This window comes from Miniopterus natalensis, chromosome 3 (genome assembly GCF_054644295.1).
Source record: "Miniopterus natalensis isolate mMinNat1 chromosome 3, mMinNat1.hap1, whole genome shotgun sequence".
Lineage (NCBI taxonomy): Eukaryota > Metazoa > Chordata > Mammalia > Chiroptera > Miniopteridae > Miniopterus > Miniopterus natalensis.
Window position 1 is genome coordinate 92,716,373 of NC_142083.1, and position 71,075 is coordinate 92,787,447.

The 71,075-nt window shown below is 43.1% G+C and overlaps 2 protein-coding genes and 4 pseudogenes across 4 annotated transcripts; 5 read left to right on the plus strand and 1 right to left on the minus strand.

Moving 5' to 3' along the window:
• The first annotated feature begins 687 nt into the window (after nucleotides 1–687).
• Nucleotides 688–15,234, plus strand: MEFV (MEFV innate immunity regulator, pyrin). 2 transcript variants are annotated; one of them, XM_087815690.1, is made up of 10 exons: nucleotides 688–979; nucleotides 4,032–4,844; nucleotides 7,086–7,459; nucleotides 7,891–7,986; nucleotides 11,304–11,534; nucleotides 11,946–11,968; nucleotides 13,663–13,778; nucleotides 13,953–13,985; nucleotides 14,325–14,357; nucleotides 14,515–15,234. In XM_087815690.1, the coding sequence occupies exons 1-10, from the start codon at nucleotides 703–705 to the stop codon at nucleotides 15,066–15,068; spliced, it is 2,550 nt and encodes an 849-aa protein (XP_087671816.1). In that variant the 5' UTR covers nucleotides 688–702; the 3' UTR covers nucleotides 15,069–15,234. The 2 variants fall into 2 exon arrangements, with proteins under 2 accessions (XP_087671816.1, XP_087671815.1); XM_087815689.1 differs by having other exon boundaries at nucleotides 703–979; nucleotides 14,494–15,234.
• A 4,143-nt stretch (nucleotides 15,235–19,377) lies between these two features.
• Nucleotides 19,378–35,689, plus strand: ZNF200 (zinc finger protein 200). 2 transcript variants are annotated; one of them, XM_016211381.2, is made up of 5 exons: nucleotides 19,378–19,456; nucleotides 20,216–20,535; nucleotides 21,402–21,493; nucleotides 21,825–21,948; nucleotides 32,869–35,689. In XM_016211381.2, the coding sequence occupies exons 2-5, from the start codon at nucleotides 20,289–20,291 to the stop codon at nucleotides 33,591–33,593; spliced, it is 1,188 nt and encodes a 395-aa protein (XP_016066867.2). In that variant the 5' UTR covers nucleotides 19,378–19,456; nucleotides 20,216–20,288; the 3' UTR covers nucleotides 33,594–35,689. The 2 variants fall into 2 exon arrangements, with proteins under 2 accessions (XP_016066867.2, XP_016066869.2); XM_016211383.2 differs by lacking the exon at nucleotides 19,378–19,456 and having other exon boundaries at nucleotides 19,948–20,535.
• On the plus strand, nucleotides 28,789–29,529 carry LOC107535819 (ras-related protein Rab-11B pseudogene; annotated as a pseudogene).
• Nucleotides 35,690–40,513: 4,824 nt separating the features above from the next.
• LOC107535805 (phosphatidylinositol N-acetylglucosaminyltransferase subunit P pseudogene) lies at nucleotides 40,514–40,909 on the minus strand (annotated as a pseudogene).
• A 6,620-nt stretch (nucleotides 40,910–47,529) lies between these two features.
• LOC107535804 (14-3-3 protein theta pseudogene) lies at nucleotides 47,530–48,241 on the plus strand (annotated as a pseudogene).
• Nucleotides 48,242–60,794: 12,553 nt separating this feature from the next.
• The window catches only part of LOC107535827 (GRAM domain-containing protein 2B pseudogene), a 29,962-nt pseudogene continuing 19,681 nt past the window's right edge, over nucleotides 60,795–71,075 (plus strand).

Here is a 71,075-nt window from a genome sequence, read left to right on the forward strand (position 1 = left end):
TCCTGCAAACAAGCAAATTAGGATGGTGGTCCTGAGCAGGGCACAAGGAGGCCCTCATGTTGCTGGAACTGCATCAACAGGAGCGACACCAGGCCTTGTCTCCTGGCAGTGCCCTTCTGGCCTTGCCTGCCTTCTTGGGCAGGGAACCACAAAGCCTTCAGGGCTATATTTGCTGTCCCCCCCCACCCACCCTCCCCACCATTGGCTCTGGAGGGTCAATAAAGCCCCAAGAGTCTGGAGGAGAACAGTTGGCCAAAAGGGTGGACCCTCATCATGGGCCTCTCCAGCATGGGACCAGGGACTCTTTTCCCACCCCCTACCCCAAATCCTGGAAGTAGGAGAGAGGGAAGCATCTGAGTACCTGCCCAAAGATCCAGAGACTGGAATCCAATCCCAGAACCTCCCTCACAGACTTACCCACCACTCTACGGTCCAGCCCTTGGAGGTGAGAGCTGGGACCACATATGTGGAAAGGCATTGAGCCCTCCCAGCTGGAAAAGCCTCTGAATCTTCAAGAAAGGGAACACAAGCCATCAGTGACTCTCATAGCCTCAGTTCCCACCAAAGCACAAAGCATTTCCTGTGCCTTTTCCGTTATTTCACAAGCTGCCTCTTCTTACTCACCCTCTGGGCTCAAGGACAAAGGGCCTTTTCTCCTCCCCAAAGCCAGACAGCTGGCTCCGGCATCTCCTGGTCAACACCATGGCCAAGACCCCTAGTGACCACCTGTTGTACTCCCTGGAGGAGCTGGTGCCCTATGACTTTGAGAAGTTCAAGTTCAAGCTGCAAAACACCAGCCTGGAGAAGGAGCACCCCCGGATACCCCGAGGCCAGCTCCAGACAGCTAGGCCAGTGAAGGTGGCCGCTCTTCTACTCAGCCACTATGGGGAGAAGTCTGCCGTGCGACTGACCCTGCAGGTCCTGAGGGCCATGAACCAGCACCTCCTGGCAGAGGAGCTCCACAGGGCGATTGGCCCAGGTAAGCGGACCCCATGTCCCCTTCTCTGCTGGCTGTTCATGAGATGGGGTGGAAGGTGCAAGAATGAGCATGTGTTCAGACCAGTGCTCTCTGGCTTGGGGGCTAGGAGTCCCAGGTCTACCATGACATTAGTGACTTTGGCCAAGCAAGTCCCTTTTCCTGCTCTGGTCTTTGGAGCTGGATTAGTAAAGCTAAGGCTCCCAATGGCTTAAAAAGGGCAGTGGCGGGGAGTGGGCAGCTGAGATTCTGACTCCGGGAAGGATCGGGAGATGCAGGAGCTAGATGCCTGTTCTTAGAGAATTCCTCACGTCATTTCTCATTAACACTTGCGCACAGACAAGTATCTGGGTGAGCAAAAATGGCTTGCTAGCCAATCATATTAACAGGGTTGATAGGTAATCTTTTCATTGTTACCCACCTCATTTCAGTTTTGAGGGTTTAAAGAAAATTTTATTGATTGATTTTAGAGAGGAGAGAGAGAGAAATATCGATTTGTTGTTCCACCTATTTATGCATCGATTGGTTGTTTCTTGCACGTGCCCTGACTAGGGATCGAACCCTCAACCTTGGCGTATGGGGATAACACTCTAACCAACTGAGCTACCCGGCCAGGGCTTGAGTTCTTTAATTTTATTTATTTACTTATTCTTTTTCCCCATCGCCAATTATCCCCCATACCCTTTTCCACCTGCACCTGCCCCCTTCCCTCCTGCAGCTGAGCTCTTCCCTAACGCGCTTTAAAAGGCATTTAAAGACTGTCAGGAGGCCTTTTTCTCCCCTCTTCCTTCCTCTTGTCCCTCCCTCCGTTTCCTTTCCTTCCTTTTTCTCTCTTCTTTCCTTTAATCTTTTCTTTTCTCCCTTCCTCCTTCTGGTTCTTCTGCTGTACTTTCCGATTTTGTTACATTGTGATCAAATAATGCGACCTATTTGATTTCTGCTTTTAAAGACTTTGAAGATTTTGGGGGGGGGTGCTAACACCTGGTCAGTTTTTAAAAAGAGTCTTTGGTGTTTGAATTTGTCTTCTATTTCCACACTTTAAGAATACATTAGAAATGCTTTTCATGTGTTTCTATGTGGTAGGATAGTTTAAATAACATAAAAATCTCTGCTCTTTGAGGGATAGAACGAAACCAATTATAATCCGAATCCAGAATAATTTGATGAATAGAATTTTTAAATTACTTTTTCACATTTTAAAATCCAGTTATTAGCATCTTCAAGGTTTCTCGCCAGCTCTTAAGTCAGTTTCAGTAACTTACGTTTTCCTACAAAACCAACAGCAAAGTGTTTTAAACAACTTTAAAGTAATTTTAATAAGAGCTACTTGGTGCTAATTACAGGTTATTTTCATTTCTTTATTAGAGTAGTCGTTTTCAAATTATATCCCAGGATGATATATCAGGGATTCTTTAGAATATTAGCAAATACTTTATTCAAATTTTATTAAAATTTTAACTAAAAAGACTAACATTCATATTAAAATGTATCAGTAACCAAATTTTAAAATACAGTGTGTACTTGATCTCCTTTTTATGTAAATCTTGGAACTAAGCCTTTCCTGTCATTTCCATTTTATTAAACAGTATCCTGAAACTTCCAGGCAAGCTGTTTTTTTTTTTCAAATTGCCATTTACACTTACTTATCTGTGTGAGTTAGGATTTTCTTCACCTCATGAAACCAAAGGCAAAAACAGAAATGAATTACTTTGTGAAGTTTTAACTGTTTGAAGTTTTGAACTCATAACCCGATTTCAAAGTTGTGTGCCGATCAAACACCTTAATTCTTTTTTCCAGTTTTATTGAGAAATAATTGACCTACAGTACTGTGTAAGTTTAAGGCGTTCAGCATGATTTACATATATTGTGAAATGATTACCACATAGGTTCAGTCAACACTCATCTTCTCATATAGTAAAATGAGAACTCTTAGGATTTACTCCCTTAACAACTTTCCAATATGTCATACGGCAGCGTGGAAATTCTGTTCACCCTGTCTGGGGGCATGCCGCCTAGGACCCTCTTCAAATGAAATTACTCTCTTGAGTTTTTTGGACTACATCAATAATGTGAATTTGGGCTAAAGCATAAAAGAGAGCACTGTGCTGCCCTGGCCGGTTTGGCTCAGTGGTTAGAGCATCAGCCAGCGGACTGAAGGGGGCCCAGGTTCAGTTCTGGCCAAGGGCACATGCCTTGGTTGCAGGCTTGACCCGGGCATCAATGTTTCCCTCTCCCCGCCCCCCCACTCTCTCTAAAAAGCAATGGAGGGAATATCCTCAGTAGAGGGTTACAAAAAAAAAAAAGAGCCCTTGTGTTTATAAATCTTCTGTAGAGATTTCTTTTTCTACTCTATCTGATGTCAAGATCTACAGGTACACATCCTTGCTGTTCCCTTCTGTATCGAAGCTTTTCTTTAAAACCTTTAGATATGTATTTTCAAACATACTCAGGAATAGAGGGTACTATGATGAAGCCTTTCTGTACCCATCGCCCACTTCAATGATTACCACTATTTTGCAATTATGAATACATCTATTCTTCCCCTTGCTTATGTAATTGAGTTTTGTTTTACTGGAGAATTTTATTTATTTATGTGTTTGTTTTTAATTGAAGTAACATTGGTTGCTAATATATAAATTTATGGGGTACATTATAATTTGGTATCTGTATACACTACAGCATGCTCACCACCAAAAGTCTAGTTTCCACCTAATTCTTTATTGATTGATTTTATAAGTGAATTTTTTACTGATTGATTTTATAATCACACACAAATTTATACCAGTAAAGTAGGGTTTTATTTAGTTTATGTATGAAGAATTCTGTTTTTGAAATTCTTCTGTTGGAAACTAATTCTCCTGCCTAAAATGTTTGAAAGCACTATTTGAAAAATATATAGCAAATAGTATGTTCTTATTTAATGATAATTGACTGCTATCGTCTAGAACGTTCTGAACTCTAATTTCTGAGGGGATTCTTTCTTCTCTCTCTTCTCCCAGCCCTTGGCCCTAAGCACCTGACATTTTCATGTCTTTGCATCTCCTTGTCTTTTCAGAACGTCAGATACAAGAAAGTGACACTGACTGTCCAGCAATGTCTTGTTCTTCTGGGGAGAATAAGCCCAAGAACCTGAGGATACCGGATGGCCTGGAAGGCGACAGGCAGCAGCAAAGTGGTGATGGGGCAGCCAGCCAGCCCGAGGCTGGGAAGGGGCCCCAGAAGAGGCCTCAGGGCAAACGGAGAGATCAGAAGGGCTCAGAGGGCCTGGATGTGCTCAGCAAGCCAGGGGCCAGGGGCGGGACTCTGTCGCCCAGGAGAAACCCATTCCCCAGCAAGGTGCAAGGGGTGAGTGTGAAGCTACGCAGGAATGCCAGCTCTGCAGGGAGGCTCCAAGGACTCTCCAGTGGGTCGTTTGCTGGATCCCCAGGAAGGAAAGAATGCAAGATATCTGAAGCATGTGCACCTTCAAAAAAAAATCGACCCAGAAGTCTTGAATTTACCATTTCCTCAGGAGAGAGAGAACCCCCCAATCCAGAAATTCTTTTGCTTCAAGAGAAAATGAGAAGTGAGAATCTGGATTTAGCAGCTACCCCCAGCAAAGTGGCCACTCTGGATGTAGGGGCTACTGTGGCTCCAGATAAAGGCTCCAGAAATCCAGAGAATTCTGTGATCCTGGATGGGGGAGCAGTCAGGAATATGCTTTCTAATGTATTGTTGGCTGGGGAGGAGAAGACCTGGGAGCATCCACAATCCACTGCACCCTCAGAGAAAAATGGCATTGAGGGTCCAGAGGCCCTTGAGACCTTGAAGGAGGTGGCAGGCAGTGTGCTCCATGAGTTTTCAAATCTAGAAGTCTCTCCATCTTCAGGTAAGAAAGGCCTCCAGAATCCAGAAGACCTGGTATCCTTAGGAATGGTGGCCTGTGCAGGTATTCCTCCACAGACCTTTTTTTATCTGCTACTATATTTTTGCGACTGGGTCCCTGGGTGCCCCCTGAAGTCCCCAACCCTTTGAGAATCTGTTGGAGGCTGTGAATCCTGAAAAAATAATCAATATATGGACATCTTCACAAAATGTTGCATGAAATTTCAGTTAGTTCTTACACATTCTGAAGTCCTGTTTTAGAATTCCAAGGGCTTCATGGACCCTGGCTTGAGCATCTGGGAGAGACTGGGTAAAAATATTCCCTTCTCTCAGTAACCCCATGGCAGTATGTCATGGGGCTGAGAATCTGCCATTTGTCTCTCTCTGGGCAGGGAGGAGAGCTGTTGGCTAAAACCCTAGGTCTCTTTTACTAAGGAGGTAGAAATTAGGATTATGTTGGGTTTTGTTAGAAACACCATAGTAACAGTAACTGAAACAAGACAGAAGTTTGTTCCTGTTTCACACAGATGATTCGCAGGTGGCCCAGGGCAGATGTGGTACTCCATGGGCCAGGGGCCCAGGCTCCTGCTGTTTTTCTGTTCAAGTTTGCTTTCAAGCTCATGGTCTCAGATAGTGGCATCCTCATTCCAGGAAGCAGGATAGAGAGACAAAGGAGAATAGTATCACTTAGGGAAGGTTTCCAGAAGTTTCTAGAAGCTAGTCATGACACCTCCATTTACATCCCTTTAGCCAGAATGTAGTCAAATGGCCACAACCAAATGCAAAGGAAGGAAGTGAGAATGGTTATTGGGGGACTTCTTGCAGTCTCACTTACAGATATAAATTTCTGGGACGCTGTGAAAGGAGGAAGTGAAAGGTTACTAACGGATTGTGTTTCTGTTTCTCCCTGGATCTCCTGTTATTTCTGCTTTATTATTTTTTTATTTTTTAAGTTTATTGATTTGGGGGGAGAGGGGGAGAGAGGGGGAGAGATTTGTTGTTCCACTTATTTATGCATTTTTATTTATTTATTGGTTGATTATGCATTTATGTGCCCTGACTGGGGATTGAACCCACAACCTTGGCATATTGGGACGATGCTGCAACCAACTGAGCTACCCGGCCAGGGCCCATCATTTCTGCTTTGTGAAGCTGTGCTATGGTCTTGGGGCAGAGCTAGTTATAGCTATATGTTGTCATGGCAGATTATACCTGTTAGCCTTATAAAGTCCCCTTCTTTACTTTCACTTAATGCTTCCTGAACCTGGGTGTGAAAGGTAGTCCAGCCCTGGCTGGTGTTGCTCAGTGGTTAGAGCGTTGGCCTGCACACCGAAGGGTCGTGATTTTTTTTTTTTTTAATATATCTTTATTGATTTCAGAGTGTGGAAGGGAGACGGAGAGAGAGAGATAGAAACATCAATGATGAGAGAGGATGGGGATGGAGCCCACAACCCGGGCATGTGCCCTGACCGGGAATCGAACCCTGATCACCTTGATCCCAGGTCAACGCTCAACCCCTGAGCCACGCCCAGCCGGGCCCAAAGGGTCGTGATTTTGATTCCCAGTCAAAAGCATGTACCTGGGTTGTAGGTTCCAATCCTGGCCCAGGTCAGAGCGTGTGTGGGAGGCAACCAATCGATGTGCCTCTCTCACATCAATGTTCCTCCCTCTCTCATCGATATGCTTCTCTCTCTCCCTCCCACCATCTTTAAAAATATCCTTGAGTGAGAATTAACAACAAAAAAAGGTAGTCCATTTGTTCCTTTATTCAACACATACTTCCCAAAGGCTCACCATGAGCCATGGACTCTGCAGGGGCTGAGTGTCTGGCTATGAGCTAGTCAATGTCTCCCAGAAGTTCCTACAAAAGTAATGAGCAGCCTGGGTGGTTTTAAGTGGTAAAGCAAACACTAGTCAAAATGTCTTGCTGTCTTTATATCAACTGCTAGATCAGTGTATGTGTGGCAGGAAGGCATAGAATTTACAGCAAAAGGCCTTTCTTTAGGATAAGTGCCCAAGAATTCCAGGTCTCATGAGATCTTGCCCTTAGCTGTCAGTCCCAGGGATTTGTCTGCTTGCCTTGCTAGAGGGGAATTGGAGGGGGGCAAGCTAGGAAGTGGCCACAGTCTAATGGAGAACTCACGTGTCCCAGGCGTGGGCTCTTTCTCTGCTGTGCTTTTGCATCACCCCTTGGTAACATCTTGGTTTTGTCACTCAGGAGATTTTTCCACTGCTATGTCCCCAGGTAGGCTGCAGGATGAAGTGTGTCCCCTCTGCCGGGCCCAGGAAGGAGATCCAGTTGGTGGCACTTGTGTGCATACCTGCAGTGCCTCCGTTGCTTCTAGGCATCCCAAGGCCTCAGGTGATTGCTTGCCCAACTGCCTCAGGTGCCAGGTCTCACTCCCAGGGAAGAGCTCTGGAGGCCTTGAACGGCAGGAGGGCCGGCAGGTGGCCAGCCTGAGCCCAAATCCCCTGCCGCAATGTGAGCGTCACATGAAGCAGGTCCAGCTGCTCTTCTGCGAGGACCATGGGGAGCCTATCTGCCTCATCTGCAGCCTGAGTCAGGAGCACCGAGGCCACCGGGTGCGCCCCATCGAGGAAGCTGCCCTAGACTACAAGGTAGGGCTTCCTGCCTGGGGCCCTTCTCTGCTGAGTACGTGGACGTGTGGGAGCTTGCTTCATTTTCCCAATGACACTAGAAGTTGGTGCACTAGCCACCATTCTTGAGCTGCAAATGGCAAAAACACAATACAAACCAGGACAGCAAAGAGAAAAGTTACCAGTTCATGCAGCTCAGAGGTCCACGGGCCTCGCTTCAGGTGTGGCTGAACCCAGGTGCTCACAGGAGGTCATTAGGAATTTCTCTTTCTTGCCTCTGCTTCCCGTGGTGGGATGGATTCATTCTTTCTCTTTCCTGGGCATCCCTCCCTTTGCTCTTCGCCGCAGCACCCTCAGCTTTACTCCCTGAAGCAGATGTTCCCCTCTAAAGCTGGCACCAATTAAAGATAGCAGGAGCCAAGTTTAAGTTTCAACAAGTGCTCTTTGTCCAGGAGCAAATTCGGAAGCAGCTGGAGCATCTGAAGGAGTTGAGAAGATTTGGAGAAGAGCAGAGATCTCAGGGGGATAAGAACACTGAGAAGTACCTGGTAAGGCCAAGGGCGATCTATGGCCAGTCCTTACCTGGGTGCACCCCTGCAGGAGGGAGGGGTGGAGAGTAAACGGGTCCCCGAGGTTCTGTTCTGGTTCATAGGGAAGCAAAGCTGATCATATATTTAGAATTACCTGCTCTTGGCGCGGGGGGGGGGGGGGGGGGGGGGGGGCAGGGGGAGGTAATGGGTGTCCAAACATGAGCTTGTCCTTGTAGAGGGGGACCACCCACCACAAGAAGGGACATCTCCAAGGACCCTGTCACACTCTCTCATACTCACCACAAAATGGTTTAGAGAAACTAATGCCAGTGGCTGTGGCTGAGGGAGGGGATTGAGGAAAAGGAAGGAGAGACTTTTCAACTTTGAATACTCCTCTTTATTGCTTTTATCATTGTTGTCCATTTTATTTTTTTACTAAAACCATACTGATCTTTAATTTTTTAAATCCTCACTTGAGGATATTTTTTCCATTGCTTTTCAGAGTGGAAGGGGGAGAGAGAGAGAGACATCGATGTGAGAGAGACACATCAATTGGTGGCCTCCCGCACGCCCCCGACTGGGGCCAGGGATCAAGCCTGCAACTGAGGTCCTTGACTGGAATTGAACCCAAGACCCTTCAGTCCACAGGCTGACGCTCTAACCACTGAGCCAAACCAGCTAGGGCAAACAGTATTGCCAAATGGTTAAAGCATATTTTCTTTCTATATTTTATTTTATTTTTTTAAATATGTCTTTATTGATTTCAGAGAGAGGAAAGGAGAGGGAGAGAGAGAGATAGAAACATCAATGATGAGAGAGTCATTGATTGAGCCCACAACCCGGGCATGTGCCCTGACCGGGAATCGAACCCTGATCGCCTGGATCCTAGGCCAACGCTCAACTGCTGGGCCACGCCTGGCCAGGCTAAAGTATATTTTCTTTAAAACCATGGTTTTGCACCCTGGCCGGTTTGGCTCAGTGGTTAGAGCGTCAGCCCGCGCACTGAAGGGGCCCAGGGTTGATTCCAGCCACGGGCACGAACCTCGGCTGCAGGCTCGATCCCCGGCCCTGGTTGGTGGGCGAGCAGGAGGCAACCAATCGATGTTTCTCTCTCACATTGATGTCTCTGTCTCTCTGTCTCTGTCTCTCTCACCCTTCCACTCTCTCTGAAAAGCATTGGACAAATATCCTTGAGTGAGGATTTAAAAAAAATTAAAAAATCAATAAAAATAAAACCATGGTTTTGCAATGCCACAAATTATTGGCCTTCCTCTGTGGAGCTGGTGTCCAGCCTCTTGGATGCGTAAATTGTTTCCATTTTACCTGCAAGTAAAGGCACCTACCCCACAGAGCCTCAATTTATCTGATACATTTCTGTTGGTTGGATCCCATCCTCCTCTCTGGGACCCAAACTTATGTTGGGACCCATCACATCACAATGGGAAACAGGCAAAGGTAAAAAAGGATGGGAGGAGGGTGACATTAGCCCAGGCATCTGACTTTTGGGAAACTCCTAAATTGTAGTGGCTTAGAATTTAGCCACTTAGAATTTGTGGCTAAGAAGTTTTGGACGGAACACGAGTCAGGGATGGCCCCTGAGAAGGGTGAGTCAAGAACCTGAGCTGCTCAGGGAAACCAGGGGAACAAGAGGGTCCAGCCTTCACCTAAGAAACTCACGGTGACACGGGTCCCTGTGAAAATCAGATGCCGTTTTCAGAATTTCTCCTTCTCCTCCTCCCTTCTTTCAATAATAACAAAAATTTTTTTTAGTAATAGGTAAGAGGAAGGGAAAGTTCTTCCTTATAGCAGAATGCCAGCTAAAACAAGTAGTGAAGAATAATTGAAATAGAAATTTCCATTATACAACCACCAATATAAAGCTGACACCAACAGGGATCATCAACTAATGCTAACATCTTTAGAAGGTCCTTGGAGTACAGGATATTTACACACTCTCAAAGTACACTCCATGAATTACTTAATAACTATAAAGGAAACATGTATATTTACAGTGGAGAGATCTGGTAGACACCTCCTTCATCAAGTGACCAATCCTAGTATTGCAATAATGGTGATGGACAAACTAGACATTCTTTGCCTCCCCATGAGATGTGCTAGGAAGACCACAGCATTAAATATGTGGTATTCTTGCCCACAATGCTTAGCCTGAATTTAATCATGAGCAAAATTATCAGACAATTTTAGAATATAGGCCACTGAACAAGACAACTGACCTGTCCTTTAAAGAAAAAAGTCAATGCTACTACCATCAACAACAACAAAAGGTGAGGAGGCACTTTTGGTCCAAAAGAACTAAAGTTAGTCCTGTCCTTTTGAGCCAAAAATGATGAGACTTCTTAAGTCCAGTCTTATTGGATCTAAAGGGCCTTCACCCTCTTTGGAGAAAGGAAAAGGTGCTCTAGAGCCACTTCACCTCTCCATAGAGGCGTCCTACTGATGATGGGAAATGGCAAGAGAGCTAATGGTTGGCCAGTGTGCAACAGCAGTGGAAGTCAAGATCATTTACATTCGAATAAATGGACTGACTACCCCACTCAGAGCCATATTGAGAACCTTCTGCATGCCAGCACTTGGGGCAGGGGCAGGGAGTGGAGAAAAGTTTACATTCTGGAGAGATTGGTGGTCATAATCTCCATTTATGAGCCCAGGTATATGCCATTCTCACACTAGCTTTCAAGAAAAGAAGAAGGTAACATTTTAGTGTCCTGTGGCTGCTATAACAAAATACCACCAACCGGGTAGCTTAAACCACAGAAATTTATTCTCTTGCCGTTCTGGAGGCTAGAAGTCTGAAATCAAGGTCTTGGCAGCACTGGTTCCTTCTGAGGGCCATGAGGGAAGGACATGTTCCAGGCCTCTCTCCTTAACTTGTAGATGTCTTTCTTCTCCCTGTGTCTCTTCACATGGTGTTCTCCTTGTGTTTGTGTCTATGTCCAAATTTTCCCACTCCAGTGGCCTACCCCACTCCAGTATGACCTCATCTTAACTAATTACATCTGCAAAAACCCTGTTTCCAAATAAGATCATATTCTCAGGTACTGGGGTTAGAAATTTAAGATATGAATTTTAGAGGGAACACAATTTAACCCGTAACAACAGGTTTTAGGGCATTTTCTAAGAGCCAGTCCCTTCCACCCTTAGTCTGTTGTGGAAGGTTCTGGTCCATTTTGCCTCCTGCTCTGGAATGCAGGCCTCTAAAAGGCCAAGAAAGCCTGCTTCTTATCCACTTCCAGGAGGTGGGCTTCTGGGGATTCCCTGGGCACACAAATTCACCTTATTGCAGAGACCCCTATACCTCCCTGTCCTGTTCCCAGAAACAAACTGAAATCCAGAAGCAGAGAGTCAGGTACCAGTTGGAGCAGTTGTGCCAGTTTCTGGAGCAGCAAGAGAGGCTCTTTGTGGCCTGGCTGGAGAAGCTGGGCCAGACCATTGGCCAGGTCAGGGAGACATATGACACCCAAGTGTCCAGGGACGTTGCCCTTCTCAACAAGCTGATTGAGGAGCTGGAGGCCAAGCAGTGCCAGCAAGAATGGGAGCTTATGCAGGTGAGTGTAGTTGAACCTGGCCTTGCCCTGCCCACTGTACCCAGTAAGATGACATGGGCTCCTAGCATGGACATCAGCTCTGCCCAAGCCAGTGGGTGAGGTCCTTGGGGCCAAGGGTGGGACTTGGTGACCCACAATACCTCTTGTGCCCAGATCCCTTTGGTGACCTTTAAGGAGCCCAAAGTGGCCCAGAATCCAGGGGATCTCCAGGCATCTCCCAGAAGAGATCAGCAGGGCTTGGGTGCAGTTCTATTGCAGGCCACAGCTGGGCTGCCACCTTGGGGAGTCAGAATTAGAATTGGGAGAGAGGCCCCAGTTTTGCTGATGCCCTGGGAACCAGAAAGAGAGGCCAGTAGTTAGTGCAGCCCCTGGGAGATTAGTAATGGAGAGCTTCCCTCTTTTCTCTCCTAGGACATCGGAGTCACCCTGCACAGGTAACCAACCGAGAGGTCCCCTGGTGATCCCTTGGGTGTCCTGCAGGAAGCATTTGGGGAGGCAGTTCTAGAAGGGAGACATTCCCAACCCTGGGTCTGGGACTCCTCCCCGAGCTCCTCCCATTTCCTGCAGCTACCTAAGGCCTTTCTGGATTTGTGTAAGGAGAACAAGAGTGTGATCAGGAGGGAGAACATGGGGTTGAAGACTGGAAAGAATGAACACAGCCTGCCATTGATGGTGGCTTCCTAAGAAACCTCCCTAGTAGACTGTCCTGAGCAGTTCACCTCATGAGAACTGTCTGCAGGGAGGGCAGCGCCGTCCAGGAGTGCAGCTGCTAACTAAGCCCAGCAGGCAGGGAGGGCAGGCTGGACGCTACGGTCATCCCTGCAGCTTTACAGAATCCTGCTGTCCAGGCCCTGGCAGATGAACTAAAGCTGAAATAACATAAAATTTACCGTTTTCACATTTTCAAATGTACGTTAGGTAATATTAAGTACATTCACATTGTTATGCGGCCATCCCCACCCTCCATCTCCAGAACTTTTTCATCTTCCCAAAGGGAAACTTCATCCCATTAAACAGCTCTCATCTCCCCCAACCCCAGCGCCTAGTAACCCCCTCTACATTCTCTTTGTGAATTTGACTACACTACCTACCTCATAGAAGTGGAATCATAAAATATTTGTACTTCTGTGTTTAGCTTATTTCATTTAGCATAGTGTCTATACGCTGTAGGAGCACGTGTCAGAATTTCATTCCTTTTTTAAGGCTGAATAATACCCCACGGTATATATATACCAAATTTTGTTTATCCATTCTCCCACCAATGGACACTTGTATTGCTTCCACCTTTTAGATATTGTGAATAATGCTATTAATATTGGTAGAGATATGTCTGTTTGATTCTCTGCTTTCAACTCTTCTGGGTATATACCCAGAAGTAGAGTTTATCCTGTGGTAATTCTATGTTTAGTTTTTTTGAGGAACCACCACATTTCCCAGTTTCTGCACCATTTCACATTCCCACCAGCAATGCACAAGCGTTCAAATCTCTCTACATCCTTACCAACACTTGTTTTTTCTTTTTAAAAAAATGTTTATTTATTGATTTCAGAGAGAGGAAGGGAGAGAGAGAGTGAAACATTGATTTGCTGCCCCACTTATTTATGCCTTCATTGGTTGATTCTTGTGTGCCCTGACTGGGGATCAAATCTGCAACCTTGGCGCATCGGGATGATGCCCTAACCAACTGAGCTACTACTGGCCAGGGCTATTTTTTAACAACAGCCATCTTAATAGGTGTGAAGTAGTGTCTCATTGTGTTTTTCCCCTCATCTATTATCATTCCCCTCATCTATTATCTTTCTACTGAAATAAAATGACTCAGGAAGTGTAATTAATTTGACATAGATCATTCTGGGCTGAGCATTTCAATATCAGAAGCATTTTAAGGCCATTATTAAAACTCATTGTGGGTTTAACATCAGTGCTTTTAAAAGCTCCCCAGGTGATGCAAATCCATGGGCAAAGTTGAGAACCAGTGTGTTGAACTTGAAGTCCAGGGAGGACTTTCTTTACAAAGCCCAGGTTGAGCGGGGTGTGCCCTGTAGAGGCTGTACCTCCCTTCCACTTTATGGGAGCTTGGGCCTTTCCATGCTCCAGCCCTCTCTGGACAACAGTCTTTTGTCTCCAGAGCCAAGACAGTGACTGTCCCTGAGCCATGGACCACCCCTCTAGAGGTGAAAGAAAAGATCCACCTGCTCCACCAGAAATCAGAGTTTGTGGAGAAGAGCATGAAGCATTTCTCAGGTAGGTGGGCTTGGGGAAAGACAGGAGGTGCCCACTCGCTTCCTCCCAGAGGTCCATGTAGTCCAGAGCCCCCAGGCATCCCTTCTCCATCTCTCATGGTCTTCTGACTCTGCCTTCAGCCCCCCCAAACTGTCCCTAGCTGGGGAACTAACTCTAGCTCTCTTTCTCCTTTAGAAACCCTGCGTTCAGAAATGGAAACTTTCAATGGTAAGTATGGTGGTGGTAATATGTGCTGAGCAGGAGTTATTGTGATACTCCCTTACGCTACTGATTTCTGGGCATTATTTAGAAGAGAGAAAAACATCTGTAACAAAGGAAAGAGAAAGGTGATGACAGGTCCTCACAGGCTATGTGTAAGACTCCTTTAGCTGGGTCAGCTCACCAGACCAGAGAGGTCCAGGTGCCTGGGAGGAATGGGGTTATATCCAAGCAGAGGAATCAGGGCCCTGAGCATAGGGGTTCTTGTCTTTCCTTGTTGTGGGGATCAAGGTAGATTTAGCCCTCTGAGTGGGAATGCACAGGATTTTTTCTCCTTTTTCTTTGTAGTTCCAGAACTGATTGATGCTCAGGCACATGCTGGTAAGTGCCCAGATCAAAGTGAGTGCCTTGGCCTGATGGGTCCCTGTGCTGCCCCCGGTTCCAGAAGAATGGCCCTGTCCATGCTTCCTGGAGGTGGGGAGAACCTACGGGGATGTTGCCCATTGACTCCAGCTAGGTATTCTAATTCTCTCTGCAGTTAATGTGTTTCTGGATGCAGAAACTGCCCACCCCAACCTTATAGTCTCTGATGACCTGAAGAGTGCTCGACTTGGAAACAAGTGGAATCGTATGCCTGACAGTCCGGAAAGATTTGATAGCTGCATCTTTGCCCTGGGCTCTCCAAGCTTCCTCTCTGGCCGCCATTACTGGGAAGTGGAGGTGGGCGACAAGACAGGGTGGGTCCTGGGCATCTGCAAGGCATCCACAAGCAGAAAGGGGAACATGGCTCTGTCACCAGAGAATGGCTACTGGGTGGTGATGATGATGAAGCGAAATGAGTACCAGGCATCCACATTTCCCCCAACCCGCCTGCGGATGAGGGAGCCCCCAAGGCGTGTGGGCATCTTCCTGGACTATGAGGCTGGGGACATTTCCTTTTACAATGTGACAGCCAAATCGCACATCTACACATTCACCAGCTTCTCCTCCTCTGGGCCCCTTCAACCTGTCTTCAGCCCTGGGACACATGATGGAGGGAAGAACATGGATCCTCTCATCATCTGTCCAGTGGGTGACAAGGGGCCTCACTGAAAGCCCTACATTTTGCATCTCTCTTCCAACTCCCAGCCTTGTATCTTGAATTCATACATTTGACAGTAATTATTGAACATATCCTGGGTTCTGGGTACACTGGGAAATAAATCAGAGAATAGTCCCTGTGCCCCAGGAACTTATGGAATAGTAGTAGAAACTAGCTAGGTACTCAAATAATGGCAAACCAAGGGCGCAGAGAACATCTTTTCACGGAAAGATGTACTGATGACATGCCATGTTTTTTCAGAGTACGAAGTACATGGCTATTGCTCAATAAACCCTTGTATGGATCAGCACCCTAAGATGTTCCTGAGACAGAGATCCCACCCTCATTTTCCCTCAGTACCCATTACAAGGATGTATCCCCTCATTTTATTCTCTCCTGTCTTGAGGACTTGGAAATTCTAGGGGGAAAAACAAGCAGAGTGGATTGCTATAAAAAACTTTTGTACCTGGTACAGCTCCTTTGACTATTTACTTGTAGAATCTAGATACTGAACTTTTTTTATAGTACATTCTTCATAAATATTTTATATATTAAACATTTATATCTGTAAGATAAAATTTCCCCTGTCTGTTGTTTTTTTAAATATAATTCACATACCATAAAATTCATCCTTTTAAAGTATATAGGACTTCTGGTCAAGATTGTTGGAATAGGTAAATGCTGTGCTTGCCTTCTCCCATAAAAATTACAACTAAATTATAGAACCACCCTTGAGAACCATCTGAAGACTAGCTGGATGGAACTCCTACAACTGAAGATATAAATAAGAAGCTGCACAAATACTAGTAGGAGAAACAAAGATGTGAAACAGGCTGGCCCCACACCCACGTGTGCTGGTTAAGAACTGGGAGGGAATCTCAGTGTGGAGGTCCTCCCTGAGGAGCCAGGGCCCCAGCCCTACACCTGGCGCCCCAACCCATACCACCAGTGCCAGGAAAAGGATTTTCCAAAACATCTTTCTGTGAAAATCAGTGGGGATTCTGTCTGGATGACATGGAGGGCTGCTGCTGTCCCAGGTGTTCCTCTTTAAGGGCCTGTGCATGAACTTACTTGCTGATGTACTCACTCCCTCTGACTCCAGCTCAGGGGCATCAACTCAAAAAGTGCCAGGGAGAGATAGGACGAAACTGAATTGTCTGGCTTCAGGAGGAGGGCTGGAGGAGCAGCTCTCTCTGGGACTAAACTACTGGCAAGCACCATTGTCCCTTTGTTGAGCCCTCCCCCAACACAGTCAGCAGACACAGGCTGGTACCAAATCTGAGTCTCCATCAAACTCACTTCACACTGGTGATTTCCTGAAACCCACCGTACTCAACTCACACACCAACCCAAACCTCTTTCAGTCTCAGCCCACGCTGCAGACTTTCCTAAAATCTCTAAAAGATCCACAATCCCCAACAAGCAGCAGCTAGCCTCAGCATGCCCTCCACCTCTTGCTAAACCGCCCCAGGGCTAGTGGCAGTAGGCCTTGGAGACCTTGGTTTGCACCATAGCCTCTTCCAGGCGCCTCCAAGTCCAGCACAGACAGCTATCAAACATAGATAACTTTGCAGTTCCCACCATTTATCCCCAGACCAGGCACAGGTAGCGGCTGACCTGGGCCTGCACTGGAGTGCCTCCCAGAAGGCCCCAGAACCAACACACCTAGTGGCTGGCTTCAGAACACACCAGAGCACCACCCAGTTAGCCCCAGAAATGACACACCCAAACTCGGCAGGCGCCAGAGCCCCAGTGCAGTGAATAACACTGCAGGGTGTCAACCCCTGCACTCTAGCTTGTCCGCTATAGTTACTGCCAGTCAGCCTGAGGGCCAGTCCCACCCACTGACACGCCAACAGCAATCAAAGCTTAGCTACAACAGGAGAGCACACAAAACCAACACCAGGGACACCCCTGGAGCACCCAGCTCAGGTGAGCAGGCAGTCTGCACCACTGGGCTCCACAGGACACCTACTAGATAAGGCCACCCTGCCAACACCGGGAAACATAGATCTACCTAATACATAGAAATAAATACAGGGAGGCAAACAAAAGGAGAAGACTGCCAAACTGTTTCCAACGTGGCTAAGCAGCTTTTCAACTGTTAATGACCAGTTAGTTTTCCTCCTCTGTGGAGGGACTTTATAGCCTTTGCCTTCATCTTCTATCAGTTTGTATGTTGTGAATGTCTAATTCTTTATCTGGCTTTTTACAATTATTTCCTAGTCTACTTCTTTTTTCTGTTTTTATTATAGAACTTTGTTTATTCTAAACTTGTCTCCATATTTTTATCACAAAATAATTTTATCTTGTGTTGAACTTTCAAATTTTACAATAGGATTCACACTGTCAGCTGCTTTACTTTTGCAAAATGAACTAAACACTTCTGTTTGATTCCAACAATTGAATAAAAATTTTTGAATGATTAATATTGTTTTTGAAGTTTTTAAAAGCTATATCGTACACTGGTTTATATTTTATTTTAAGGCATCGCAGTTTCCTGTTTTGCTTCAACATTAAACTTAATGTTCTTTTAAGTGTTCTTTTATTGACTCCGTTCCATTTTTTTACCCTGGCTAGTGTGCCTCTGTGGTTAGAGCAACCCCAGAGCACGAAAGGGTCTCAGATTCCATTCCCAGTCAATGGCAGGTACCTGGGTTGCAGGTTGGATCCCCACCCCTATTCCTCCACCCCCCTCAGGGTATGTCTTGGAGGCAACCAATCATGTCTCTCTCACATGATATTTCTCTCTCTCTCTTCCTCTCCCTCACTCCCTTCCACTCTCTAAAAATCAATGGAAAAAATATCCTCAGGTGAGGATTAACAACAAAATTCCATTTCTTGTATGTAGTATAGGGACAGTTTTTGCTTGCACCATCTATTTTATACTAAGTTGAAATGCTGCCCTTTCATATAGGTTTCCATACATTCTGATCAATTTTGGTACTTAATATTCTTCTCTACTGTTCTATTTATTTACTCTTAGTTCAAACTATACTGCTTTGATTAAAGGAGGGTTTTTTGTTGTTGCTGTTGGGTTTTTTGTTTTGTTTTCAGTAATTCTGATGTCTGGAAAAGCGGGTATTCTTTATCTAAAAAAAAAAAACCACAAAAGTTTGGTGCCACAGTTTTGACACTAGTCTCTCTCTAACTTAATTTTAAACCCTGGCTAAGTGAGTCTCCTATAGTTAGGATTAAGAAAAGGCATTCGTTTATATTCTTACTTTCGTCATCCTGCCGTTGGCCGTTACACAGAGGAATGACGCCTAGGGCCCTACCCGGTTGGCTCAGTGGTTGGGGCGGAGGGAAACCTGTGGACTGAAGCAGCCGGGGTTTGATTCCAGCCAAGGGCACGAAGCTCCGTTGCAGGCTCGCCCAGGTCAGGCCCCGTAAAGGGAGGCAGCCAGTCGGTGTTTCTCTCTCCCTCCCTCCCCCTAAGCAAACGAAAAAATGTCCTCGGGTGAGGACTGGGGAAAGCAAAAAAACACACAAAACAATCCCTAGGGTTATCCCAACTCTGATCAGTGTATGGGAACAACGCAAAGAGAAAGGACGCTGTTGGGCGTCCGTGAGAAACTGAAATTGAGGACAGAAACGGCGATGGTCCGAGAACGAGGATTTCTTAGAAAGTAAGATGGTCAGGACAGTGTTGAAGTTGGCAAGCGGGGGAAAGGAGGGTCGCCAGGCTCTGACCTACTGGCTGCCCGTGACGCAAGGAACAGTTGTAAAATGACCCTGTATCTCGCAGAAACCCTGAACCACTACCCACTTCCCACCCCCGTACTCCTTTGATCCACCACGGATACTGCGGCGGCGTGGAGTAAACCTTCCGGTTCCAGACACAACCCGCTTCCGGTCGAGCCTCGGCTCTGCCCTGCCCCTCCCGTCGCGCCTGGCGGCCTCCCATTGGCTGATTGGAGCTGAACTACATTTCCCAGTAGCCCTAGAGTTAGTCGGTACCAGGAGAGGGTGCTAGCCGGTCATGGAGGGCTGGAGTCAGCCTTTTGCCTTCCATCTTCCCGGTAGAGTCACAGAGAGAGCGGCTGCCTCCAGCCCAGCTCTCCTCCAGCCCCGAGTTCCGTTGGTCGACCTCGAGCCCAACCTTCTCAACTGCAGACTGCCCGCTCCTAGCAGGGAGACCAAGTTATCGTGCCGGAAACGAGGCACCGGGCGTGACGTCACCGGTGCTGAGGTGCCCGGCCTCCCAGAAGGCACCGCGTCCTTGCCGTCTTCCCTAACTGACAGCTCAGCGCACCAATAGTGTCCAGCAGCTTGTGAGGACACTCCCAAGGGCGAGGGGAGGGCTCGGTTTCTCGCGCCTAGTTTCCTGGTCTGTGCTTGTGCCTGGGTCTCTGGGCTGCCCTCAGCGAGCGCCCAGGGATAGCAGAGCCTCCGAAAGGTGAGGTGCTCCGCGAGGGCGGGAACCAAGCTTGAGGCGGCCTCTGGGGCCCCTCCGGGGAGCGGAGCGTGGTCCGTTGTTGGAGAAGCCTGGCCGGATAGGGAGCCGGGAGCGGTCCCCAGGCAACGCCCAGGCCGGGCTTTTCGCTAAAGGTGGCCCTTGACTTATGAGAGAGGTTCTAGTCTTGGCCAGGACCGGTGGCCCTACTGGGATATCCCCTGTGGATTTCAACATGGCTTTCTCAGCGTAAAGCAGCCAGTAGGCCATATGTGGACACCTCATGCCGTCTTGAATTTGCTCCTTGAGGTATCAGCTGCCCCTCGAAGGGCATCCGAGAGATCTGCAGTCAGATTCGGTGGCAAAGCTGACTGACTTCTATGCAGATTCGCTCGTTGTTGGCCCCCATATTTCCTGTCTCCTGGTCCATTGCTCTACCAGCATGAGTTACGCAGCTCTTCCCAGTGGAGTCTGCACTTTGCATTTCTTAGGAGAATGGCCCTTGGTCTTCTGCCGGTTGCCTTTGCTCCCTTTCATTTGGTACTTTCTATTCGGGCATCCTCTGGCTTTCATTCTCAGAATCTGCCTTTCAGGCCTTGCTGAGAGTATCCATTTTCAGTTATGAGTTCTCTACCCCAGCTTATCTTTCCTTTCGGACTTAAATCTCATGTGGTCTCACTACCCAAGCCACATATTGGAGTGTAGGTATGCCGTCCCTGATCTTGTGGGTAACCCATGATTTCTCTTGTCTGCAACTTTCAGGCAAATTTCCTGCAGTAAGAGGTGGCTTTTGAAGCTCTACAGAAAGGAGTGTGGTGTGTGATTTCAAGGCACGATGGCTGCAAAAGTGTTTCCTATGTCTCCAAAGCCAAAGCAGTCCTTTATATTGAGAGTTCCTCCAAACTCCAAGCTAGGCCAAGACCTACTTCGAGATGCTACTAGTGGGCCCAAGACCATCCACCAGTTGGTTCTGGAGCACTTCCTCACCTTCTTGCCCAAGCCGGGACTACCCCAGCCCAGTCAGAAAGTCAAAGAGACCTTGGTTATCATGAAAGATGTGAGCTCAGACTTTCAGAACAGAGGTAAGAACACGTTTCTGTCTCACTGGAAGAGAATGGGATGGTACTCAAGGGCTGAGAAAGGTTTCCGTGCTAGTAACAAATCCCAGTTAGGATGGTGAGAAAAGGAGTTGGATTATAATAAGTCAACATGTTGGGGGGAGGGAGTATTTTTCTGTCAAACTGGAGTTTGAGTGGTTTGATGAGTGTTGGTAAGGCCATAGAATAAACAGTGTGCATCTTTTCTGTAGTGTCAATTTTCAGCAAACATTCGGGGTAGTGGTGTAGGAGATATCTTTTTAGGATAAATAAGTGTGGATGAATTATTGAATTGATTTCAGTTTATGTGGTGTTTTGGAAATTTTGTGCTTGCTCTGGGGATCTTCAGACTTTACCTTCCCCAAACCTCCCCTTTAGTAGTTATGGAAATTTTGAAAGGTACTTAGGGGAGCCCTGCCTGGTGTGGCTCAGTGGTTAGAGCGTTGACCCTCTCACCGAAGGGTCTAGGTTCACTCCCCGCCTCCAGTTGGGGTGCTTGCGGGAGGCAACCAGTCCATGTGTCTCTCTCATGTTGGTGTTCCTCTCTTCCTCTTCCTCTCTTCCACTCTCTCTGAAAAGCAGTGGAAAAAAGTATCCTCGTGAGGATTAACAACAACAAAATTAAAATAAAAAGATACTTAGGGAACTCATTCTTGTCGTAGTGAGGAGGCCCTATGTAATAGGTTCAAGATGCTGAGGTTTATGGCTTGATATCTGACTGGGCTCACAGGACCAGAAAAAGCTGTGAGTTGCCTGCCGTAGGCGTGAGCACAACCTGGCCGTAGGGTGTGGGTCACGTCTCCGTATTAGCCACTAACTTTTCCAGTAACTGCAGCTTCCTCTCTCCCCAGCACATCCTCATCCCTTAGTGAAGTTTCTGACCAGAGAAGGAATCCCGCAGAAACAGGGGACAGTGTCTCTGTGCTTGAAAGCCGAGCCTGAGGTGGGTTTGGTTTTCCCGTGCGTTGTTTGAGCGCATTACCTTCCCTGCTCTCGCTGTCCCTCCTGCTCAGCCAGTCTTTACGTAAAAACATCCTCTTGGAAGTCAGCAGGGAGAATGGGGCTCATTCTTCGCTGCCTCCTTGGATGCTTTTCTTCTGCTTTTCCTCTAGTGCCTCTATGAGGCTGGCTTTCCTGATTGGCGGCATCTGTGTGGGACTTAAAAGTCCCTTTCACCATTCCTTCCCTGATCTTTGGGTCTCAGTCTTTCTTATCAAAAGGGCTGACAAGGAACTTCTGTTACTAAGAGGAAGCGGGGCCTGTTGCTCTTTCAGGAGCTGGTGGTTTTTGAGGATTTGAATGTATTTCACTCCCAAGAAGAATGTGTGAGCCTGGATCCGATTCAAGAGCCCACCTCAGAGAAGGAAGAAGACAGTGTTGGAAAGATGATGTTAATGGGTAAGAAATCACGTTCCTTGTGTGTTCAGATTGAATGCTATGGGAAAATGATGTTCTTCTACTTCATCTCAGACTTTTCCAAGACACCATTCATACCAGTTAAGTACATGCTGATACACAGGTTTAATTTTTATTTTATCCCATGTGCCAGAGCCTGCTTTAACTATGGGTGGCCATTTTCCCTGTATCTTGGGGGCAGTGAGGACTGAGGGGACTTCTCTTGGTAAGCAAGAACTACAGCTGATATACTGATACCAAATATTCACTCAGATAGCTAATGCAGGCAGACTGTTTCTGAATCCATTCTCTGGATCTAGTGCTATTCTCCCAACAGGTATATTTTAAATTAGTGTTTTCATTAGACACATGACATACTCTTTAAGTCTTTTTTTTCTTCTTAAAGTTCAATAGCTGTGAAACCTAGAGTGTAAAAGGAAATATATCCAACTATTGATGGAAATAATATCTAGCACTTGTGTACCATTATGTGCTAGGCACTAGTCTAAGTACTTTGCATGCATTTATTATCTTATAATTCGCACAATTGTACTGTGGAATATAGAGCTATTACTGTTTTACAGATGATGAAACTGGGACAGAGAAAAGTTAAGATATTTGCTAAAGGTTACACAGTAGTAGGTAGTGGAGCAGGGATTTGGACTCTGGGAATCTAACATCAGATCTTGTAGTCTTTTTTTTTTTTTTTTTTAATATATCTTTATTGATTTCAGAGAGAGGAAAGGAGAGGGAGAGACAGAAACATCAATGATGAGTCATTGATTGAGCCCACCACCTGGGCATGTGCCCTGACCGGGGAATTGAACCCCAATCGCCTGGATCCTAGGTCGATGCTCAACCGCTGAGCCACGCCCGGTCGGGCAGATCTTATAGTCTTGACCGAGAGCTGTACTGCCTCCTTGCTGAATTTCTCATAATTTTGTCAGTGAGTTTTCTATATGGTTGGTGAAGGGCTCTTCTTCATTTGTACTCATTTCCCAGTAATGGTTAATAGCTGTCTTCAGTGTTACATATGAACTCATCTGGCAGCAGCTTAATCTTAGAGATGCTTCAGCTTTTCTCTAGAAGTACACTCTTACTGTACAGTCAGAAGCCTTCAAAAATCATTTTGCTGAGTGCCTAATGTTTTTTACTTGGTTTCAGGGCTGTTTGCTTCTGAGGCTGAAGTTGAGCAGAGTGGGTTTTGTGAGTTGCTTAGGCAGACAAAAATCTATAATGACTATTAAACTCTGTACTTTTCTTACACATATGATCAGGGTACTGATACATAATAGGCCAGGTTAATTTCCCACAGATTCTTCTGTTATATTTTCTTTATTTTAGGGAAAAGTATAAATAGGTAAGATTCATTACATGAGTTTTTCCTGAGTCTTGGGCAAAGCTATTTTTTATTTTGGGTGACTGGTTTGTGGTTATGTTGCCAACACCAGGAACACTTTGGCCATGCACCTTGAGACCCAGTGCTCACCCTTCCTTTCCTTGCCCATACCCTGAAATTGATGATTTAAGCTTAGAGTCAAATAATAAGTAGCAAAGATATACACATGATTTTTAAAGATGCTTAAGTCAGCCCTACCTGGTTTTGCTCAGTGGTTAGAGCGTCAGCCCATGTACTAAAGGGTACCGGGTTCAATTCCGGCCAAGGGCATGTACCTCGGTTGCAGGCTTATCCCCGGCCCTGGCTGGGGTGCATGCGGGAGGCAACCAATTGATGTGTCTCTCTCACATCAATGTTTCTTTCTCTCTTTTTCCCTTCTACTCTCTCTGAAAAGCAATGGGAAAAATATCCTCAGGTGAGGATTTAAAAAAACAAGATGCTCCTCATTCACCAATATTTAGTAAATGCCATCTGTTTTTTCCTCAGGCAGGGTTGGGTTCTGGAGTTGATTAAAAAGATACATTATTGCTCCATTCCTGCCTTCCAGGAGTTTCCAATTTGTTTTGTAAGATAAGTCATCCACATAAAAAAATAGTGTGAAACGGTTGTAACTATAAAGAGATATTACAAGGTTGAGACAGGATTAGGACCTAAGAGCAGAGTTTAGAAGAAGGTGGATTTTATTTCCATAGCAGGAAATAAATGAGATTATCCTCTAGGCACTTGGACATTGGGGATTGGAGGTCAGACGTAAGGACGTAGAGATTTGGGAGTCATCAGCTATGTGCTTGAATAACAGCTGATGGTTGAAATAGTAACATTTGGTCATTTTGCAAAGGGAAAAAAGTGTACCTCAGAGGGACAGGAATCAAAGAAGAGCTGTTGATAGAGGAGGGCAGAATGTGTGTCTCCATCCATGTGAACAACATGAAAACAATTAGAAATGTAGAACACTTAAATTCTCAGTGAGATAGTTCTTATGGTTATATCTACCTCTGCTCTGGTAAGAGAATATATCTTTATAAGATTGATGCACATTCACTACATGCCCTGCAACAAAGAAAGACTCAGTGGATTCCAAAGAGTAGAAATAACATAATAGGATCTATCCAGTACAACTAGAAATTAATAATGAAATTGGGGAAGGGCGGAGTTTCACCTGGAAATTTTAAAAACTATTAAGTTACCTTGGGTCAAAGGGGAAATACAAATTAAAATTACATAATTTTTCTAGAAGACATTCTGTATCACAATCTGTGGTATAGCCTAAAGTGGTACTCAAAAAAAAGTTTATGTAAAAACATGTATGCTGATTTAGAAAAATGAAAGTAATTAAGCCTCTGACTCAAAGTTAGGAAAACAAAAAGATAAAGGAACACAAAGTATTAATACTAAATTAGAAAACAATAAGTTAAAAAATAGAAGAACTAATAAGTAGAAAGATTTAAAAGCAAATAGATAAATCAGTTTCTACCCAGCAAACTGAAATTTTCAGAAACTAGCTCCCCATCCAAGAAAAAGGACTAGCTTCAGTTTCACAGAAAATTTTTGTAAATCCTTAAAAACTAGGTGATTCAAATGCTATGAAAAATTCCAGAGTACAGGGGGGAAAAACCCACTTTCAGATTCTTTTTATGAAATTAGTGTAACAATCTGATAAAAACTGCTGTGACCAAATAAGATTTATTCTAAGAATGCAAAACTGATTAAATACTAGAAAGTCTTAATATAATCCATCTCATAATAAAAAGGAGAAAAATCCAAGATCATTTTCATACTTACTGAAAATGTTTTGCCTAAATACAAACCCCTACTTCATAAGAACACTTAATAGTACTTAAGTGAATAATTCCTTAATGGGGTACTTTTCAGCCAGCATCATCTTAACAGGAAATAATGGGAGGTATTCCCACTAAAATTAGGAATACAACAATGAAGTCCACTATCACTGCTTCTATATTTAATATTGCATTTTGGGTATTAGCCAGTGCAGTTAAGTGAGAAAGAAATTAGATGTATAACAATTTAAGAGAAAGAAAAAAATACATCTATTTACATATGATATAATTGTGTAGCTGGTAAACCTAGAGAATGTCTGAAAACTTACTACAAATAAGAGCATTCATTATGGCAGTGGGATGTAAAATATTACAGTATATGGAAATCATTAGCTTTCATATATGCAGACACAATCATTTAGAAGATATAGGAACAAAAAAGATTAAACACCTAGAAATAAACTTAAGAAATGTGCAGCCCTGCCCGGTTTTGCTCATTGGTTAGAGCATCAGCCCTCGGACTAAAGGGCCCCGGGTTCGATTCTGGCCAAGGGCATGTACTTTGGTCGCAGGCTCAATCTCCGTCCCCAGTGGGGGCAAGTGCAGGAGGCAACCAATCAGTGTGTCACTCTCACATAGATGTTGTTGTTTTTTTCTTTCTCTTTTCCTTCTGCTCTCTGAAAAGCAATGGAAAAAATATCAGGTGAGGATAAAATAATAAAATAAAAAAGAAATGTGCAAAAAATTATGAGGAAAACCTTAAAACACTTCTAAAGGATGCAGAAGTAGACTTGAATGAATGAAAAGAAACACCATGTTCTTGGCTAGGAAGATTTACTATATTAAGGTCAGTTCTCCCCAAGTTGATTCCTGAATTAAGTGTAATCCCTTTAACAATACCAATAGGATTTTCCCCCCAGAATTTGACAATCTGATACCTAATTCAAATGGAGAAATAAATATAAGTAACCAGGAAAGTTGGAAACAACAGTGGAGCAGGAGGAGTTCTAGCCCTAGGAGGTATCAAAGCAGCTTCTAAATGTGAAGGCTTTTGTCATGAAAATAGTGTAGTATTGGCATTTGAGTAGACAGACCAATGGAAAGAAATAAAAAGGTTAGAAATAACCTCAAATACATTGGGGATTTAGTTTGTGATAAAGGTAGAGTCTCCAGTCAGGAAGGTAAAGAGGAACATTTTTATAAAAGATGTCAGCACAATTCAGTACCACTTGCTGAATCATGCCTTACTTTGTACACCAAGAAAAAGTCCAAAGGATCAAAGATTTTAAGTGTTTAAAAAAAACAAAAATCTTAAAGGCACAATTAGAGAATATGGATGAATTCCCTCATAACTGTGGAATAGGACGGCTTTTTTTTTTTTCCAATCCTCACCTGAGGATATTTTTTGCATTGCTTTTCAGAGAGAGTGGAACAGGGAGAGAGAGAGAAACGTTGATGTGAGAGAGACACATCAATTTGTTGCCTCCCACACACTCCGGGACCAGGGCAGGGGATCAAGCCTGCAACTGAGATACATGCTCTTGGCGGGAATCAAGCTGGGGACCCTTCATTCTGAGGGCCGACGCTCTAACCACTGAGCCAAACCAGCCAGGGCAGATAGGATGGCTTTTCTAATTAAGGCTCAAAAGTCCAGAAGTCTTGAAAGAAAATATCAATAAATTAAATACAAAAAAATAAATATATAAGTTTTAAAATACAGTAAATTGGGGAAAATATAACTCATGTCAGACAAAATCCTAATCTTCCTAATTTATAAAGTTTCTAGAAGTAGGGAAGAGAAATTCCAACAGATTTTCTTAGAAATACAAATTACCCTTAAACACATGAAAATATGTCCAGCCCTACTCATAACTAGAAATGCAAATTAAACCTCTACTGAGTTACCATTTTTAAAAATCAGATTTACGTAAATCAGTACGGTAACAGCACCTTGGTAGTGAGGTTGTTGGGAGATGGCTATATTGCTGGTAGGCATGCAGAATAGTGCAGTCCCTGTGTATGGGAATCTGTAATTATCCATGTTACAGATGTATTAACCCTTTGATCCAGCAGTCCCACTTTTGGGAATCTAAATTACTATAGGTAATAGGAACAGTACATATTCAATAATGTACACTTATTCGTTGTGGTATTGTTTATAAAAACACAAGGTTGAAAACAATCCAGGTGTCTCTGCAGGGTTGAATATGGTATGTCCACACATCATATGTGGAATATGTACTGGAATATAGTGATTGAAATAGAACAAGCAGAAATATACATAGTATACTACCTTTTATGTAAGAAAGGGGGAGAAAAAGAAAATGTATTGCTTAAAGAAACAATGAAAGACTAAAAAGAAACTAATAAAAACTAGTACCTGTCTGAGGAATGCATAGAATGGATGGGGACAGGGATTGGATTAAGACTTTCCATTGTATACCTTTTCATGTGTTTTTATTTTTGAACAATGTAAATATATTAGCTGCTAAACTTTTAATTTTAAAAATTAGTACATTAAAGAAAAATCATGTGAATTTCAATAAATTGTCCTCAAAACAGATAGTTATCCCTTAAATCTGACTAAACATTTATAGTCATTCATAAAACACTGATGGTAATTCCTTAAAACTGAACAAAATTTGAAAAACCTGCTTTCACTACTAATATCATTAACTAGGTTTTCTAAAACAAGAAAAGAAAAAGGGGTTAAGGAAAATAAATATTGGAAAAGGAAGGAACCCTTTTTGTACTTGGTACAAACTCTGATTTGTACTTAAAAAAACTAAAGTGATCAACTAAAAATTATATTAAATAGTTTAAAAATAGGTAGATAGGAAATAAATATGTAACTATCAATAGCATTCTTTTATTTTAATGGATGGCTGTTGTATTTTATTTTTTTATATGTCTTTATTGATTTCAGAGAGAGGGAGAGAGAGAAACATCAATGATGAGTCATTGATCAGCTGCCTCCTGCACTCCCCCTACTGGGGATCAAGCTCACAAACTGGGGATGTACCCTGACCAGAAATTGAACCGTGATCTCCTGGATCATAAGTCGATGCTCAACCGCTGAGCCACGTGGGCCAGGCTATTAATAGCATTCTTAAATAAAACAATGAAAGCACTCATTCAGAGTGGCTATAAAATAGGAGTAAACTAGAAATACCTTATTGGTAAATATAAAAGAAGATTGTTAAATATTTGAGGGAAACAGATCTAAATGAGAAAACTAAAATCATGTAAAGATAACTGCCCTCCAAATTTATTTATACTGTATTTAGATTCATGTTCTGGCTTCTTTTACCAGTTTCAGACATGTTACAAACAAAAGTGTGATATTAAACTCCAAATGGGGGTGTTTGTGGTGGGGCCACAAGGTCATGGATCCCAAAGGAAGTAGCAGGATAACAGAATGGGGGGAGGACAAGTACAAGTACTTACTCAAAGTGGTACAGTTTTGCTCAGTGGTTAGAGCGTCAGCCCTCGGACTGAAAGGTCCCAGGTTCATTTCCAGCCAAGGGCACGTAACTCCTTTATAGGCTCGATCCCCTCAGGGCGAGTGTGGGAGGCAACCAATCGATGTGTCTCTCACATCGATGTTTCTCTCTCTCCTTTCCACTCTCTCTGAAAAGCAATGGGAAAAATATCCTCGGGTGAGTATTAAAAAAAACAAAAACAAAGTGGTGGACATCTGGGACTCCTGTATGGGAAAGAGCAACCTGCTGTCTGTCATGCTTCACCTACAACGGGTTCAACCTGAGAGCAAGAGCACTATTGGTGTGGAGTTTGCCACCCACAGCATCCAGGTGGACGGCAAGACCATAGACTCAGATCTGGGACTCCACTGGCCAGGAGCACTACCACCACATCATCACCTCTGCCTACTACCAAGGTGCAATGGGCACACTGCTGGTGTATTACATCGGCAAGCCCCTGAGAAAGAGAACATGGAGCAGTGGCTGAAGGAGCTGTGGGACCCCGCCGACATCATCATCATCATGCTGGTGAGCAACAGGAACAACCTACGCCACCTGAGGGCTATGCCCACTGATACAGCCTCTGTCTTCACAGAGAAAAACTTGTCTTTCATTGAGCTCAGCCTTGGAGCTCAGCCTAGGAAGCTTTCAAGAACATCCTCACAGAGACCTACCACATCATGTCACAGAAACAGATTGGAGACGGTGCAGCCCACCAGTCCCTAGGCAGCAGTGTGGTGGACATCAGCATGCTGCCCACTACCAACACACAGAAGCGGAACAGCCCGCAGTGCTGCCAGAACTTGTAACTGCCTGCACCTCATCCAAGTGTGCATGCACATCCTCGTCCTCCCTCCGCTCACCCCTCACCATGATGCCCTCCATGATCTTACCCTCCCATTGAGCTCTGCACAGTCAGCTGGGGCTTAGGAAGAACAGGAGTCAAGCAGCACCTCTTGTCCCAGCCACTCCAGGAAAGGTCAAAGCCCTCGCTGCTGCACCTGCTCTTCTTGAGTCCCAGTGGGCCTCTGGATGGGGCAGGGAGGGTGGCTGGAGGGACAGGGCCAGCCAGAGGCAAGAGGATGGGCACACTGAGCAGGCTTCTTCAGTTTTCCACAGCAGACTTCCAGGGAGCGATTACCTCCCTTCCTCTCTGGCCAGGTGTCCCAGCTGACCCTGGTCCCCACCCAGAATTCCTATCTGGGCTCAAACCTGAAGTGCAAGTAAGGTGGGGTGGGGCAGACACAGGCTCCTGGCACCCTATTCCCCACATACAGCCAGCAATGCACATGCCTTTGACCTTGGCCTCTCCCAAGCCTGCATGACTCCAGCTCCTGCCTATAGATTTGTGCTGGAAGAAAACACTCCTTCCCTTTCTTTCTGCATGCAGCGCATTCCCCACCCTTCTCTATCCCCTTTTCTCTTACCTCCTTGTCTGGTCAGAAATCTGTTCACAAGTGAAGCAATGTCTTTGTGTTTTCTATATACAACCATTCTCATAGCCTTTATTTTTGTTGTTGTTGTAGAGAAACACTGATTCTTTATACAGTTTGTAAGACTGATGCAAAAAACCCCAAAAAACTCGAAATGTATGAGTTAACCATAAAAAGAATAAGAAAAATGGCCAGAAAACACAAACCGATCAGGTTTTGGAAGACTGACACTTTTTCTCATTTTAAGTTGAGTTATTAGAGAGGAAGACTTCAATTTAAATATATTTCATCACCTTTTTAAAAAACGTGCAAGCTGCAGGTTTAACTCAATTTATTGAAAACATGTTAACAATATTGAATATAATTAGCAATGTCTTAGTTTTCCCAACCTGTTGTGAGTATATTAGGCTAAAGATGAGTCTGTAAATGAAATAGTAAGAGGTATAATTAGTTACTTGATTAGTATTAGAAAAGTCTTTTTGATATGTTTCCCCAAAATTGAAAAATTGATGTCTCTAATGATGGGTAACAAACCTCTTCACAGTTCAGGATGACTTCCACTTCTGTGCTTTCAGCAAAATTGAGGAGGGTCTAATTGAGTTGTAAGCTGATTGGTCACAAAAATAATATTTGAAGATGTGGTACTGTGTGGGTTTGGCATGTAAAGTGGAAATAGTTCAAAGAATCGAATGACATTGTTTCATAGCAAAATTTCATCTATATATGAACAAAGATTCTCAGAGCTCACAAAAAGACCATATGGGAATTGATGCTGAACCCAGTCTCATTATAATAATAAATATTCATCCACAAAAACATGAAATAAAATTTTAAAATCATTTCATTAACAAAATTTCCAATTTTAACAATATATTTATATTTTGCTTTTGATAAGCTATGTGGTATTAATAGTAATTTTAATAATAATTGAATCCAAAAGGAAAAATTTTACCTTGAAGGATGAAATTTTATCAGTAAAGTTTTCAAGTATAAAAATATTTTACATGAGAATATTCTGTGATGAAAGTGGAATGGAAATACAAGTTTAAGAAGAATGATATAAAATTTCTGAGTGCTAAAGATCAGCTTGTTCATATATATATGTGTATATATATGTATGTGTATATATATATGTGTGTGTGTATATATATATATAAACAATGAATGGTATTGGGTATCAGTAGCTGTGGTGTTTTCTTTAGATACATTATTCCATTATTTTTAAATGTAAAGATTCACAGTACACCAGAAATAAACTGATTGCAGCTATTTTAAAAGAATTTAGATGTGAATTTTAAAAATACATATTTCATTGCCCGGCCGGGCATGGCTCAGTCGTTGAGCATCGACCTAGGATCCACAGATTGAGGTTCAATTCCCTGGTCAGGGCACATGCCTGGGTTGTGGGCTTGATCCTCAGTCAGGGGTGTGCAGGAGGCAGCCGATAAATGACTCTCTCATCATTGATGTTTCTCTCTCTCCCTCTCCCTTTCTCTCTCTGAAATCAATAAAGATATATTTTAAAAAATTAAATTAAAAATACATATTTCATCAATAGTCATTGACTAAGATTTAGAATTTATAATATATAAAATTTCTTTAAATTTATAAAGTGCAAAATAAAGCTACAATGAGAAACCATTATGCTTATTAAATATATGATACCAAATGCTGGCAAGATTAGCTAAAATTGTTACCCACATGTTGATGTTTGTATTGAAATTGCTATGGCTGCTTTGGAAAGCATATGGCAGTTCATATCAAGAACTGTGATGAAAACTGGCGTGTGCTTTATCCAGCATTTTCATTATTCTAAGGGAATAATTAAAAGGAATGATTAAATAGAATAAATCCATTAGTGTGAAACTGCTAAGTCCAGTAGAGATTCACATTCCAGCTTTCGGATCAGCCACATATCTAAGTGGTTGATTTAACCCTTTACTTTTTCTCAGTAAGTAGAGAGGTCTCAGAGTTTAGGGTTCCCTTGTCACTCTACCTGTTTACAGCATATCTTTTTTCACTTTGCTACCTAGTTTTTATAATCTGTTGTTTTACAGATTTTTTGGAAGTATAAATAACAGAAAAGTGTACAAATTATAAGCATACAACTCACATTTTCACAAAATGTACACATTTTTCTAACTACCACCCAAAATTGACTTTCTGGCACCACAGAAATTCCTCTTGTGCTTCCCCACAGTCACTACTACTCCTTCCCTTCCTCCCCTGAAAAGATCAGTTGACTTCTATAGTTTTGTTTTATCGGTTGTAGTAAATACTTTAATGCCCAGATAATCTATTGTGTGAATATATTATGTCTTCTCTATTTTGGGGTATTTTAATTGTTTATGGCTTTTCACTATATAGGATATTATAGTATTATCTAATACTATAATATTATAATACTTAATGTATTGTTGAAGTAACTCATCTTACCATTCACTTACTAGCCTAAAGATTACAAATGATACCTTTTAATATTTATGTCTTTTATCCCTTGGTACTTAGCTCCATGCTCTATACAATATAAATAAGTTCAGTATGAACTTATTGGGTAAACAAACATGAAGTCTACAGTATAGTCCCACTTGTTTCATTTTTTTTTTTTATGTAAAAAGAGAACTGTGTGCTTGCATTGTGGGGTGTGGAAAGATTTATTAGTCATGTATCCCACGCTTAATAAGAGTAAAAAAGGAATTTTGTGGCAATTATCTGCCAGTCCTCAGATTTCTGATTTTCAGGGTTATTTCATGAGAAATTGAACTTACTTTTTTCCCCCTCCTGGTGTCATACCCCTCAAAAGTTATTAAATTGTCTCTTTATTTCAACAGTCAATGACAGTAACCTTGAGGGTGAAGATCGTGGAGAAGAGTCTTCAGATTGTGATGAAATGGATTGTTCTGTGGTCTCTGAGCAACCTCCAGATTGCCATAAAGAAAAAAGACTAAATACATCCATTCCAAATGAAAGGAAAATGAGAAATCTTTTAGTTACCATTGAAAATGATAATCCACTAGAGGAACTCTCAAAATTTGTGGATATCAATATTATTGCACTTGCCCGAAATCGGAGAACAAGAAGATGGTACACTTGTCCACTGTGTGGGAGACAGTTTAATGAAAGTTCTTACCTTATTTCCCACCAGAGAACTCATACTGGAGAAAAACCCTATGACTGTAGTCATTGTGGGAAAAGCTTCAATCATAAAACAAACCTTAATAAACATGAGCGAATCCATACAGGAGAGAAACCTTATTCATGTTCAAAATGTGGAAAAAATTTTCGTCAAAATTCTCATCGTAGTCGCCACGAAGGTATCCATATAAGGAAGAAGATATTTAAGTGTCCAGAATGTGGGAAAACCTTCCCAGAGAACAAAGAATATGTGCTTCATCTGCAGAGTCATGTGGCTGAGAGGCCATATGGTTGCAAAAAATGTGGGAGAAGATTTGGTCGGCTGTCAAACTGTACCCGGCATGAAAAAACCCACTCAGCATGTAAGACCCGAAAGCAGAAGTGGGATCGGGAAAGGTCAGATGGTCCTGCCTCAGCCTGAAATGTTTCATAAGGATTTCTGAACCCCCATGCTGTCTGAAAAGATACAGATATATGAAAACCTCATAATAGTCCAGTTGAACCAGATACCCGTCTTGGCTGAAACCTCAGATTTTTAGAAAATTCACAGGGAAGAAAATATCTTCAAGGTCTATACCTTAGCATCCAGGCTTTTGGGACTAAGGAGCTTTCCTTTGTGAACATGTACAACAATGTACGGATCACAGGTCCCTTTTTTAAGAAAGGCTTCAAATATGAGTCTGTAGGCTGTGAACAGAGTAACTTTTGTAACTGAAAGTATCCATTTTTCCACCACATGAATTTACAATTGAGAAAAGAGAAATAATACAAAGATCCTTTTCTGGACTGGTATTCCCCTGAAAGACCCAAACTACTGATTGTTAAGCCAACAGTTCCTATTAATTGGTATAACCCTTTAGGAACACCCTGTTAAAACTTGAGTGTTGAAAGGATTGTTTGCTTTGGAATATAGGAAAATATAGCAATTGAATATCAAAGGCTTACTGTTTTTTGTGATCTTCAACTATCAATTTTATTTTATTACATGTTTTTATTGATTTTTTAGAGAGAAAGGGGGGGGGAGAGAGAAACATCAGTGATGAGTCATTGATCAGCTGCATCCTGTACACCCCTACTGGGGATTGAGCCTGAAACCCAGGCATATGCCCTGGCCAGGAACCAAACCATGACTGCTTGGTTCCTGGGTCGATGGTCAACCACCGAGCCATGCAGGCTGGGCTTAACTATCAATTTTAATAACGTTTGAAATTTATGGTGAAAAGTGACTGTTTTACAAAAATCCCTTTCACAGCATAATTTTTAAATGTCTACCATTCTTACTATTTCTTGTTCAGCTAGTAATTGCTCAAATGGCACTTTGATAACTTTCCTTTGCCACAAAAGAAGTTGGATCTCCCAAGTCCAGCCACCCAACCCCACTACTGGAAAAGCTCTTCAGAATCTTGTTCCTCTGCTGAGCCAAGAAGACTTACTAGGAAGGAAACCCCAAGGGCCTCAAAGGAGGAGAAACACATTGGCTTGGATCCATGGTTGCTCAATAACCTTAACATATGCTTAATTCCTCTCTAAGCAGTTACCAGACCTTAGGCAATGGGTGATTACTACCTCATAAGCAAAGTGTTTATTTGTAGAAATTATGTCTCCAGTGACTAGCTCACATTGTCCCTAAAGAGAGCATTCCAGTGTCTTTTTTTTAAAATCCTCACCTGAGAATATTTTTCCATTGCTTTTTAGAGAGAGAGAAACAGATGTGAGAGAGACACATTGATTGGCTGCCCCCTGCACATTCCCCAACCAGGGCCCGGGATTGAGCCTGCAACTAAGGTGCGTGCTCTTGGCTGGAATCGAACCCAGGACCCTTCAGTTCATGGGCCAACCCTCTACTGAGCCAAACCAGCCAGGGCCCAGTGTCTTTATTTTAGTAGATATTTGTTCTCTTTGGCCAGCTAATATCCAGACTTTCCTGACTTGTCTCCCCAAAGGCAAGGCCAATGGTGCCTTCATGGGATCAATCCTGTTGTGAGTTTAAGGATTCGTGATGAGTTTTCCTCTTTTTAGGTTTCCCAAATTTTTACAGTGGTATTTTGATTGGAATAAGTTAATCCTCTAAACTATTTGGGAAAATTTGTTTACAGATTTTTCTATCCAGAACCATGCCTTTTCATTTAATAGAGTATTCCTAAATACATTTTTCTCATTTTTTATTGTAAATTGTTTTTTATTTTTCTAGTTATTGCTCTTATATAGGTAAGTTATTTTAATTATATATTTGTGAAACTAGTGACCTCACTGAATGTTCTTAATTTTCAGTAATTTCTCAGTTCTATTATAATTTGTGGTTAAAAATTATACCATCTACAAATAGTAGTTTTGCTTTTTCCTTTCTGCCTATTGCTCCTTTTTTGTTATTTTTTTAAACATGAGTTGGGGAGGAAGGGGATTAGTAATGGGATGACATGAACAGATAATATTTAGATAAACATGAACTGCTAAAAGAAATACGAAAGAATGTTCAGCCCTACTAGTAATCTCAGTGTTATAAACCGAATTAAATAAGCAGGGGGGGAGAGGGTGGTGTGTGTGTGTGTGTGTGTGTGTGTGTGTGTGTGTAAATGTTTGCCTTGGCAAAAGAGGAGTGATAGCAGCACCCATATGTACAAGGGGAAAATATCACATCATAATACTGAAAAATTAGAAACGGCCTAAATGGTTACATACGGTTGAATATTATAAAGCTAATAAAAACAATGCTTTTCATTGGGTCTTGTCCTCCCCATTCTCACTTAAGCCCACTCCAGTTTCACATTCAACTCCAACACTACTGAACATTTATAGGACATTTCACCCAGCAACAGAGGAATACCCATTCTTAAGTGCACATGAAACATCACCAAGATAGACTACATCTGGGTCATGAAACACCAAGTTTAAAAGAGAAATCATACAAAGTATGTTCTCATCACAATGAAATGAAAAATAACATGGTGTAGCCAAAGATCTCAAAATATCTGGAGATTTAACAACACATTTCTAAATAACAAATGGGTCAAGTAAGTCTCAAGAGAAATTTTAAAATAAATGAAAATGCAAATGCAAATTCTCAAAATTTGGGATGCAGTGAAAGCAATACTTAGAGGGAAATGTAACGTTTGGATGCATATATTAGAAAAGATCTAAAATCAATAATCTAAGTTTCTACTTTAAGATCTACAAAAGGAGGAAATTAAATCCAAAGTAAACAAGAAAAGACAATAAAAATTTAGAAATCAATGAAATTTAAAACAAAATCAGAGAGGAGAAACAAGATGGTGGCGTAGGTAACAGCTGCAACCACCGCCTCCCACAACCACATCATAATTACAACTAAAATACAGAACCACCATCACTCAGAACCTCCCGTAATCTGGCTGAACAGAAGCCCTACAACCAGGGAACTAAAGGAGCATCGAGACCGCAGATCGGGGCTGAACCTGAGATGCGCTGCGGGCCCACACCCGGTGCCGCGGTTGAAACCCGGGAGGGGTGTCTCCGCAGCGAAGGTTTCCTGGAGGAGGGGTCCCAGCCCCACAGCAGGCCCCCAGCCCAGGGCTCCAGGGCCGGGAAGAGTCGTCCCCACACCTTCGGGCTGTGAAACCAGCGCGACTACCTGAGGGTCTTGGAGGCTGCGGGAGCCCCAGGCAGCTCCTCTTAAAGGGCCCGCGCACGGACTTAGACGCGCTCCCTCTGAGCCCCAGCGCAGGGCAGCAGCTTGAAAGGACCTGGGACACTTGGGGAGGAACTAACCTGCCTGGAATCTGGACGAGAGGTGGAGGGGCAGCTTCCTCCCAGGCAGAAGACCTGGCAGAGGCCATGGCTCCTTTGGAGAGTCCTCCCAGCACACAGCTGGCAGGCAGGCGCCATATTTGAATCACCAGCACCTGACTCACACCTTTGGCCCCACCCTGTGATTCCTGGAGGCCTTGCCCTTCCCCACCTGCAGCTCATCCAGGCCATTTCCAGGGGCTTTTCTGTGCAAGTGGTCTCTCTAGCCTCATGCTTAGGGCTTTCCTAAAATCTCCCAAACAAGCAACAGTGGGCCCCTTACGGCTTGATAAGTGGCCCCAGGCCTGGCACTAGTGGCAGCCTACATTGGTTCATAGCTTGGCCTCTCCTGGACAATGCCAAGCCCAGCACAAGTAGCAGCCAACTACAGTTTGCTGTGTAGCTCATGCTGGGTGGCCCTGGGCAAGGCACTGGCAGAGGCTGACTTTGCACCCCCCAGGAGGCCCAGAGATTATGCACCTGGTGCTCAGACTCCACCATGCTGGATTACAACCCTACCACATCCACGAGTGACACTCAAGGGGCGCACTTGGTGAACACCAAAGCTCCACTAAAGTAAATCCTGCTCCATAGGGGTGTCTCCAGCACAGCAGCTCTTTGGTGGTAGTGGCAGCTGGTCCTGCAGCTGATTGGTCTTGGGGTCAATTCCTCCCAGGGATGCCAGCAGCAACCAAGGCTCAACTACAACAGGACAGTGCACACAGCCCACACAAGGGAGCACCTAGAAGGCCCAGCTCAGGTGACTGGGGAGGCTGAGCCACTGGACCCTACAGGACACCTACTACACAAAGCCACTCTACAAATTCCAGGAGACAGAGCAGCTTTACCTAATACATAGAAACAGACACCTGGAAGCAGCCAAAATGTGGAGGCAAAGAAACATGTCACAAAGGAAAGAACAGAAGAAATCTCTAGAAGAGGAACTAAATGAAATAGATCTAAGCAAGCTAACAGATACAGAGTTCAGAATTTTGTTTATAAGAATGTTTAAGCAGACTGTTAGGGAAATAACTGAGAAAATCGATAACATAATAAAGTACCAATTTGAAATGAAGACTACACGAACTGGGAATCAACAGTATAGTAGAGGCAGCTGATAATCAAATCAGCAATTTGGAACATGAGGAAACAAAAAACACCCAACCAGAAGAGCAAAAAGAAAAAAGAATCCAGAAATATGAAGATAGTATAAGGGGCCTCTGGGACAACTTCAAGAGGCCCAACGTTTGTATTATTTGGGTGCCAGAAGGGGAAGAAAGAGACCAAGAAATTGAAAACCTATTTGAAAAAATAATTACAGAAAACTTCCCCTATCTGCGGAAAGAAATTGAATTACAAGTCCAGGAAGCACAGAGGGTCCCAAACAAGAGGAACCCAAAGAGGCCCACAGCAAGACACATCATCGTTAAAATGCCAAAGGTTCAAGACAAAGAGAGAATCTTAAAAGCAGCAAGAGAAAAGCAGTTAGTTACCTACAAGGGAGCACCCATACAACTGTCAGCTGATTTCTCGACAGAAACCTTGCAGGCCAGAAGGGAGTGGCAAGAAATATTCAAAGTGATGAAAAACATGGAACTACAACCAAGATTGCTCTACCCAGCAAAGCTATCATTTAGAATTGAAGGTCAGAGAGAGAGCTTCACAGATAAGGAAAAGCTAAAGGAGTTCATCACCACCAGACCAGCACTACAGGAAAAGTTGAAGGGTCTTCTTTAAGAAGAAGCTAATGAACAAAAGAATCTGACAAACTCAATAGATCCAGAGACATTGAGCCATGCAACAGACGATCATATTTCAGAGGAAAGAGGGAAGGGGGGTGGAGGGTGGGAAGAAATTAACCAAAGAAGTTATATGCATATATGCATAACCCATGGACACAGTTAATAACGGGATGAAGGCCTGAGGAGGGGGTGGGAGCGAAGTGGAGGGAGTCAATTGGGGGGAAAAAATGGGACACCTGTAATACTCTCAACAATAAAGATAAATTTTTTAAAAATCAGAGGAAAATCAAAATCAAAAGCTGATTCTTCAAAAAGATCAATACAATTGATAAACCCCTAGCCAGACTAATAACAAAAGAGAGAAGACACAAATTACTGCTATCAGAAAGGAAAAAGGGGTCATCACTATAAATTCTATGGACATTAAAAGGATAATAAAGGAATATTTTGGACAACTGTATGCCCATAAATTTGATAATCTAGATTAAATGGAACAATTCCTTGAAAAGCAATCTACCAAAATTTAAAGAAAAGTAATCTGAATAGGCCTGTATTAATTAAACAGTATGAATAATTAATAACCTTCCAAAGCAGAAATCACTGAGCCCAGATGGTTTCATTGCTGAATTCTACAAAAACATTAAGGAATAATTATGCTAATTCTCTACAATCTCTACCAGAAAATAGAAACAAAAGGAACACTTCCTAACTCATTCTATGAGGGTGGCATTACCCTAATACCAAAACCAGACAAAGCCATTACAAAAAATAAAAACTACAGACTAGTACCTCTCATGGACATATATTCCAAAATCCTCAAAATATCAGCAAATTGAATACAATAGTGTATAAAAGGAATTATACACCATGATCAAATGAAATTTATTCCAGTTATACAAGATTGGTTTGACATTTGAAAATCAATTAATATAATACATCACATTAACAGGCTAAGTAAAAAAGTTATATAATCATATCAGATGTAGAAAAAGCACTTGGCAGATCCAACACCCTTTCATGATTAAAACAACAGCAACAAGAAAACCCCCAGCAAACTAGGAATAGAGGGGAACTTCTTCACCTTGGTAAAGGACATATACAGAAACCTAGAGCCAACATCATAATGGTCAAAAACAAGATGCTTTCTCCCCAAGATCAGGAATAAGAAACAAAATATCCCCTCTCGCCACTCCTATTCAAACATCATTGATGTTTCTATCTCTCTCCCTCTCCTTTCCTCTCTCTGAAATCAATAAAGACATATTTTTTAAAAATTACAACACTATTTCCATTAGTACACCCCACAAAAAAACATTTAGGTATAAATCTAACAAAATATTTATGAAATCTATACAAGGAAAACTGCAAAACTTGAAAGCAAAATATATATATATATATATATATATATATATATATCTAAATAAATGGAGAACTATTCCATGTTCATGGATAGGAAGACTCAGTAGTGTTAAGGTATCATATCAGTTCTTCCCAAATACCATGTATATGCTGATGTCTCCAAAATGAATATTTCCAGCTCCAACCTCTTCACTGATGTGTCTATATATACAACTCCTTCTTGATAGTTCTATTTGGGTGTCCAATGGACATCTCAAATTCAAAATGACCATAACAGAAAATTTTTTGGTAATGCAGTATTTTATTTACTCTGTCCATTAATAATTAACATTTGAGAACATTTACAGGATTAATGGAACTTAATCTAAGAGTTCTTTAAAATATTTCACTACCCGGTATTAATAAGAGAGTCAAAATATTTATGGTCAGAATTACTGTCAAAAACATAATAAATGTTTGATGTTAGTCTACATACAGCTCAGCTTTTGGTGTAAAATTCTTTGGCTGCAAGAAAGAACATTTGGTTTACTTCACTAGTAGAAATATCTCAGCACTGGGATGGCCTCTTTTGTGTATTTTTTCTGCTGTTGATTTTTAGCATAGTTATCTGTGGTTGTATGAATGGAATTGAGTGGAGAAGTACTCATCATGTTTAAGAGTACATACCTGATTACCATAGTAATAAGGAGGTAGACAGGTAATGGAACTGCCCAATACTTTTGACGCCAATAGGTTAAGCCTAAACAGTTTAGCCAAAAATTCAGGAATAAAAAAGTCCGCATGAGATATAGTATGAAGCCAAACTGGGAGCTTAAGAAAAGAACAAAGCCATAAATCACTGTTTCTGGCAATGCGATGGTGAATTTTCCACCATTTACCTACCCTGTGGCTTTAGACAATCACCTCAGTGCTGAGTCCCCTGCACAAGTTCCTGACATGGGACACCAGGAAGGTGAGAAAGGAAATACCTGGGTTCCCCTCCCTGGCAGAGGGACACTGGGACCCTGGCAGGAACTCGGGAGCAGGGGGTGGGTGGAATCGTTTGCTTGCTCCCTGCCACAGAGCAATAACAGTTATTAAGGAAAAAAGCAAAGGATTATGTCACATTCTGTTCTTGGTGGCACTGAGTTCAGTGTCTCAGCATGCGAGACAGAAGATGTGAATCAAAGAGGTTAGAAGAAAACTCTGTAGCCCGAAATTTAAATTCGAAGTATCAGTATGAACTCATGGTGTATTTGTATCTTAAGATAATGTTTCCTAACCACTGAAAGAGACAGGGAAACATGATTAGCTCAGTAGTAAAGATCATTTCCCACTAAAAGGAACAGGGAACATTAGAGAATTGGCCAATTCTCGGGCAGGGGGGCGGGGGAATAATGCACAGAATGAGTCTAATGAGTCTAGAACATCTTGTCATACCAGGTAGCAAGGATGCTATCAAAAGGCTACCCAGCCCTGGCCAGTGTTCCTCAGGGGAGCACCAAAAGGTCTCAGGTTCGATTCCTGGTTGAGGGCACATACCTGGGTTGCAGGTTTGATTGCCGGTCCTGTGGATCAATATCTCTCTCTCCATTTTTCTCTCTCTCTCCCTCCCTCCTTCCCTCCCTTCCACATCTCTCTAAAAATCAACAGAAAAAATATCCTCAGGTGATAATTAACAACAAAAAAATAGACTACACAGAGTCTGTCAAAAGAAGTCAAAAGCAACTTAGAGAGGTTTCAGTTGGCCATATAGGACAATCTGAGAATCAATAAGGATAGTAATTGCAATTATTGAAAAATATCAAATATGTTTAAATCTTTGAGCTTATTATATTTAAAAATTAAAAATAAAGCCCTGGCCAAGTGGCTCAGTTGGTTGGACTGTCCTCCCGTTCACCAAAAGGTTGTGGGTTTGATTCTCCGGTCAGGGCACATTGATCTCTCTCTCTGTCTCTCTCTCATCAATGAAAAACACACATATCCTTGGGTGAGGATTAAAGAGCTGTCATACGATCCAGCAATTCTACTTCTGGGTATTTATCTTAAGAAAACAAAATCACTAATTTGAAAAATATATGCACCCCTTTGTTCTTATAGCATTACTAGTAATAGCTGAGGTATGGAAGCAACCTAGATGTCCATCAATAGATTAATGGATAAAGCAGATGTATATATGTGCAATGGAATAATATTCAACAATAAAAAGAATGAAATTTTGCCATTTGTGACAACATGGATGAACCCAAAGTGTGTTATGCTAAGTGGAATTAGTCAGACAGAGAAATAAATGATTTCACTCATATGCGGAATCTTAAAAAACAAACAAAACAAATGAATAAATGAAACAAAATAGAAACAGACCCATAACTATAGAGAACAAACTGACGGTTGCCAAAGGAGAGAGGGGTGGGGGATGGAAATGTAAAACAAACAAACAAAAAAACTGCTCGATCATCATTGGAGGTCATTCTTTTCAATACTTATAAACAAAGGAAATGATCTAGCATTTATCCTGTCTTATCTATACAAACTGTTGTCCCCAACAGTAGCAGGTGAGGGCAAGTTTCTTTTTATAAAAATATTCTAGTCAATGAATGAAAAAAAGAATAATAAGATGAAATGTTCACAATTTTGCAAACTTTAATGAATTCATGGATCTTAGCATTAAGTATCAATGCCAGTTAACATTGGGGGCAGGGGAAGACAACTAGACATTATATCTTTTTATCGAAGAACACCCCACCATCTATGATATAGTATTGCCCCCCAAAATTGAACTTGAATGTGACCAAGCCTCTAGGTCCAAATTCCATTTTACAGGGGACAGAGGAATATTTTTAAAAATATGTTTCTATTGCCCTAGCCGGTTTGGCTCAGTGGTTAGAGCATCAGCCCACAGACTTAAGGGTCCCGAATTGGATTCAGGCCAGGGAAACGTACCTCGGTTGTGGGCTTGATCCCCTGGGGGCAAGTGCAGGAGGCAACCAATCAATGTGTCTGTCTCACATCGATGTTTCTCTCTCCTTCTTCCACTCTCTCTGAAAAGCAATGGAAAAAGTATCCTTGGGCGAGGATTAAAAATATATATATATATATGTTTTTATTGACTTTTTAGAGAGAGGGAGAGAGAAACATCGATCAGCTGCCTCCTGCATGTCCCGAACGGGGACCTGAGTCCTCAACCTGGGCATTTGCCCTGACCAGGAATTGAACCAGAAACTTCTCTGTGCATGGGATGACACTCAGTTCACTGAGCCACACTGGCCAGATAACAGAGGAATATATTAAATGATAACATGGGGGTGCAGTTATAAAAATTCTGACTCTGGGAAACTATACAGATAGTAGCTCAATTTCTTCAACAAATATATTGCAATAATGAAAGATACAGAAAGGGAAACAGTTTATTTTTATAAACACTTTATTAAATTTATTGGGTTGACAATAGTTGATATGAACATATAGGTTTCAGGTGTTGGTTTCCATGTTACAAGATCAGTATATTGCACTGTGTGTCCACCACCCAAAGTCATATCCTCTCCTGTCACCATATATTAGGACTCACTTCACACCCCACCTCCTTCCCTCTGGCTACCACCACACTGCTGTTTGTGTCCACAAGTTTCAGTTTTATATCCCACATGAGTGAATCATATGGCTCTTGGCTTTTCTGACAAACTTATTTCACTTAGCATAATATTCTCAAGGTCCATCCATGTTGTTACAAATGTCCGTATTTCATCCTTTCTATGGCTGAATAATATTCCATTGTGTACATAAACCACATCTTTATCCAGTCCTCTGTCGCAGGACACTTTGGTTGTTTCCATGTCTTGGCCACCATGAATATTGCTGTAATGAACATAGGAGTGCATATATCTTTGTGAGTACATGTTTTTTAGTTTTTCGGGTATTTACCCAGGAGAGGGATTGCTGGGTCATATGGTAGCTCTATCCTTAATTTTTTGAGGAATTGCCAGGCAGCTTTCGTTAGTGGTTGTAGCAGTCTACATTCCCACCAGTGGTGAACGAGGGTTCCCCTTTCTCCACAGCCTCTCCAACACTTATTACTTGTCTTGTTGATAGCAGCCACACTAACAGGTGTGAGGTGGTACCTCATTGTAGTTTTGATTTACATTTCCCTAATTGATAGTGAGGGTGAACATCTTTCCGTATATCTATTGGTTGTTTGTATGTCTTCTTGGGAGAGGTGTCTGTTCAGGTCCTCTGCCCACTTTTTGATTGGGTTGTTTGTTTGGTGTTGAGTTTTATGAGTTATTTATATATTTTGGAAATTAAACCTTTGTTGTAGCTACTTTGAAAATATCATCTCCCATCTGGTCAGCTGACTCTTTGTTTTGTTGTCAGTTTCTTTTGCTGTGCAGAAGCTTTTTAGTGTGATATAGTCCCCTTCATTTATTTTTGCCTTTACTTCCCTTGCCTTTGGGGTCAAGTTCATAAAATGTTCTCTATGACCAAGGTCCATCAGTTTGATACCTATGTTTTCTTCTATGTAACTTATAGTTTCAGGTCTTACATTTAGGTCTTTGATCCATTTTGAGTTAATTTTTGTACCTGGGACAAGCTGTAATCCAGTTTCATTCTTTTCCATGTGACTTTCCAGTTTTCCCAGTACCATTTATGAAGAGACTATATTACTCCATTGTATGTTTCTAGCTTCTTTGCTGAAAATCTTCTGCCCATATACATATGGTTTTATATCTGGGCTCTCTATTCTGTTCCGCTGATCTGTGTGTGTTTCTGTGCCAATACCATGCTATTTTTATTATCATAGCTCTGTAGTATAATTTGAAGTCAGGTTGCGTGATACCTCCAGCTTTGTTCTTTTTTTCTCAGGATTTCTTTGGCTATTTGGGGTCTTTTGTGGTTCCATACAAGAAATCTGATGATTTCTCATTCTATTTCTTTGAAAAATGACATTGACTTTGATGGGAATTGCATTAAATCTGTATATTACTTTGGGTAATGTGGCCATTTTAACTATGTTGATTCTTCCAATCCATGAACAGAGGATATTTTTCCATTTTGTTGTGTCTTTTTCAATCTCTTTTAATAATGCTTTGTAATTTTCAGTATATAGGTCTTTCATGTTCTTTGTAAAGTTTATACCTAGGTATTTTATTCTTTTGGTTGCAATTGCAAAAGGAATTGCTTTCTTCATTTCTTTTTCTGATGTTTTGTTGTTAGTATTAGAAGGCAACGGATTTTTGCACATTGATTTTGATTCAGTTCTGATTTATGTGTTGCGTTCTGGAACTTGGACTAAAGGGGAAGCAGCTACCTGGTAAATGTCCTTCTTATGGTAATCACAGGGGTACAAGAGCCAAGCCAAGCTGCACAAACAGAATTAAGGTGTCATGTTTTAACCACTCACATGCTTCCGACTAAGGCAAGTCACACAACCAAGTTCAAAGTCGGTAGAATAGGAAAGTATATGTTACCCCTAAGGAAGTAGGACTGAATACTTGCCAAACAATAATCTATGACAGTGATCAAAACAGATATGTCCCTGTGGAACTTACATTCTAGTAAAAAGTATGAATTTAAAGAACTCAGAAATAGAGAGAGTGTGGCCTGAAAGGGTATTCTTGCATATGTAAGCTCATTAAGCAAATTTATATACAAAGATGTCTTATGCAGCACATTTGTAAGGATAAAATATGAACAACCTAAATGTTAATCAATCACAGCTAACATTGTGTATCAACTAAATAGGCTGGTGGGGGTTCTTTACTTATTTTGATAAATTTTATATACTTATATGGTATATTTTTTAAAAAAAAGAATGTAGTAAGTCCATATGTATTATCACAAAAAGGGGAAATAAGAGTTTTGGGGTATCTCTTCTAAAAAAAATATGCCTATATAATCCTTTATTTTTATTTACACAAAAGAGATCATTCTTTAAAACACTCTTTAAATTGTATCTTGGGAATTCTTTCCACATCAGAACTTACAAACCTACTGTATTCTTTAAGGGGCTGTATTGGATGCCACTGTAGGGATGGATCATAATATACTGAATGCTCCCCTTTAGATGGAAACTTAGGGTATTTCCAAGTATTTTATCCATGCATGTTTATAATAATAAACATTCCTATATGTGTATACTGGCATAATTTTGCAAGAATAATCTACCAGGCATTACAAAGTATTATAAAGCTGTTTAAAAGCCTCAAACTAAAATAGCATGGTATTAGCACAATCATAAAAGCTCAGATCTCTGTATCAAAACAGAGAATCTAAAAATATATCTATATCTGTCTATACCTATTTTATATATCTATATATCATTACATGAATTTACACAGTCATTCAGAGGATGTACTTGATCATGGAGCTGGATATGTCAGAATCTTGGTTCCACCATGTCTTAACAGCAGGACCTTGAGTCAGTCATTTAATTTCTCTAAGCTGGGGGATGGCTTTGAGTAAAGATGATAATGATACTTCTCATGGCTGCAAATATTAAAATAGATATGGTAGAGAAAAGTCTTGGCCAACTGTCTATTAGCACATAATTAGTTCTCAACACAGATATAATGATTAGCATTTTGCAAATGACAAAAGTGTTGTTACAAATGAGTGAAGTAACTGGACCAATTTTATAAACATAAGAAGAAATTAAATTAGAGACATAAATACAAATTATTGGTTTAAGCTGTAAAAACTAAAAAACAACTAAAAGAAAAATATAGCTGAAGACTTAATGACAGGATGGAAAAGAAAATATAAAGCATAAGAAAGGTGGAAGAAAATACAAACTAAATGCTTGCTAGTTTTATTATATAAAATTAAAATATGTAATATATCCAGAAAGCCATTAATAAAACCCAAAAGCAAAATATAAACTAGGAAAGCTAGTTTTGGAATTGGTGAAAAGGTGTCGACATGTTAAAAAAATATTGTTTAACAGTTTACTATTGAGTAAACATTTAAAGAACTCTCACAAATAACAAAAACAATTTAAGAGAAAAATGCTCAGGAAAGAAACTATAAATCAAGAATCCTATATCCAGCAAAACTATCTTTCAAAGAATTAAAAGTGACAAAAGCTTTCCCAGATGAACAAAAACTAAGAAAATCTGTTGTCAGCAGACATGCTTTACAAGAAATACTGAAGGAATTTCTTCAGGCTGAAAGCAGTTTAAATCCACACAAAGAGCACTGATAAAGGCAATTAAGTAATTATAAAGAATACTATAAGGGGCCCTGGGGATAGGCTGACAGGAGGGTCCTTGGCTAAAGCAAAAAGCGGATCAAAGTGGTGGGACTTTGCCCAGCTGCTGTAGCTCAGTGGTTGAGCATCCACCCATGAATCAGGAGGGTTTTTTTTTGTTTTTTTGGGGTTTTTGGGTTTTTTTACAAAAGAATACAGGAAACACATTTAAAAAGAAGTGGGATTTGCACCACAGCCACGGAAACCATAAGGCCCTCCGCACACCTCCTCCGATCCAGGTCGTGCTGGCCCTTGCTCTCCTCCCAGTCCCCATGGAGAAGATGGAGCTGATCCAGAAGGTGAAGCTGGCTGAGTGCTACCACAACATAGCCACCTGCATGAAGACCATGCCAGAGCAGGGCACCAAGCTGTCCAATGAGAAGTGCGACCTGCTCTCAGGGGCCTGCAAGAACGTGGTTGGGGCTGCAGGTCTGCCTGGAGGGTCATCTCGAGCACCAAGCAGAAAATTGGCACCTCTGACAAGAAGTTGCAGCTGATTAAGGACTACCAGGAGAAAGTGGAGTCCAAACTGAGGTCCATCTGCACCACTGTCCTGGAATTGTTGGATAAGTATTTAACAGTCAATGCAACTAATCCAGAGAGTAAGATCTTCTATCTGAAAATGAAGGGAGATGACTTCCAGTACCTTGCTGAAGCTGCATGTGGTGATGATCAAAAACAAATGATAGATAATTCCCAAGGAGCTTACCAAGAAGCTTTTGAATAAGCAAGAAAGATGCAGCCCACACACCCAGTTCTGCTGGGGCTGGCTCTTTTCTGTATTTTACTATGAGATCCTTAATAGCCCAGAGCTTGCCTGCTAAAACAGCTTTTGATGAGGCCATTGCAAAACTCAATACGCTGAATGAAGACTCATACAAAGATGGCACCCTCATCACGCAGTTGCTTAGGGACAACTTCATGTTATGGGCATCAGACAGTGCAGGAGAAGAATGTGATGCAGCAGAACGGGCAGAAAACTAACTGCAACAGGGTGTTGTCTTTCTTCCCTACAGAAACCGTTGTACACATCTCCATTCTGTATTCCATGTGGATTTCCAAGAGCAAAGAAACCCATTCACATCTATGGAACCAACTGTTTATAGTCTTTTCATACTGCAGCTTTGGGAAAACTCCACTCCCTGAGTTGTGTTTGTCCTGGCCTTCCTGGTGTGCAGTTACTGCTATAGAAAAGGGTTTGTTTTTATTTTTAAATATATTTTATTGATTTCAGAGAGAGGAAGGGAGAGGGAGAGGGAGAAACATCAATGATGAAAGAGAATAATTGATCAGCCGCCTCCTACACACCCCATGCTGAGGATGGAGCCTGCAACCCAGGCATGTGCCCTGACCGGGAATGGAACCTAAGATCTCCTGGATCCTAGGTCGATGCTCAACCGCTGAGCCATGCCAGCCAGCCAGTAGAAAAGTATTAATAGCTTCATTTCACAAAAACATAAATAAGTTCCAAACACTTAAAGAGGACTAAAAATGTATCTGGTATTTAAGTAATCTGAACCTGTTATGAAAGTGACTGTGTTTTGTATTACCGTTAAGATATGAAAATGTAGTTAATTACCAATTGAAAGAGTGTTTTACATAACTTCTTAATTTTTACATTCCCTCCGTTATTCTCCTTTGGGGGTTTCCTTTCAGTAAGAAACTTTTTCATGTTCTTCATGTAGTCCTTTTTGGTAAGAATCCAGAAGTATTAGATTGAATGGAAAAGCATTTGACATTTCTGGGCTGGGTGTGTGTGTGTGTGTGTGTGTGTGTGCGCGCACACGTGTGACAAACTGAGATATCTCCTGTGTCATATATGATGCAGGTCTTGTATACCTGTGAAAACAAGGAGTTTCCTTAGTCACTCTTCATTTGCTGCTCTTTCAGTTGACAGCTTCCCTTCCTAGTAAAAATTCACTTACACCTCAAAAAAAAAATACTGTAAGTGCCTTTTTTTCTCTTTTCCCCACTTAAATTATTTTTAAAGCAATTGGATAAAATACTATGTATGCAATGTATTGTTGGGCCCATAGAATATAGAAATGTAATATATGTGTAATATATTTGCCAATAACAGCACAAAGGAGGTAGGTGTGAGTAAAGTTGTAATAGGCGTAAAGATATGACCACAGATAGTCAAGTAATAATTATAACAATGTATCATTGGGTTTGTAACATTGATAGATTATGTGGAAAGCAAAACACATAAATAATACACAAAAGGGGAAAAGAGATTAGAGCTATACAGAAGAAGCATATATATTTATCACAGGAATTGAGCTAGCATAAATCTGAAGCTGATTTTGATTAAGTTGAGATGTATATGGTAAAACCTAGAGCAGCCACTAGAAGAAAAAAAATCCAAAAAATATAGTGAAAAAAACCATTACTGGCGTTAAAATGCTACATTAAAAAACATTCACTTACTGCAAAAGAGAGCAGTAAACATACAAAAAGAGACACAAGACATACAGAAAACAAAAAATAAACTGGCAGACATAAATCTAACTATATCAATAATAATATTAAAGGTAAATGAATTAAACAATCTAACTAAAAGGCAGAGATCATAACATTGGATTAAAAAACATGATGAGCCCTGGCCAGTGTGGCTCAGTTGGTTGGGCATCATCCCCTGCACCAAAAGGTTGCTGGTTTGATTCCCAGTCAGGGCATATGCCCAGGTTTTGGGTTCAATCCCCGGTTGGGGGCATGCAGGAGGCAGTGATAGATGTTCTGCTCTCACATTAATGTTTCTCTCTCTCTCTTTTCTCCCTTCCTCTCTAAAAATCAATAAAAAATCTTTTAAAATCACATGATCAAAGTATACGCTGTCTACAGGGTACACACTTTTAGATTCAAAGACACAAATAGATTGAAAGTAAAAGGATGGAAAAAAGATGTATCATGCAAACAGCAACCACAGGAAAGTTGAAGTGGCTATAATAATATCAGACGAAATAAACCTTTAAAACAAAAACGCTGCTACAGAAAAAAAGAGGGATGCTTTATAATGATAAAAATAAAACAGGAATATGTAACAAAACACCAAAGTACATGAAACAAAGACTGGGGATTTCTTTCAGACTTTCAAGGAACAGGTACTTTCTATCTTATTATAAAGAATTCTTGGATATAGACTAAAAGTTGTAAATGCTACAATTTATTCCTTCAGGCAAACATATCAATGCACAAATATGATAAATATAAAAAAGAAAATCATATGATAAACTCAGAAACAACCTCTGATTCTGAATTCTGTCGGTTTTCTTACAAAATGTCATTTTACATACTCTCTGAAATTAAGGGAAACTGCCTTATTTTTGTTGTTGTTGCTCAAAATCCAGAGCATCCTGTTCAGTGATGTTTTAACCAGTTTCACATATTTGTCAATTTTTTATTTTCTGCATTTTCTTTTCTTTTTCTCTTTTGATAAAGATGTATTTATTGCCACTTTATTATTCATATTTTTAATAATTCTCACCCGAGGATATTTTTTTCCATTGCTTTTCAGAGAGAGTGGAGGGGGGGAGAGACTGAGAAACATCAATGTGAGAGGGACACATCAATTGGCCGCACTCACCCTGACCAATGCCAGGGATCGAGTCTACAACTGAGGTACATGCTCTTGGAAGGAATTGAACCTGGGACCCTTCAGTACATGGGCCAACACTCTAACCACTGAGCCAAACTGGTTAGGGCTATTCATATTTTTTATCTTTCTTTTTTCTTCTTCTTAAAGAAGACACTTTAACATTTCATGTAATACTGGTTTGGTGGTGATGAACATCTTTAGCTTTTTCTTGTCTGGGAAGCTGTTTATGTCCATAAATTCTAAATGATAGCTTTTCTGGGTAGAGTAATCTTGGTTGTAGGTCGTTGCTTTTCATCACTTTATATATTTCTTGCCAATCCCTTCTGCCCTGTAAAGTTTCTGTTGAGAAATCAGCTGACAATATTATGAGAGCTCCTTTGTAGGTAATTAACAGCTTTTCTCTTGCTGCTTTTAAGATTCTTTCTTTGGCCTGGCTGGGCGTGGCTCAGCGGTTGAGCGTTGACCTAGGACCCAGGCGATCAGGGTTTGATTCCCAGTCAGGGCGCATGCCCAGGTTGTGGGCTTGATCCCCGGTTGGGGGCGTGCAGGAGGTGGCCGATCAATAACTCATCATTGATGTTTCTATCTTTCTATCCCTCTCCTTTCCTCTCTCTGAAATCAATAAAGATTTTTTTTTTTTTTTTAAAAAGATTCTTTCTTTGTCTTTAACTCTTTGCATTTTAATTATTATGTGTCTTGGCGTGGGCCTTTTTGGGTTCATCTTGTTTGGGACTCTCTGTGCTTCCTGGACTTCTATGTTTATTTCCTTCACCAGGCCAGGAAAGTTTACTGTCATTATTTTTTTAAAATAAGTTTTCAATTGCTTGCTCTCTGTCTTCTGTTTCCAGTACCCCCATGATCTGAATGTTGGTACACTTGAAGTTGTCACAGAGGCTTTTTACACTATCCTCATTTTTTAAAATTCTTTTTTTCCTTTTGCTGTTCTGATTGGGTAATGTTTGCTTCCTTATAATCCAAATCGCTGATTTGATTCTCAGCTTCATTCTCTCTACTGTCAATTCCCTGTAAATTATTCTTCATTTCAGTTAGTGTATCCTTCATTTCTGACTGATTCTTTTTTATGGTTTCCATGTCTTCACTGCTGAAGTTCTCACTAAGCATCTTTATAGTCATTGAGCATCCTTATAACCATTGTTTTGAACTCTGTACCTGTTAGTTTAGTTTGTTTTCCTCCACTCATTTGGTTTCTTTTTCTTATTCTTTCATTTGGGACGTGTTTCTGTCTCCTCATTTTGGCTGCTTCTCTGTGTTTGAGTCTATGTATTAGGTAGAGCTGCTACATCTCCTGGGCTTGACAAGGTAGCCTAATGTAGTAGGTGTCCTGTAGGATCCAGTGGCACAGTCTCCCCATTCACCTGAGTTGGGCACTCCAGGTTTGCCCCCCCCCCTTGTGAGGTGTGCACACCCTCCAGTTGTAGTTGAGCCTTGATTGCTATTGGCACCTCAATGGGAGGTATTTACCCCCAGGCCAATCAAATGTGAGGACTGGATGGGGCCACCATATAGGATGAGCTGTGCAGGGGCCCACCCCATAGAGGAGGATTTATTTCAGCAGAGCTCTAGTGCCCTCTAAATTCACCCCTTGAATGTGTCACTTGTGGAGGTGGTGGTTTGGGGGGTGTTTCAATGTGGTCTGAATCTGTCCACCGGGTGCACTGGCTCTGGGGTCTCCTGAGAGGTGCAGGCCAAGGTCAGCCACTGCCTGTGTTCTGCCCAAGGCCTCCCGCCATGAGATTCAAAGCTTTCTCCAGATGGCTGCTGCTTATGCTGGGCTTGGAAGTGCCCAGGAGAGACCAAGGATGGCTGTGCTAGTGTCAGGCCTGGACCTACTAAGTAAGAGTTATGGGCGACACCAAGGCCAGATGCTGCTTGTTTGAGTGATTTTAGAAAAGTCAGAAGCATGAGCCAAGACAGTATATTCATATGGAAAAGCCACTGGAAACAGCTTGGGTGAGCCTGAAAGTTGGGTGAAGTGGGGTCTCAAGGAATCACCAGTGTGGGGCTAACAGGCTTAGCCAGGTTGATGGAGACTCAGATGTGGTGCCTGCTTGCTAGCTCTATGGGGAAAGGGCTCAGAAAAGGAACAATGGCCTCTGCCAGCAGTTCTGTCTGGGAGAAGGCTACCTCTCCAGTTCTTACCCTGATGCCAGACAAGTCAGTTCCTCCCTGTATGTCCCTGGTGCTTTTTGAGCTGCTGCCCTAGTACTGGAGCTCAGAGTGAGTGAGTCCAAGTAGGTCCAAAATCTATGTGTGAGCCCTTTAAGAAGAAACACCTGGAACACTAGCAGCCCTCAATCCCCGCTGGTTTTTATAGCCAGAAGTTATGGGGACTTCTCTTCCTGGCACTGGAACCCTGAGCTGGGGACTTGGGACCCTCACTCCTCAGCTGAGATATGCCTCTCAATTTTTATCCACTACACATGGGTGTGGGACTAGCTCATTCTGAGTCTCTGCCCCTCCTACCAGTCTCGATGTGGCTTCTTTATATCTTAAGTGGTAGGACTTCCATTCAGCTAGATTTCAGGCGGTTCTGAATGGTGCTTATTCTGTAGTTTAGTTGTAATTTTGATAGGGTTGTGGGAAAATGAGAGTACTGTATTTACTTATGCTGCCATCTTGACAAGAAGCCTGCAATCATTTTCAAATTTAAAGTCATACTTTCAAATAATAAATTTCCTTTATGTTTTCATTCAGAAACAGAACTACTACTAAGTACATTTTGCTAGAGCAACTTGATGGAAATATATAAGGGCAGTAAAATAAAATTGTGGAGACTACATAGTAATTTAGAAAAGCTTTATTATAAATAAAAGTGGAAAATCAGAATATAAGTTAGTACCTATGTAAAATACCTCAGTGCATTGACATAAATGGAACAGAAAGTGAAAAAAAATATGCAACTGATTGACATGGCTGGTCATTAAGACTTTGAAAAATATTTCTTTCTTGTTTAACTTACCCATATTCCTGTTGTAATGTTGTATTAAGTAGCTTGGCCCTGGCTGGTGTTGCTCAGTGGATGGAGCACATGCCCACACACCAAAGGGTCAAGGGTTCTATTCTGGGTCAAGGGCACGTACCTGGGTTGCAGGTTCAATCCCTGGCCCCAGTCGGGAAGCATGTGGGAGGCAACCAATTGATGTGTCTCACATCGATGTCTCTTTCTCTCTCTCTCCCCCTTCCTCACTCCTTTCCACTGTCTCTAAAAATCAACGGGGGAAAAAAGCAGCCTCAGGTGAGAATTAACCAAAAAATTAATTAATTCCCTCAGTGATTTTCCTAGATTGTTTCATTTTGAATAGAAAAAAAATTTCATAGCAACCACTTTTCAAAGTGCCCCTTTTATGTCCTTGTTTCTCACACTGTAGATGAAGGGGTTCGGTGTGAGAGTCACCACTGTGAACATCGCCACAGCTGCTATTTCTGTCTCAGCTGAGTGAAAGGGTAAAGGGTTAAAATACAGAAATATGATGGAGCCATGGAGGACCCCATGTGGAGACCAGGGGGGGACCCCATGTGGAGAAGGCTTCACATCTTCCCTTTGTGGATGGGACTCTCAGGACAGCACCGGTGATAATGATGAATGGGTACCAGGATGCAAATAAAGGGGATGCTCGTTATCAGCCCAGCTTCCATAAGAGTCATCATCTCAGGCTCTCCCTCTTGGAAGCGGGCCCGAGCCTTTCCCATCCCTCTCTCTGCCCCTCCCCAAGGCAGGTTACCTTTGCCTTTCTCTCTCCTAAGCTCCAAGGGCCCTTCTTTTGCTTATGTAACTTGTTTCCTGAGCCTACGCAGCCCAGCTGCCTCACTTCTACTACCTCTGTAACTTTCTAAATAAACTTTTTCTTATCATTTGGGGGGGAAAAAAGAATCATCATCTCATTGAAGTGTGCGCCAGAACGGGAGAATTTCAGGAGAGGAGTCACATCACAGAAGAAGTGGGCGATGGAGTCTGCACAGAACAAGACTGGAGCCATCAGCAGGGTATGGGATAAGACAGCCAGGTTGGCAATGACCCACAGCCCAGTGACCAGCAGGGTACAGAGCTGATGGGGTCATCTTTGCTGAGTAGTATAAAGGGTGGCAGGTGGTGACAAAGCGGTCATAGGCCATCATAGCCAGGAGAAAATTGTCCATGAACATGAAAATAAATCTGCGTAAGACGCTCAGAGAAGGAGATGGCCTGGTTCTCAAGTCTGTGGTTGGCCAGCATCTTGTGGACAGTGGAGAAGCAGGCGCCCACCAATGACAGGTTGCTGAGGAAGTACATGGGAGCGTGTAGGTAGGAGTCCTTGCTGTTGGCCCCGGGTATGAGTAGGTTTCCCAGGACTGTGACCAGGTACATGCTCAAGAGGAGATGAAAAGGAGCTGCTGCTGCTGGGGCTGCCTGGAGAGCCCCAGGAGGGGAAACTAGGAGACACTTGACTGGTTTTGTCCTTCTCATGGGCCTGGACTCAGATGCAGAGCAGAGAGGCAGGACTCACAAACCTAGAAGCTAAAGATTTGGATGCAATGACCCAAGCTCCAGCGATGGTCATGTTAGTGAAACCTGTATTAGAGTTGCTCCATCAGGATCTGCCCTGAGTCCCTATACCCTTACCTTCCAACTCCAAGTCCTAGATGATGCTGGTCCCACTGGGCACATAAATATATGCATAACGAAGGATAAAAATGTGACTCAGTGATGTAGTCTTCGTTTCACAGGCAGCCATGAATCCTTAGTTGATAGCAATGATTTTCCTTATCCACAATCTAACTCATGTTCCCCTTGTCTTCAGCCAGCATCTCAGTTGTTCAAGGTTATTAAAATCTAATACAGTAACTTAAACTCTCACGTTTGAGAGATTTGGCACCCTTTTGATCTTACCCACATAAAATTATCTTAATCTCTCATTAATTGCCATCACTGGATGTGGCAACTCCAGAATCCTCTCAAGGAGATCTTTCCATCCATAATCCTCTCCTATTCTCCCCTATCCCACCTATTCTGTTACCATGGTGTACCAGCAAAACTATATTCTACTGATAATTAAAATCAAAACAATATTAGAATCTCCTTTTTGGTCAGTTTATCCAGTAGCAATTGGAGCCCAAATTGGCCAGGAAGAAGTCTCTTCAGAGTCCAGCATTGCTGGAGTAAGAAGAAAAAAATAGCAAGCTGATCATTAGGTATTACTTTTACCTCTTGTTTCCTTGCCCCATAAATTCCTGGTTGGGAGAAAGTTCAGTATATATTGGTATGAAACTTATACTGTACCCTGTAAAACAAACCCCAAACCTCACAGGGTAACCTCAACTGGTGCCAACTGAGTCTGTAAATGACCACTTCTGTATTCCATAGGGTCAACTGCTCCTGGTGTACAAGTAAATACCAATGATCCCATGGACCCCAGCTTATTCCTCATACAGTTATTCTATTATCAAGTAGTAAATTATCCCAAAACTTAGCTACTTAAAATAGTAAACATGTATTTCACACAGTTCCTGTGGGTCAGGAATCTGGTAATGGTTTAGCTGACTGGTTTTGAGTCAGGACTTCTCATGAGATAACAGTTAAGCTGTCAGCAGGAGTTCAGTCATCTGAATGCTTGACTGTTGTTGGAGGATGGGCTTCTGAGACGGCATGCTCATACAGTTATTGGAAGCCACAGTTCCTCACATGAACTTCTCCATAGAGCTAACCTGATATGTCCTTGCGACAGAGTAGCTGGTTTCCCCAGAGCAAGTGATTCAACAGAGAGCAAGATGGAGGCCCTATCTTTTACAACTGAGCTCCAGAAGTCACACACCATCATTTCCACAACATCCTATTGCTTATACAGTACTATGGACTGTGTCCCCACAAAATTCATATGTTGAACTCCTAACCCCAAAGTGATGGTATTAGGAGGTGGAAGTTTTGGGAGGTGATTGGGTCATGAGGGCAGAGCCATCACCAGTGGGATTAGTACAAGAGGCCTGAGAAAGCTCCCTTGTCCCTTCTGCCATGTGAGGTTTCACTGAAAAGACCACCACCTATTAACCAGGAAGTGAGCTCTCACCAGACACAAAATGTGCCAGCATCTTGATCTTGGACTTTGCACCCTCCAGAACTGTAAAAAAATTAATTTCTGTTGTTTATAATCTACCCAGTCTATGGTATTTTGTTATTGCAGCCCAATGGATTAAGACACAAAGTCAGCCCACGTCAAAGTGGGGAAGGATTACACAAGGCTAAGATCACTGAGGGCGACATCCTTTTTATTATAAAGTGAGTTTCTTGGTTAGAAATGATGTTTGTAGGGGAGGAAAATTGGGGGGATATCTGTAATACTGTCAACAATAATGAAAAAAAATGTAAAATAAAAAATGTTTGTAGGATGCCAAGTTGATGAATAGATCCATTCATCCCTAATGCACGTCTTATCAGTCTTTCAACCTCAGATTGACTAAGAGCCTCTTCAGGTACATTAATTTCCATTCCTGAGTGTCTCTGAACCTTCTCAGATACCAATGTTCATCGTAGGTTTTCTACCTGTAAGTCATCCCACATGACTTTCATTGTATCATCTTGATTGAGTGGAAAGTGATGCCTGCGATGTCATAAAGATCCTGAATGCGACTCACAAAGCTCAAACTTCAACATCTCCTTTAGGTTTGCAGCATAGGCCACCGTCTGCAGAACCAAATACACACACCAACATTGCCTCCTAGACCAGAAATCTTGGGAAGCTTAAAGCAGCGATTTTCAAACATTAACGTTTGAAATGTTTGAAATGTTTCACAGAAATCACCTGGTGATGTTGTTAAAGTGAAGATTCTGACTCCGGAAGTCTGGATGGAACCTGAGATTATGCATTTGCAACAATCACCCAGGCAGCGCCTGGTCCTCGGGTCACGCAGAGAAGCAAAGGCTTAGTCCTCACTGAGAGGAGAGTGTCTCAGCAGCGCCCCCCCAGCGAAACTGCGCAGAGCGCATGCCCCGCCCCCTCCTATCTAATTGGGCAGGAGCAGGCGGGAAGAAGGGGGTGATGGTCCGCTTTTATTGGATAATTAAAGAAAGATTTGGCAAGGGGCGGGGCAAGAAGAGCCAGGCGACGCAGCCTCTGATTGGTCCCGTTAGAGGGTGGTGTCGTTCGTCAGAGCCTAGGTCCTCCCCTGAGCGGGAGACTCAAGTCGAGAAGGTGCGGAGGGGTGCGGAGGGGTGCGGAGGGGTGCGGAGGGGTGCGGAGGGGGGCAGGCGGGCGGCGGGTGGTGTAGGAGTACACATCTTAAGGGGGCTCCAAAAACTTAGTAATCAGCATAAATATTTCAATGCAGTGATTGACAAAAATCAAAATTAATGCAAAAGTCTTTGAACAAAATGTCAAAAATTTAAAGAGAAGATGGGAGTGAATTTAATATTATTGAAGACCTTCACTTGGCCCAGAGAAATTGTCAAATTGTGTCAATTATCTCAGTTGAAACAGAAATAGGCCAAGAAGTAGATTTTGATTCATTTACTTCCACTGGAGCTGGTGTGCAAGTAAAACACAGTCGGACATTAATTAAAGCAGTGAAAACCGATTCTATTCAGTAACTACTGACAGTAGGGGAAGGGGCTGAGCACCATTCCAATTTCTGCAGAGGTGACTGGGCATTAAAGGGAAAAGGAGGCAGTAGGGAGGGGGGATGGGGGGGCTTAAGCACCCAGGGAAGTGGAAACTTACAAAAAAGTGGGAGGAGGGGGTTGGTCCTTGTGGGTTTGCTCAAAGCCCATCTGGGTTTGCTCTCATGGAAGTCCCACTGATCTGACCCTTACACAGGACGAATGGCAATCTTCATGGTCAGGAGAACCCCCAGGCTTGCTTCACTTTTCCAGAGCTGGTGCCTGGACCACTTGCTAATCAGAAAACCTGGGTCAAATCCTGCTCAGCTGCCATGCACTTCTCCTGCCAACAGTCCGTGACGCTCTCCCTGTCATACTAACTGGTGTATACACACTCTTCTCTGAGCATAAACCACAATACCACGTGTCTGGCTAGCTAAATTGGTACAGCATGAGACTCTTAATCTCAGGGTTGGGGGTTTGAGGCCCACATTGGGTGTGTGCTTCCTTTTCTCTTGCTCCCTGGACTACAGAGGAAGGTGAGAAAGCCAGGACCCTCCTTAAATACTTGCCCATATGTTTCTGAATGAAAGTTTTTTAAGTTAGCAAGACTTAGAAAAGTATCCATAGTACTATATCATTTTAAAAAGAGGGACAGCCAGATATAATGTGTCTCCTGAGGGGATGCTAAAGGCAATGAACATCACATCTGTAAGTAAAATTACCTAATAGCCCCATTAAAAATTTTAAAGTGAAATTCATTTTCTGGCACACAAATAATGTCTAGACTCACCTTGTCTTTTTCCTGCTCAAACCTGCAACCAGCCCTTTCTCTAAAGGAACTGTAGTTTCTTTTAGTAGGGAATGGTATTTAGAAACCAAGATCTGGGTGCTAATTGGTACTGGGTTTGTCATTCATTGCAAGTTTTTTTGTTCACCTTAACTTTTAAAAGTTTACTAATTTACCCTTATGCCTTAAGTGTTCCTTCTCAATCCTTTGCTCAATTCAGCCGATGGAGTAACTCCAGTGGATCATGGTAACTAGATTTTGTTATTGTTCAAGGGTATTCCTTCCCATTTCCATTCTTTGACATATTTGGGAAACTACTCCCCTCCTCCAGTTAATCTTGGTGATAACGTTCATCACTGGGTTCCCAAATGGAATCGGTGGGATTTATGACCCAGGATGACTAGAAAAGCCCCATCTTTCATCCAGAATGGTTGGTTCATATTGGGCATATGTTTGAAGAAGGGATGATCACAGCCTTTCCTTGAGTTACTAAATAAACACTGGCAGAGAGAAATCTTACGTGCCTGTGATTGCTCATCTGGGAGAACATGAGTTTAAAGCTCTGGTGGCCATCTTGCCTACCACATGGAGAGAGACAGTTTCAGAATGAAGTAAAACAGAAGCAAACAAAGTAGAAAGATAAATACAGGTCCTAATGTCATTATTTGGGTCCCTAAATCTAGCCTTGCCTGAAACACAGAAGCTTTGCAAGAAGAACTTTGAACTTTGCAATTACGTCAACCAATAGATTCCATTTCTCCTTAAGATAATACGAGTTGGTTTTTCATCATGTGCAAACAATGTCTTTTCTAATCCTGTGACTATTCTCCCCCTCCTCCCCAGATCTTAGGAGGGGGTGGCTTATTTTTGAAGACTGAATGGACAGAACTTGATGTCTGATAACATGTGTCTGATAGAGACATGAGGGCTCATTATAGCCCTGAGGTTCCTATCCTGAGTTACTGGAGTAGGTGAATAATATTTATTAAGACACCATAGTCAGGCAAGGAAATAATTGTTTATAAGTTAACCCAAAGTGAAAGATTAGTTAGAGGTATGCTCTGGTTTCCAGAGGATGATGATTATATATATTATTCAATTGTCACTCCTGACCCAGACATATGGTTTTTATTAGTAACTCTTAAGTATTATCAACTCAGGAAACTAAACTTTACAATGCATAAAAATCAAAGGCTGTATGGGCGCCTTAAAGCCAGATTTTGCCTTCAGAACAACTATAGAGTGATACCCATTAGATTCATGAATTCTCTGTTCTTCATTGGCATCCATGTTCTACCAACTTATAAATGGTTCCTATTTTTAACCCATTAACCCCAAAGTTATAATCTTGAATAAAAGACTTGCTCCCTCCCCTTTCCTTCTGTGAGGCTCCTCCACCCTCCTTGGACCAATCATGGCTGCTCAAATGTGTCCAGGTTGGCAGCCCGCAGAGCTGGCCTGTCCCTGGCAAAGAGTAGCAGAGGCCGAGAGGGTGGGTGGGACCAACAGGCCGGAAGGCAGGTGCTCTGAGGGCTGAAGGTGTCCTCCAGAGGGACCCCAGATGACTGAACTACAGCCAGATGTGGAAGACACAAAATCTGCCAAAGTGCTCAGGAAGAAAAAGAGCAAAGTGGGCTCAGCCCACTCAGAGGCTGAGAATGGTGTGGAGGAGAAAAGGAAGGTCTGAAGGTCACCAACAACCGAGTCTCCCACCCAGTCCAAGGAGACCCAGTACCCAGACCAGAAGAAAATCATCCCCCTGTGGTCAAAATCTAGTTTTGACAGTGCCTCTTTAGCAAGTGATAAGAATGACTGTAAAACAGAAAGCAAAAATGACTCTAAGACTGAAAGGAAAGTCTTCATCTTCAGCCAGCACAAGGCAAATAAGCACTTTCACAAGTTGTTTCTTGATATCCCAAGTGAGGAATCACTGAGGCAAAGTTTTATCTGTGCTCTACAGAAAGAAATGTTCTACAGAGGGAAGCTCTTCGTATCAGAAAACTGGATTTGTTTTCATTCCCAGGTCTTTGGAAAAAGATCTCTATTCCGGTTTCCTCTGTAACCCTAAAAAAGAAAACCAAAACTGCCCTTCTGGTGCCAAATGCCCTGATTATAGCGACAGTCACAAACAGGTACATATTTGCCTGCTTACTTTCCAGAGATTCAACTTATAAACTACTACAATCTGCATGTGGACACTTAGAAAATACAAATGTTGCTAACAGTCCCAATGCGTCTTCTCTTGAAAACAGTTTCTGGACAGACCGCCCTTCATCTCTGCCAACAAACCTGATAGCGTCTTTTAAAGAATTAGCCATAATTCTCCAAAAGGCAATAAAGAGCTCTAATGGACAGATTTGCTTCAAAGAAATAACACCAGCATTTTGTCTTTTTCCCCCCTTTCTACTGTTATGTTCTGGTTTAAATTACCTATGTATCTTAACTTCTCAAATGAATATTGGCAAGAATATTGGGCAAAGCAGATATGTTTTGTTTTGTTCCTCTAATGCTTAATTGGACTGATTCTCACCCACCCCAAGTCAAGAATCTGTGTGACATGGGACTGAAGTACTAATTAAACTTACTTCGAAACTAAAACTAATCTTTAAACCAAAAGTATAATGTAATTTGATACAGGATGAAAAACACCGAATTTTTAAGATTATAGGTAGACTATATTATTCTTGAAATAGGTTGTCTGTATTGAATGTTGAAACCCATTTCAACATGACCATAGCTTTTTTTTCTTTTGCTGACTAAAGAAATAACTGGTAGTTTACTAACTTCTGTTTACCATATGGGTTGCCTGGGTTTATTAGTAATTATTTAGGTATTGTAAGATGTATAATATAAAAGATATTCTGTTCCTATCTGCAATGCATTTTATAATCATTTGTATGAAGTGTTTTTGTTTAATGAGATAAATTAATAAGTAAATTGGTTGCATCATTTGTATCTGTTAGCCTACTGTACAAGAATTGTGCCTGGTGCACCCTGGCTTTTAATAAATACTCACTGGTCATTTTGCAGACACTCCTCTCAGCTTCAAGGGCTCTGAGGATGCCGTGGGGCAATAGGCAGCAAGAATTCCCTGTCTGTCCAGGCAGGCAGTGTTGAGTGTCTTGTGAGCCTCTGTCACTGGGACACGTTTGGAAAGGCCACACCCCCTAGGGATGCTCACTAAATGCTGCCTGCAGAGTTTCTCAGGACTCCAAGGTCCAAACTAAGAAAAACAACTGCCCAACTTGAGTCTCAAACACACAACCCTGAGATTAACAGTCTCATGCTCTACAGACTGGGCTAGCCAAAAGTCCCTAGGGATATACTATCGTATCTAAATTTTTCCAAGTGCCTGAAGGTGGTGGGAACTAGGTTAGATAATGAATTGGACCTGAGCACCAGGGGCAGGTCAACCGCTAAAGTTTTCCTTGCTATAATAGGGGTGCTCCCAGTCCAAGACTTCCCTCATCACCCGGTAGCCTCTAGCTGAGAAACTCGGCCTGGCCGTGCCCACCACTGAGCTGACTTCAGGCACAGGGAGGGGCAGCCCCAGCAGCTAGAAGCAGCGAGACAAAGGGAGATGTGCTAGTGAAAACACAGGGTGAAAAGTACCACAGTTAAATTATTGATTCCTTGAAGGGCATCTGGATTATTTTCAGGTTTTTTGTGGGTTTTTTTACTGTTAAAATATAATAGCTGTAAACCTTTGCGTACAGTTTTTGTGTGTGAACATAAGTCTTTATTTTTCTGGGATAACACCCTAAGTGCAATTGCTGGCTCATAGGTAGTTACATATTTAGTTTTTCAAGAAACTGCCAGTGTTTTCCCAAGTGTCTGCCATTTGATATTCCCACTAACAGTATTCAACTGACCCAGTTTCTCTGATAAAATGTGAAATAAAAAGAGTGTCGGGGGAGAGAAACAAGATGGCGGCGTAGGTAACAGCTGCACCCGCTGCCTCCCGCAACCACATCAAAATTACAACTAAAATACAGAACCACCATCATGCAGAACCTCTTGAGATCTGGCTGAACAGAAGCCCCACAACCAGGGACCTGAAGCAGCACCGAGAGCGGGAGGAGGGGTGCAGACGCAGGCGGATCGCGGCTGAACCGCAGAGAAGTGGCTGAGGGCCCACACCCGGTGCCGAGGTTGAAACCCGGGAGGGAATCTCGGGGGTGGGGGTTTCCCGGAGGAGTGAGGGGTCCCAGCCCCACAGCAGGCCCCCAGCCCAGGGCTCCAGGGCCAGGAAGAGAAGTCACCACAACTTTGGGCTGTGAAACCAGTGGGGACTGTCCCTGAGGGTCACAGAGGCTGTGGGAGCCCCAGCAGCTCCTCCTAAAGGGCCCGGCACGGACTCACTCGGACGCTCCCTCTGAGCCCAGCGCCGGGCAGCAGCCTGAAAGGACCTGGGACACGGGGAGGAACTAACCTGCCTGAGATCCGGGCGAGAGGTGGAGGGGCGGCTTCCTCCCAGGCAGAAGGGCTGGCGGAGGCCACGGCTCCTTTGGCGAGTCCTCCCCGCACACAGCGGGCAGGCAGGCGCCATATTTGAATCGCCAGCACCTGACTCGCACCTTTGGCCCCGCCCCGTGATTCCCGGAGGCCCCGCCCTCCCCACCTGCAGCTCATCCAGGCCATTTCCAGGGGCTTTTCTGTGCAAGTGGCCTCTCCAGCCTCATGCTTAGGACTTTCCTAAAATCTCTCAAACAAGCAGCAGCGGGCCCCATACCTCTTGAGAAGTGGCCCCAGGCCTGGCTCTAGTGGCAGCCTGAATTGGCTCATAGCTTGGCCTCTCCTGGATACCTCCAAGCCAAGCACAAGTAGCAGCCAACTACGGTTTGCTGTGTAGCTCATGCTGGGTGGCCCTGGGCAAGGCACTGGCAGAGGCTGACTTTGCACCTCCCGGGAGGCCCCAGAGACAGTGCTCCTGGTGGTCAGATTCGACCACAATGCATTACGACCCTACCACATCCACAAGAGGCACACTTAGTGAACACCAAGGCCCCACTTAAGTAAATCCTGATCCATAGGGGTGTCTCCAGCACAGCAGCTCTTTGGCTATAGTTACAGCTGGTCATCACAGCTGATTGGCTGGGGGGTCAATTCCTCCCAGTGACGCCAAAAGCAACCAAGGCTCAACTACAACAGGACAGTGCACACAGCCCACACAGGGGAGCACCTAGAAGGCCCAGCTCAGGTGACTGGGGAGGCTGAGCCACTGGACCCTACAGGACACCTACTACACAAAGCCACTCTACAAATTCCGGGAGATATAGCAACTCTACCTAATACATAGAAACAGACACCTGGAAGCAGCCAAAATGTGGAGGCAAAGAAACATGTCACAAAAGAAAGAAGAAATCTCTAGAAGAGGAACTAAATGAAATAGATCTAAGCAAGCTAACAGATACAGAGTTCAGAATTTTGTTTATAAGGATGTTTAAGCATATTATTAGGGAAATAACTGAGAAAATTGATATCATAATAAAGTACCAATTTAAAATGAAGGCTACAAGAACTGAAATGAAGAATAATTTACATGGAATCAGCAGCAGAGAATCAAATCAGCAATTTGGAACATGAGGAAACAAAAAACACCCAACCAGAAGAGCAAAAAGAAAAAAGAATCCAGGCATATGAAGATAGTATAAGGAGCCTCTGGGACAACTTCCAGAGGCCCAACATTCATATTATTGGGGTGCCAGAAGGGGAAGAAAGAGACCAAGAAATTGAAAACCTATTTGAAAAAATAATTACAGAAAACTTCCCCTACCTGGGGAAAGAAATTGAATTACAAGTTCAGGAAGCACAGAGGGTCCCAAACAAGAGGAATGCAAAGATGCCCACAGCAAGACACATCATAATTAAAATGCCAAAGGTTAAAGACAAAGAGAGAATCTTAAAAGCAACAAGAGAAAAGCAGTTAGTTATCTACAAGGGAGCACCCATACGACTGTCAGCTGATTTCTCAACAGAAACCTTGCAGGCCAGAAGGGAGTGGCAAGAAATATTCAAAGTGATGAAAAACATGGAACTGCAATTAAGATTGCTCTACCCAGCAAAGCTATCATTTAGAATTGAAGGTCAGATAGAGAGCTTCACAGATAAGAAAAAGCTAAAGGAGTTCATCACCACCAGACCAGCACTATAGGAAAGGTTGAAGGGCCTTCTTTAAGAAGAAGCTAATGAACAAAAGAATCTGATGAACTAAATAGATCCAGAGACATTGAGCCATGCAACAGACGCTCATATTTCAGAGGAAAGAGGGAAGGGGGTTGGAGGGTGGGAAGAGATTAACCAAAGAAGTTATATGCATATATGCATAACTCATGGACACAGTCAATAACAGGGTGAAGGTCTGGGGAGGGGGTGGGAGCAAAGTGGAGGAGTTCAATTGAGGGGAAGAATGGGTCACCTGTAATACTCTCAACAATAGAGATAAATTTAAAAATTAAAATTAAAAAAAATAAATTTGGGGAAAAAAAACACAGGAAAAAAAAGTGTCAGCATCCTTGCTGTGTTTCCAACCTCAAAGAGAGTGTCTTCAAAGTTTCACCAAGTATAAAGTTTGCTGTAGAATTTTGTAGATAATTTTGCAAAGTTATGAATATTGCCCCCTTTTTCTAGTTTACTAAGAAATTTTAAAATCATGAAAGTTGGATTACATCAAATACTTTCCCTTGAATTTACTGACTACATTAATAGATTTTCTAAAGTCAAAACAGCCTTATATTCCCCAGAATAAACTCAATTGGATATGGTATAATATTCTCTTATATGTTATAAGATTTATTTTGTTAATATTTTGTTTAAAATGTTACATCTATTTTCATGAGCATGATTACATGCTTTTTTAAAAAATATGTTTTATTCATTTCAGAGAGAGGAAGGGAGAGAGAGAGATAGAAACATCAATGATGAGTCATTGATCGGCTGCCTCCTGCATGCCCCTACTAGGGATCAAGCCGGAAACTGCCGCATGTGCCCTGACCGGGAATCAAACTGTCATCTCCTGGATCATAGGTCGACCCTCAACCACTGAGCAACACCAGCCTGGCTGATTATGTGCTTTTAAAATTATTTTTCATGCTGTTCTTGCTTAGTTTGATAAACTAGCCTGGTAAAATATATTGGGAGGTCCCCTCTTCTCTTATTCTATGTAAGGGTTTGTGTGAGATCAAAATTTTTTTATTTTTTTTTTATCTTCCTTTGTTGGTTTTTTTAAGTTTTACTTATTTATTTTCAATTACACTTGACATTTAATATTATTTTATATTAGTTTCAGGTGTACAGCACAGTGGTTAAACATATAATTTAAGAAATTATCCCCTGATAAGTCTAGTACGCACCTGGCACCATACATAGTTATTACAATATTGTTGATTAGATTCCCTATGCTGTGCTTTACATCCCTGTGACTATTTTTTAACTGCTAATTGTACTTCTTACACCTTTCACCGTTTTCACCTAGTCCCCCATCCTTTCCCCCATCAAAATTTTCTGTTTTGAATGTTTGGTAGCACACTCCACTGAAGCCATCTAGGTCAAGAATTTCCCTTGGAGAATGATATTTGACTATCAATTAACTTTCATTATTGGTTTTAGGATCATTTACATTTTTATTCCGTTTTGATTCCCTTAGGGCATGTTTGGTATTTCAAAAAGTTTTCTAAACTTTTTTCTAAAGTTTCTAAGAGTTGTTTAGAATATGCTTGTAATACCTTCTTTACGCAACGACTGTAAAGTCTTTTTTTTTTTTAAATCCTCATCGGAGGATATTTTTTCCATTGCTTTTCAGAGAGAGTGGAAGGCAGGGAGATAGAAACATCAATGTGAAAGAGACACACCAATTGGTTGTCTCCTGCATGCACCCCAACCTGGGCCAAGGACGGAGCCTGAACCAACCAAGGTATGTGCCCTTGGCAGGAATTGAACCTGGGACCCTTCAGTCCACGTGTTGATGCTCTAACCACTGAGCTAAACGGGCTAGGGCTGTAAAGTCATTCTTATCCCTGATATGGGTTAAGTGTATCTTCTTTCATTATTTCTTAATCAGCTTTTGCAGTTTATCAATAACATTAGCTTTTTCCAAGATCTGTCTTCAGGATTTGTCACTAATCTCTATCATATGCTTGTTTTCTACTTCATTAATTTCATGTCATTATTTTTTCCTTCTAACTTCTTTGTATTTATTTTTGCTGTTCTTTTTCTAACTTCCTGTCATTAGCTTTCAACATTTCTTGTTTATTGTGCACATTTTAAGGCTATCAATTTCCCTCTACTGCTTTAGCTACATCCTACAGGTTTTGGTGTATAATGTTTTCATCATCATTTTCCAAGTGTTTTCTAAATCCCATTGCAATCTTTCTTAACCCATGGAAATTTTAGATATGTGTTGTTTAATATGCAATCATATTGGGATATTTTGTTTTTTCATTATTTTTGTATTATTTTGGCTCATTTTAGTTTACTATTTCTCTCTACTTTTTAATTGTTAATATATTTATTGAGTTTTGACTGTTGTGTATTTTTATTTTTAGAAGACTTAGTTTATTTTTATTTTACATAGTTCCTATCCTCAAAGATGCTTTTATTATTGTCTCTTGTGTTTTTATAATAAGGATGGTTGTATTATAGTCTGTCTGGTAATCCTGGCATCTGAAATCTTTGCAATTTTATTCCTGTTGCCTGTTCTTCATTGGTTGTTACTTATAGTGCCTTGTTTGCTTGTTGTTTTTTGTGAGTTGCCCATTTTCCTAACAAACTTCTTTGTGGGGGAAATTCTGTGAGATCTAGAATAAAAGTACATTTCACCACAGGAAATTGTTTATTTCTACCAGGAAGAGGCTCAAGGACTTACCAGTCATACGTCAGTTTAAACTAAATCTTCTCTTTTTTCCCCCCCAATTGGCCCTCACATGCACAGAATTGGGTTATTCATGACCCTTGGTTCATGGCACACTCTCAAACTCACCATCCCAAACCAAAGAAAGACCCTGCCAAATAATATTTGTCCAACAGTCTGGTCCTCTCCACCACCCCACTCATCTTCAGTGTAACCAGGCCCCCAGATCCTGGGGGAGGTAGATGCTCTTGGCACCCCTTGGCATTCTTCTTTTCATCACATGCTGAAGGCATCAGCAGGCAAGCACTTGCGACTTCACAGGAGGACTTTCCCTGGACCCACACACTGGACAAGCAGGAAAGGCTGGAGGGGTTAATGCACCTCCCCTGAGTCCCACTTTCCTCTCACCCCCAGGTACTGGGAGGAAAGGTGCCTTCCCAACGTTTTGTAAGAATGTGGCACCCGGAGCCATCCTTGCTCAGGGTTCTGCCGAACAAATGTCCGCCCCTGTAGAGCTCTTGAACACAGTTTGTTAAACTCAGTCACGGGTTCAAGGTATTTTGACAAAGCATGTCCTCTGGTGAATCCACTGACCTTATTTCCTGGTGGGGCACAGAGTGGGGCTGTAACCACATGGGATCATGTGGCCTTGGACCAACAACACACCCACTACCGTTCTTCAAATGCTTGGATTTTCTAACTATCCCATACTAGCAGGACCAGGTTTTCATGTCTGGGGTCCCCCACCCGCTCATAGTCGGAGCCCCAGAATAGGGCAGAGGGGACCTGGCTCCCAGCGGGTGCTGGGGCTCAGGAACCAGATACCGGGCGCTGGCGCTCCTGGGACTCGTTCCCCCCTCAGGCAGGGGGAAAGGGGCGCATCAGGAGGCCCCGCCTAGCGGAGGGGTGACCGGCTGGTCAGAGGCAGCCGAGGGACGCCCGCTGCAAAAGCTAGCAGCCCGTACCCGACGCCTCTTCCCGAGCTCCCAGTCCCTCTCGCAGAGCCCTGGCTCTTGAACTCGGGCGTTTAAAAGGCGTCCAGCGCCCCACTAGGGAAGAATGCGTTCCTGGTGTACACGGGGGAACATCTAACGCGGACCCACAAAGTCAGCTTGTCGGGACACAGGGGTTGGCGCTTTGGAAATTTTTCTTTTTTTTAAGCCGTAGTGAGAGGCACTTAGCCTTTTATAAATTATTTCCTACGGAGCTAAGCTTTGGGAACCTGTGCTGAAATCTCAAGGCCAAGCCGAGATCTCTGATCCACATCTGGAGTGTTAAGGGCTCGCCAGGATCTCTCGCACCCAAACGACGATCACACCCCAAGACCAACGAGCTGCACCCGATGGCTCTGTGTGGCCGATGTGGCCTCCGGGGCGGGACCCACAGAGGTGGTGGATCTGCACGGGGAGGGGACTCCGACTTCAGACCCGCCTGGAAGGCAGCCCGGCGCTCCCAGAGCCCACCTGAGGGGAGCAGCCCCAGCGCCCCCGCCCCCCGGTCCGGCGTCGCCCGCGGTCCTCGGCCGCCGCCTCCGCTGCGCTGGGACAACCCAGTCGCTCAGGCCAGGGGGTCCGTGAGCCGCCGCGCCGCCTGCGGTTTCCTCCAGGCGCCCCTGGCTGCCGGGAGCACGCAGGGGACGCGCTGGGGACCCGCTGGGGACCCGCTGGGGCCAACGCCCGCGCGCGAGGACTTACCGGTCGGGTGGGGCAGGTGGACACTCAAGAGCCGCGCGACGGCGCGTGGAGGTCCTGGAGCCCTGACCACTTTGAAAAACGCCGCACCCCCGCGGTGTGGCACCCAGTGGGCGCTGACCTAACGCCTGCGGAGGGCGTGGAGGAAACAGCCGGCACCGCCCCTGCCCTTCCCCCGCTCCTGCTCCCGCGGCTCCGCTCCGCTCCCACCCAGACGAGGTCAACGCCCAGAGAGTGAGCTTCCCACGGGGGTCCCCGCCCCGCAGGCTGGGCGCTGACGTCGAGAGCCGTTTGGTTCCGGGGCCGGCAATGGTCCTGGGCTCGGGTGCCCGCCGCGGCCGGGCGCCCGGAGAGGGCGGCTCCTGGGGGGGACTCAGGCCGCCGAGACCCGGCGCCTGGGCGCGTCCGCGCTGCGCTCCCCGCTCACCTGCGCGGGGAGGCGGGTCCCCCCTCCGGCCTGCGGGTACGGAGCCGATTCCCACCGGCCCTCGGGTCCCTGGAGCTAATCCCTCATCTAGGAAGGCGCCGTGGCCTAGGTGTGTGTGTGCGGGGAGAGGGGGGCACTGAAGTCCCATCCGCGGAGGCCTGAGCCCCCAACTAAAACGCAACGTGAGCGAAGAGTCGGTAAAACCTGACCCAGGACTTGAGTGGCGATGAGATCTCTTCTCCTAGAGCAGCCCGCCGAGCACTTTTCTTTACTCATAAATAACCTCCTGTTTCCCAAAGTCCCTCCTCTAACCTCGCTTGGTTGGTTGGTTGGTAGGTAGGTAGGTTGGTTGGTAGGTTGGTTGGTTGGTAGGTAGGTAGGTTGGTTGGTAGGTTGGTTGGCAGGATCCCAAGTTCAAGGGATGCTGTCGTCACCAAGCCCCCAGCCTGGCTGTGCCGGCAGGAGCCTCCGCCCGGTGGTTCTCCCATCTTCCGCTGAGGACTCCGAAGGGGAAAGAGGGGCTCATTCGGGATCTGAACCGGGGACCTCTCCCACCCAAAGCGGGAACCAGATCCCCAGCCCAGGGGCTTTCAACCCGTGTGCCCACGTCGGACAGGCCTTGGCGCTGCGCGCTCGGTTGAACTGAAACGGTTTGGGGGGGCGGGGGGTGTGGCTGAGAGCGCAGCCCCGGCCCCGGGAATCCGAGGAGTGCGGCCGCCTGTCTCTTCTGTGGCCTGGTCCTGGGTCCCAGCCCCGAGGGCATAAGTCGCGGGACCAGGTGCGGCGCCGCCGGGTTGGGGCGCGGGTCCGCCGAGGCCCGGCGGGGTGCTGGTGCTCCACGCCCGTGCTGGGCCCTAAGCAGAGGAAGCAGCACAG

What these genes read in the sequence shown, in the direction of transcription:
- MEFV (XM_087815689.1), top strand. Translation starts at nt 703, where the DNA reads ATGGCCAAGACCCCTAGTGACCACCTGTTGTACTCCCTGGAGGAGCTG. An exon ending in AAGCTGCCCTAGACTACAAG is followed by an intron (nt 7,460 to 7,890) that starts GTAGGGCTTCCT and finishes CTCTTTGTCCAG; the next exon opens with GAGCAAATTCGGAAGCAGCT. An exon ending in GAGCATGAAGCATTTCTCAG is followed by an intron (nt 13,779 to 13,952) that starts GTAGGTGGGCTT and finishes TTTCTCCTTTAG; the next exon opens with AAACCCTGCGTTCAGAAATG.
- ZNF200 (XM_016211381.2), top strand. Translation starts at nt 20,289, where the DNA reads ATGGCTGCAAAAGTGTTTCCTATGTCTCCAAAGCCAAAGCAGTCCTTT. An exon ending in CTCAGACTTTCAGAACAGAG is followed by an intron (nt 20,536 to 21,401) that starts GTAAGAACACGT and finishes CTCTCTCCCCAG; the next exon opens with CACATCCTCATCCCTTAGTG. An exon ending in GCTTGAAAGCCGAGCCTGAG is followed by an intron (nt 21,494 to 21,824) that starts GTGGGTTTGGTT and finishes TTGCTCTTTCAG; the next exon opens with GAGCTGGTGGTTTTTGAGGA.